This window comes from Tamandua tetradactyla, chromosome 16 (genome assembly GCF_023851605.1).
Source record: "Tamandua tetradactyla isolate mTamTet1 chromosome 16, mTamTet1.pri, whole genome shotgun sequence".
Lineage (NCBI taxonomy): Eukaryota > Metazoa > Chordata > Mammalia > Pilosa > Myrmecophagidae > Tamandua > Tamandua tetradactyla.
Window position 1 is genome coordinate 37,310,733 of NC_135342.1, and position 70,398 is coordinate 37,381,130.

At 47.3% G+C, this 70,398-nt stretch overlaps 2 protein-coding genes and 2 long non-coding RNA genes across 7 annotated transcripts; 2 read left to right on the plus strand and 2 right to left on the minus strand.

Annotated features, from left to right (window-relative positions):
• Window positions 1-10,133: 10,133 nt before the first annotated feature.
• On the minus strand, window positions 10,134-14,244 carry LOC143659392 (uncharacterized). Of its 2 annotated transcripts, XR_013163518.1 has the most exons (4): window positions 13,936-14,244; window positions 13,113-13,288; window positions 10,827-11,223; window positions 10,134-10,555 (listed from the first exon to the last, which is right to left on the minus strand). It is a non-coding gene; the product is annotated as an uncharacterized LOC143659392 (long non-coding RNA). The 2 variants fall into 2 exon arrangements; XR_013163517.1 differs by lacking the exon at window positions 13,936-14,244 and having other exon boundaries at window positions 13,113-13,748.
• Window positions 14,245-14,380: 136 nt separating this feature from the next.
• Window positions 14,381-23,167, plus strand: C16H19orf12 (chromosome 16 C19orf12 homolog). 2 transcript variants are annotated; one of them, XM_077132295.1, is made up of 3 exons: window positions 14,381-14,463; window positions 18,701-18,809; window positions 22,128-23,167. In XM_077132295.1, exons 2-3 carry the CDS (start codon window positions 18,710-18,712, stop codon window positions 22,391-22,393), a joined length of 366 nt encoding a protein of 121 aa, XP_076988410.1. In that variant the 5' UTR covers window positions 14,381-14,463; window positions 18,701-18,709; the 3' UTR covers window positions 22,394-23,167. The 2 variants fall into 2 exon arrangements, with proteins under 2 accessions (XP_076988410.1, XP_076988409.1); XM_077132294.1 differs by having other exon boundaries at window positions 14,389-14,463; window positions 18,628-18,809.
• A 3,665-nt stretch (window positions 23,168-26,832) lies between these two features.
• Window positions 26,833-32,180, plus strand: LOC143660264 (uncharacterized). Its single transcript, XR_013163904.1, has 3 exons — window positions 26,833-27,241; window positions 27,444-27,589; window positions 30,956-32,180. It is a non-coding gene; the product is annotated as an uncharacterized LOC143660264 (long non-coding RNA).
• A 5,958-nt stretch (window positions 32,181-38,138) lies between these two features.
• On the minus strand, window positions 38,139-45,638 carry PLEKHF1 (pleckstrin homology and FYVE domain containing 1). 2 transcript variants are annotated; one of them, XM_077132296.1, is made up of 3 exons: window positions 45,534-45,638; window positions 40,568-40,663; window positions 38,142-40,013 (listed from the first exon to the last, which is right to left on the minus strand). In XM_077132296.1, the coding sequence occupies exon 3, from the start codon at window positions 39,993-39,995 to the stop codon at window positions 39,159-39,161; it is 837 nt and encodes a 278-aa protein (XP_076988411.1). In that variant the 5' UTR covers window positions 39,996-40,013; window positions 40,568-40,663; window positions 45,534-45,638; the 3' UTR covers window positions 38,142-39,158. The 2 variants fall into 2 exon arrangements, with proteins under 2 accessions (XP_076988412.1, XP_076988411.1); XM_077132297.1 differs by lacking the exon at window positions 40,568-40,663 and having other exon boundaries at window positions 38,139-40,013; window positions 45,534-45,625.
• Window positions 45,639-70,398: the final 24,760 nt, after the last annotated feature.

Below are 70,398 nucleotides of genomic sequence, written 5' to 3' on the forward strand. Positions count from 1 at the left end.
CTATAGCATGTCCAGGCTGTGGTACAATCTGCTTTTCCACTCAGGCTCTCTCACCCTCAGGACCAAAGTTAATAGACTCGGTATCTATGATGGATTTAGATGCTGTGTACAGTCTCTGGCAAGCCCCAATATAAGACTCAGTATAGATTCGTAGCATTCTGGAGTAGGACCATGCCTTCTGCAGTACAGAAGCACTCACAGTTTGAAAACTATCTCGTGGTATGTGGCTGGATTCCCATAGAGACCTTGTACCTGCACATAAGACAGCAAATGACTATACAACTGGTACTGCCCTTAATGAGTTGGGCCTTATCAGACCATCAAGTCATAAGAAAGGGAGGCCACAAAAGCGATCCATCATATGATGAAAATGATGGACTTCCCTGCCCTGGGAAGTCCAGTGGAAATATGTAAATTAGTGAACAGTTGGCCTTAGAACCCTATACCACCTATTTCTATTGCAGCAACACTTCTTCCTCAGCTCACACTTATGGCCTACAGCCCTATGATCATCTGATAGAGGAGGAGAAAACCTGGACCTAGTTCACAGACAGATTGGCTTAATATGTAAGTGTGAACTACAAATGAACTGCTGCCAATCAGGGCTGGGACCAAGGTAAGGCACTCACCTTGGAACCAAATTCATCAGTAGTCAAATTAATGTGAAAAATCCATGATGAGCAATATATCAAAATTTTCAATAAAGACAAAATCAGTAATAGCGCCATGGTGAGCTACATTGGAGACTGAGGCAACTGGTAAAAGCAGTCACACTGATTCATGGGAGTGGGCAATAGTGTACCAATTTTTGGACTTAGGTTAAGGGCTACCAGGAAAGATTTTCTGCAGAGGAAGCCCTCAGGTAGACCAGATAATTCACCCTATGGCTATTAGCCAGTACCAGCCACTCCACTGGTTGTGTAAGAATTCATTCCATGCATTATTTGGCCTATGATGGGAAATGAGCCCCAAACCAGGAGTTCCCTCTTTATCACCACTGCTGAATACGCTACCTGCCAGCAACACAGACGAATACCAAATCCTCAATATGGTTTAAGGAGACTAAGCAGCCGCTTAGTGGGAGGTTACTGACATCAGACTCTGTGCTGGTTTGAAACGATTTATGTACCCTAGAAAAGCCATATTTTAGCAGCCAGATACCTTGGGATATGAAGAAGGAAAACGTGCCTGGGGGAGCTTCAGGAAAGAAGAAGCCTGGAGAGAGAGCTAGAGGACATAAGCATGTTCACCATGTGCCTTTCCTGTTGAGAGAGAAACCCTGAACTTCATCGGCCTTTCTTGAGTGAAGATAACCTCTTTTTGATGCCTTAGATTGGATATTTCTATAGATTTGCTTTAATTGGGACATTTTCATGGCCTTAAAATTGTAAACTTGCAACTTAGTAAATTCCCCCTTTTAAAAGCCATGACATTTCTGGTGTATCACATTCTGGCAGCTTGCAAACCAGAACAGACCCTTTTTACAATGTACGAGACAGTGATTAGTTCTTATCAGAATTGACACCTACCCTAGATATGGATTCCTTCCCCTACTATCAATGCCTTCACCAACATCACCATCTGAAGGCTTATAGATGTCTGATTTATTGGTATAGGCTCCAGACAACATTGCCTCAAACTGAGGGATCTATTCTACAGCAAAAGAGGTGAACAACTGGCTTTAGACTACAAGTCTCACCCTGAAGCAGCTGGCCAAATACAGCATTAAAATGGCTGATTAGAAGGCCATGCTAAGGTGAAAGCTTGGGGAAAACACTGTGGAGTTGGGGTGCTATCCTTTAGATTACAGTATATGTGCTGTTTTAGGCAACTGAGCTGTTCAGGATAATGTGCAATGGACTGTCTCAAACAATGGGAATTTATTTGCTCATGGTTTTGAGGCTAGGAAAAAGTCCAAATCAGGTCATCGTCAAGGTGATGCTTTCTTCCTGAAGACCAAATTGCGGCTGGCTGCCAGCAATCCTTGGAGTTGGACTCCTCTCTCACATGGCAGTACACCTGGAGGCCTCTCCTGTCCTCTTCCTCCTCTTCAAGCTTCTGTTGACCATCAGTTTCTTGCTTCCCCTGGCTTTCTCTCTATTTGTCTGAATTTCATTCTGCTTATAAAAGACTCCAGTAATAGAATTAAGACCCATCCTGATTGGGTTGGGCCACACCTTAATTGAAGTAACCTCATCGAAAGGTCTTACAATTAGTTCACTCACCAGAAAGGATTAAGTTTAAGAACAGGTTTTGGGGGCCGGCCACGGTGGCTCAGCAGGCAGAGTTCTCGCCTGCCATGCTGGATACTCGGGTTCGATACCTGGTGCCTGTCCATGCAAAACAAGCAAACAGACAAAAAACAGTCTTTGGGCTCCAAACCACCACATGTATTAATATATGGTCCTGTGTTCCCAGCATCTGGAGTACCTGGATCTGGGAACCAAAGGGTAGAAGCCAGATCAGCTCCTCTCACCATTACACTCAGTGATGCACTTGAGAAATGTGTACTTCCCGTCCTCGCAACTTTGACTCAAGCTCTGTCAAATTAGAGTTCCTGATCCTTGGAGTGGATAGGGAGGGTGGAGGCTGGAGGGTGGGCTCGTCCACTAGGGGACATGACAAATTCCACTAAACTTGAAAATACAACTCCTACCTAGTCACTTTGGGCTTCTCATGTCAGTGGGCCAGAGCAAGGGAGATCAATGGATTATCAGGAGGAAGAGATAGAGTTGTTGTCCCCCCATAAGAGGGGGCTGAGTATGTCCAGGGCTGAGGGGATTCACTGGGGTGTGTCTGTCTCTCTGTGTGTCCCTGCCCTGTGATGGAGAATAATGGGCAGTGGCAGCAACCACCGGTCAATAAAGACAAAGCAGTCAAGACTACTACCCCTCAGGGTTGAAGGTGTGGTCAGCTCACTCCCCACGCTGCCTGAACAAGCTGAACTGCTGTTCAAGAGTGAGGGCGATCTAGAGTGGGGGATATCAGAGTTGATGATGAATATCACTTATGGCTTCAGGGCCATTGACAGTAGAGGTTTTGGTCAGCCTCCACCTCAGAGACTTGGTCAGAGTGTTAATGAAGGACCTGAGTGGATCTGAGAGGTACAAGGGGCGACCTGCATAAACTTGTCTTGTATACTGTGTCATATCCTCTTGGCCTCAACTCTGGTTCCAGCTCTGGCTGTGGTGAACAGTTTTGTGCAAGCTTCAGCTTGCCTCATAGTGTTAACACTTGGCCTCAAGAATGTTTTTTGCTTTTGGCTATAGAGTTTCGCTAGAGCTGTGGCGTGAGACGGTAGAAAGAGCCTGTTTGGCATGCATACCTTGTGTGAGTTTGGAAGGGTGGAGGATTAATGTCTGCTCAGAACCTTCAGCTAAATGGGGACAGGCAGAAGATTCTAAGAGGCCTTTTGTACCCCTCAGAAGTCCCCAGAAGGTGAGCTCTGGTTGTTTGCAGCAGTAAACACCCTTAGTGATGCCTCCTTGAGTTGGTTTTCCCCCTCCCCATGTTACCTTCTCTGGGTCTTCCTTACTTCCTGGGACCATCTCTCAAATAAGCCTCCTTTGCTCAAATCCTTTTTTCAGGGTCTGCTTTTGGGAAAGAAGCCCGCTTTTGGGAAGGATCCACATTAAGACAGTGTCTCCAAACTCCAACATCCCCCAAAGAAGGACTGAAGTAGATGAATGGATTTCTGTCTGTGTTAAGCTAAAGAGCCGAAGAACAGAAAATACTTACGACACCTGCTATATTTATCACAAAGACCTGGGTTCTGTAACCTGTAGGTAGTCCTGAAATTCCATGCAATCATAGGCGCTATAAATTTATCAAACTTGGGCATATATGGAAGTTTAATACTAGCAGAAATAGTGAAGCCATAAGTTATCTTCAATGTGCGGTTCTCATGAAGTGAAATCCTTAGTTCCTTAGACTAAAATCTGGAGTCTGGACTCTAGAGCTGCCCTTAGCCCTCAGCAGCTGGGATTTCCTGACCTCTAGCACACCCTAGTGGTCTCTTCAGGTCATGTCCTGAGCTCAGCTGTGAAGCATAAAAATTCAGCCTCAGAGAAAACTGCAGTTAATGGAACAGTTTTACGAGAGGCTTCTTTCAATGCTTTTCCTCCAAGAAGAAGCCATCAAGTTTTTGAATCTTTGGAGGATAAATCTGTGCCACTCCTGCTTAAAATAATGCGTGATGTGTTATGCTTTGTTTGTTCTTCTGGCAAATAAATGTTTTACATCTGTGTGGTCTGTAGAAGACACCAAGTTATAGTATGAGGTTCCAAACCCTAAAATGCGCTATCTTTTCACAGACAAATAGTAAAAGAGTGTTAAACCAGTGTCCAGACAGAGAAATAGTTACCTAGTGTGTGCAGGAGAGACAGATGCCACTGTTTGCCTCAATCCCAAAGCAGAATTTCATCACCCTACCTGGCTCAGAAGCAGGTATGGGAGCATATGCTCTCTTTATCGCTCGTCCCACAATCGATTTCAGCGCATCTGTGCAGGGTGATGTGAAGTGTCCTAAATGTCTTCTAAAGTAAAAAGACACCTTTGCCTCAATCGGTGTTGAGCAGCTTTAAATTGAGCTGGGTTAAAGGCTTTAGCACCCTCCAGTGGAGTTTATGCTTATGTACTTCGGGTCATTCATATGCATGAGAGGACGTCATCATTTTTGGTGCAGCCCTGAAAGGAAGCTTTAAGGGTGAGAATTTAATTTTAAGTGATGGGGAGGGGAAAAAAAAAGGTGTGAATTTAGCTCCAGACTCTGCAGAGAATGAAAGTTGATGATATATTTTTGTTTGAGACACTGCAAATCGCTCTAGAATGCCCTCTGAACTTCCCCCCTCAGTCCACCTGTCCACAAAATGGCTGGGGATTCACTCGATCATGTGACCTCACTGATAAGCAGTCTTTTGAGAACAGACAATGTCAGAAAGCCCCTAAAGTCACCATGTGGACAAGAAATTGCTCTGCAAAATGATAGCATGTAATACACCGAAATGTCTTAAAAAGCATGTAAATTCATTTCCTCAGGATGATTTTTCTTTGTTATAATCAGCAGCCTTGGGGGTACATATGTGTATCCATGTTTATTGGGAGTGAAAAGTTGTTATTAAAAAGAAAAACAGAAAATTTGACTAGGGTATTTGTGTCTTTTAAGGGAGCAGGGGGTGTGGCATAACTCTTTAAGGGAATAGAGCGAATCTCTATATGCTTCCCTCCACTTAGAAGGGTGGTGCCAACCTAGAATTTGGCCACACTAAGGTAAGTTCTTAGAAGCCTTGTGTTAAAGATGCTTAGGTTTAAGTCCCGGGAAGAGCTGGGGTTCCCCGTTCATTCAGGCCAGGCAAGCTGAGCAGAGAGAAATGCAAGAAGCAGGAGCTGAGACAGAAAGCAAGGAGAAGATGTGGGGCGAGTCAGGCTCCAGGAGCTCAAGAGAAATGGAGAGTTTGTGCTCCCCACCCACTCCTGTAATCCTTAGAGATTCTGGGCTGAGGCTCCCCTAAAAATTGGATTGAGGATTTGCTTTTATTTATTAATGTTAAGGAAGGGTGACTTCCATTAAACCCGAATGACCTTGGGGACACCAACAACGCTGCTATCCATTAAATAATTATTATAAGGATTAGTTATTAGTGAATACCAATTACATAGCAGTCATTCTGCTAGGCACCAGGGATATAGGACTAAATAAGACACAACAAGTTCCTTCCTTCTGGATTTTCCTTTCTGGGAGGGGGAGTGCTGTCTGCATGAGGAGGGGGTTGGGAAGGTGATAAGAAGCAAAAGTCCATCCTGTCTGGGTTGTTCTTCTACTGAAAGGGTTTGGATTGGCTTGAGTTCTGCAGGGGTGGTTCATTATTAGCCACCTTCTCGCTGTGCCTGGGTAATTTCAGATTTCTATACTGGGGAGGACCAAAGTGTCTGGACCCTCAGCCATGACACTCAGGCCTTAGTATCCTTCCAGGACGTTCCCCCCACCCCCTGCCAAGAGACAGCAGAGCTGACAGTCACCATCTATTGCATTACATCTCTAATTACCATGTTCATTTGGTCACCTATGTCTTCCCTCTCAAGAATGTCAGGGACCCAGGAGGTAGGACCTTCTCTCTCTCTCTCTCTTTCTCTCTCTCTCTCTCTCGCCACTGTTCTATTCCTCATTCTAAAAGGGGGGCTTTTCTTCAGTTTGCTAAAGCTGTTGGAATGCAATATACCAGAAGTGGGTTGGCTTTTACAATGGGGATTTATTAACTTACAAATTTACAGTGCTAAGGCTGTGAAAATGTCCAAATTAAGGCATCAATAGGAAGACACCTTATTTGAAGAAAGGCTGCTGACATCTGGGGTTCCTTTGTCAGATAGCAAAGCACATGGCCAGTGTCGGCTGTTCCTGTACTCCTGGGTTTTGTTGCTTTCAGCTTCTGGTTCCACTGGCCTCCTCTCTGAGCTTCTGTGGGTCCTATCTTAGCTTTTCTGGGGACTTTCTCTCTAAGCTCTCTTGGCTTTTCCTGTCCTTTAATCTCTCATAAAGGACTCCCTAAAAGAATTAAGACTACCTCGAATGGGGTCAAATTGAATGTCAAATTGAAATAACCTAACCAAAAGGTCCCACCCACAATAGGTTTACACCCACAGGAATGGATTAAAAGAACATGGCCTTTTCTGTGTTATATAACAGCTTCAAACCAGCACAGGGGCTAACACTGAGTCCATGTTTGTTGGACAGATGGCTAGCTTGGCTGTGACATGGGATATCATTAAAGATTACTTCAGTTTGCAATGACTTAGAAAGACTGATGGCAGGTGATGGCTTTAGCCATGTGGTCCTCTCCTCCAGACCCTCAAAACACCCCTATCAAATGAAATTAATGATAACCGTTTGTGGTGACTAGCCTCCAAGATGGTACCCAAGACTTGCTTTCTGGTCTTCGTGCCCCTTGGTCCCTACCATAGGGGCAAGTGCTGGACTGTGTACCCAATAGGATGTTGAGGAAATGATAGTATGTAACTCATAAGGCTAGATCATCATGACAGTGTGGTTTCTGTCTTCCTCTGTGGACCAGTCCCTCTGGGGAAGGCCAGTTCTTTAGTCATGAGGATGCTAAGACTCCTGTGTGGAGGAGCAGCCAGAACCAATTTAATATCAATGTTAGTGAGCGTCTTAGAGCCAATCTCCCAGCCCCAAATGAACCTTCAGATGACTGCAGCCTCATGAGGGAATACAAGCTAGAACTGCCCAGCTAAAGCACTCCCAGATTCCTGCACCACAAAAATTGTGACAGATAAATGTTTATTGTTGTTTTGAGCCACCACATTTTGAAGCAATGTGCTACACAGCAATAAATATGAAATACAGTGAGTGCTGATATCAACTTCTGACATTATCTCAGTTTTACATAAAGTTTTAAAAAGAAATTATGGTCTTTATAAAAAGTTGCAAGGCAAAATTGAAGTAAATGGCATGCTTGCTTTACTAAAACAACTTTAAGAGATGCCCCTTACCCTCCTGCTCCTCTTTCTAGATGTGGCCTTACCACCGAGCCCCTCACACACAGAAAATCTGGAGATTCCTCAGCAAGAAAAGCAGGCTTCAAACAGTGAGAGGGTCGAAGTTCAAGTTTATTCCCACAGCTAAGGTGGACAGCCAGAAAAATGAAGCATTTCTGGGGATGTGGCTATCCAACTCCGCAGAAAGGAAGTGGGGATCTGGCTGGGAGGAGAACCTCCCTTGGCCCACTGAGCCTCCTGCCTGGGGCCAAATTATCTCAATGATAAAGGAAAAGAAGAAGCTATTACATGTAAATAAAATAAAACCTTGGAGGGCCATAATTCATTTATTGTATTGAAATGATATGCAAATTACTTGATGAGATTTAGCAGAAAGCCACCGGTGGAAACAACGGCATTGTTTGGAGCGTCTGGTTCTCCCTGGTTTTAAATCCACACACAGAATTCCATTGGAGCATCACGGTCTCCCCTCCGCTCACCTCTGCAGGGCCCGGCCCTTTGTGTTGCTTACTTTGCATGTAGCCAGGAGCAAGTGCGATGCCCTGCTCCTGCACCCCTGCCCAGATGGGGCTCAGGCCTTTGTTTTAGGGGTGGAGCAACGAGAAAACGAGAACAGGGCGCTGCCAAGCCCGGCCCGCCTGAGCGCAGTCCGAGTCCCCGCGCCCCATTGTCTGCCGCATTATGGGAAGCCGCTTTGCTCCCATTGTGCGGCGCTGTAATCTCCGAGGTTTATGAGCTATCTGGAGGAGCTTACTTGAGTGAAATGGCTTGGCCCGCACAGATCACTCTCCCCAAGCAACTGGCGCCGGCAGGACCGCCGCTACAGTGTGGGCTTTTGATCCCCGCGAGCAAATATCCGCGAGCGTTCCCGCTCCCGAGGCGCTCAGACCCTGTGCGTGGGCCTGTTATCCGCTCCACAAAGCACGACAGCGAGGTGAGCCACCGAGAGGCGAGTGCAAGAAAATAAACTGGAGAAAAAAGTCCTGCTTGTGGCGTTTTGACACAGGAGGAGCGAGGATCCAGAGCCAGACACCTGCTGGAACCTGGAGCCCAGGAGATTAGAAACCACTACCGAGAGCGATGAGCTCCTACTCTGAGAACGGCTTGGCTAAAAGCACCCCTGAACTCCTGACCCACATGAACTGCCAGAGGTGATATATATTTAGTTCCTAGACCTTGGACCCAAAGTCATCCTTTCCAGGGCACACTTGAGGCCAACGGAGCATTTTTTACACCCAGGTCATCCAGTGGATATGCAGAAAGGGGGGCCACAGGCTGGGGTCTCTACTTTCATACCAGAAAGGGGTCTCAGCAAAGGGAACTGAAAAGTGAATGTGTGCAAAGGGGGCCCCTTTCAGCCTTGGTTCCCATCCAAGTGGGAAAGTGGGGGCTGTGCTTCCCGAGGTGGGGAAACTTGGCAGTGGACGGCCAGGCTGAGAGCCTAGATCCTCCAGAAGAAACCTAGATGGTAAGGGAGAGGGGAGAAAGAGATCCCACTCTACCAACTACCCACCCCCATGCGATGAGGCTGACCCTCAAAAGAAAGCATCTTACAGGTGGGCCACGGTGGCTCAGCAGGCAGGAATGCTTGCCTGCAATGCCAGAGGAACCAGGTTTGATTCCCGGTGCCTGCCCGTGTTAAAAAAAAAGAGAGAGAAAGCATCTTGCAAATTATGAGCTGATTTCTTTCACTATCTGAATGCTTCCATGCTAAGAATCCCTGAAAATTTCTCCTGTCTGATTTTCTCCAACCATGAGGATGTGTGTATATGAGTTTAATTTCCCCAGCTTCCTTGCCCTCCTAAGGCAGTCAGCACCCAATGCAAATTTCTTCCCAGTCCCTACCAGAAAGTGGGTTATAGGAAGGACAGAGACTGGGTGACTAAGAAGCCTGGGTTTTCCTTCTGATTCTGGTACTAGTGATGTGACCACGAGCACATCACTTCCTCTATATCTAGGTGAGCTAAAAAATTATCTGAAGATAAGGTGGGAAGCCTCAAGGAGATGAGCTCTGCCTAATGAAAGGCTCTGTAGTTGGGGAGCCTCTTCCCCAGGGCCATTACTCTTAGCCCAGAACCTGTCCCTGAATCAGCAGTGCTGACAGGACCACCATGTCTTAGCAGGGCAGTGTGGAAATGAGGGCTAACTGCAGCGGTGGGCTCTGATGGGGTTGGACTGAGTGGACAGTGATTTGGGACTTTCCCAAGTTCTGAAATCTTTCCATTGTGGAAAAGTCAACTGTGCCTAAAGCCCAATTTTCTGCTGATATCGGAGATTTGAGCATCACCCTTCTGCAGAGGAGGTCTTTTCTGGCAGCTGAGACCAGTGACGTGGAGTTAACAAACCTAATTCCAGAATCTGGCTGGCCCTCCACCAAATGGGGGATTTGGGGCCAATGGATTAAACTCCAGCCTCCACTCTTCTCTGAAATGGATTAAGACTCACCTGAGGTTTAAAGTTTTTTTTATTGACACCATCACCAATATTGTTTATTCCTTCTCAAAATGTAGGTTGATTTATTGAATATATGGGCTATGTGGATTTTTTCAGCAATAAAAAGAAAACACAGAGAAGAATCTAGGAGACTTTTAAAAAAATTGTATGCACCACAGGCTAACGGAAACAAACAAAAATTCCAGGGTAACTTTTCAGCCACAGCATGTCCTAGAAGCACAGGAATATATTCTGCTATTGAGCAAAATCCCACTCCCACTCCTCTCTTCACCCTCCAAAAAAACAAACCCAAATCAGCATTAAAGTAAAAACTACTTGGTAGAAAGAATTTCTATCCTATGAGCAATTTGAAATAAAAACTTCAGAATCATAATAGTGACTCTACCATAATTTTCTGTAATAAAACATCTATTATAACAGATATGGCAATACAATAAAAGTCCTATTGTTCCAGAAACTGTATTATAACTGAAACAGGATAATTATAGAAATACTTGCATGAGAATTGCATGTTCAACAGAACCATTGAAATCATTCTTCTCAGACTAAATATAAGTCTTTCAAGTACGGAAGGCTGCTTTAGTGCGATCTGAAATGGAAGAAAAGGTGGATTAAAAAAATATTATATAGCACCTTAAACTTCCAAACTCCCCTCAGGACAATCTGTGACATGATTCTAAGAACCTACCCAGCTCAGAGTTCTACACCGTATTTGGAATACTAAAATCTAATAGTAAGATTTTGAAGCAGGGAATCTCTGTATATTATTTAAATAAGCAGATTTTAGGGTGAATTTTAGCTCTATTGAGTTCATTTAGTAAATTCTAGCTTAAAATTTCTAGCTTTTTAGAACAGCTGACCCTGGGATGTTTTGCAGAAATCCAATTGAATGCCACTTCCTGCTGCTTAGTGGTGTCCAAAGCACTTTTCCACTCTGTTTTTCATTTAGTTCTCACAACCATCCCAGGCTGTTCAGAGGAGGGATTCTCAGCCTCATTCTGTAGGTGAAGACATTGAGAATTATCTGTCTGGAAGCAGGGGCTGGGGAATTTGTCTGGAAGCTGTATTTGCACCATAAGCATGGCTTTTACTTAGCTTGTCTATTTATTTGATGTGGCTTCAGGGAAACTGATGAAGATTACAGAAGAATAAGGGGCCATCCCTTGTCACCACATCGATTTCTGATATTCCATGCTGGGCAAGTGAAAGGCTGGGAACCTGGAGGAAATCCATGGAGCGATGATGGCAGCTGTGGTACTAAAGGAGTACGCCAGGAGGAAATAATAATAAATAATAATAATGACACCGATGATAACACACTCAACATCACAGCAAATATGCAGAGTGCTGCTAAGTGATGGGTAAAGGGACATGATAACCATCTACAAATATTTGAAGGATGTAAACACCAAGTCAGAAGATGAATTAATTATTCAGAAGAACAGTGATGGAGCCTGGGAAGAGATCCTTACCAGCAGCAGAGCCACCTTGTCCCTTGACAAACCCTACAGAACTAAGCTCTCCCAAGAGCTTAGTTGGCTGGTGTCCCTGCACGTGACACTCTTGCCTCAGCCAAGGCATGGGCTGAGGCTGCTACTTTATCTGGACGTGAAATGGCTGCACAGCTACCATGCACATGCTCAGAGCATAATGACCACAGCTGGCATTTCCTGAAGACCTAGTGTACGCCCAGCAGTGAGCTGAACTCTTTGCAAATGAAAGGAATGACGTGCATCCTGGGGCAAGAATTGGGGCTGGCCCCAAGGCTTGGGGATGGGGTAGACAGGGCTCAGGACTCAGAGTTGCTTAGGAACAGTGTTCTGGGCTCTGCTTGTGGGGCCAAAATCTGTCTTGACCTAGTTCCCTGGCTCAGTAGGGTTCCTGGAGACAGATGACTAGCTGCAAGGCTGGATCAAGACCCCTAGGAGGTCGCTGAACACAAAACAGACTACAATGCCTCCTCAGAGGTAGATTAAAACCCAAAGAACTTAGACAATAACATTTTATTTTTCAAAATGCTCCCAGGTTTACTTGTACCTAATATTAAGAGGCTACCTGAGTCTGGGTAGGTAAGTTAGAAGAGTGGGTAAATTAGAAGTGGGTGCACTCATCCTCTGGAAATAGTGGGGGTTGTAGGAGGGGTGATTCTGGCCTCGGGGGCCCAACTGGGTCCTGGTTACAGTTGGCCCCATGAACACAACCTAGCACCCTGGGAAATTCTGGGGTCCATCAGGAAGAAGGTGTGTATTCAAGGCTCACATTTGGAACTTTGGAGATGCTGTCCATATTTATATCTTAGGATGCTGTTCTAGTCTGCTAGGTGCAGGAATTTAACACACCAGAGATGGATTGGCTTTTAATAAAAGGGAATTTATTTCACTAGCTCTTCAGAGGGAAGGCAGCTAACTTTCAACTGAGGTTCCTTCTTACGTGAGAAGGCACAGGGTGGTCTCTGCTGGCCTTCTCTCCAGGCCTCTGGGTTCCAACAACTTTCCATGGGCTGATTTCTTTCTGCATCTCCAAAGGCCTGGGCTTGAGCTGCCAGTGATGAGAGGAGGTATGCTGAGCTGCTTGGGCTGTGCTACATTGAGCTCTCTCATTTAAGCACCAGCCAATTAAGTCAAACATCATTCACTGCAGCAGGCACGCCTCCTAGCCAACTGCAGATGTAATGAGCAACAGATGATGTTCATGTACCATTGGCTCATGTCCACAGCAACAGAACTAGGTATCTTCACCTGGCCAAGTTGACAACTGGATCTAACTACCACAGATGCAAACAAAGAGTACCCTGGATATTCACACTGTACCTCCTTCCATTTGCAGAACAGCCTGATGAAATAGGCACTAGTATAACTGTCATTTCCCAGAGGACAAACTGAGGCACAGAGAAGCTGAATAACAACTGTGAGAGTTAAGAAAGCATTCAAAAGATCACTTAGCTGTATTCAGGGCCAGCACATGGTCACCACACCCTGATGGGGACCCCACTGGAGTCCCGCACTCCTCACTGCAGGAGGGTGGGTGCCTGGTATTACATATATGGGCTTCAGTGGGTGCAATCATTCCTTGAATGCATTTGTATCAGAACAATGATACCAGGTGGCTGATGGGTGGAAGGTTTGCGTGTATTTCTCACTGCTTACCTTCTCTAGAGCGCTCCAGTTCGGACGTTTCTTTCACTTCCAGCATCCCCCTTTCCTCCTGGTACTCTCCAGCTGTGTCTGAGGAAGGAGTCAGCAGGCAGAGGGTGCAGTTCCCGCAGGTGCCACCAGAGGGAGCCGCGCACAGAGAAACCGGAGCGTCACCCCCAGATCTGTGGCTGATGACACCAGTCAACTAGTCTCAGTTAACTTTCACTGCTGAAGGTCATCCCAACCCAAGCAAAAACTCCTGCTCAGGAACAGATGGGGTTATTTCACTACGGACAGAGGAGCCTTGGTGAATGCTCTAGACCCTTTCTCACAGTAGGAACAGAAATAAAATGACCTAGGCGCGATAGAGGCCCCTTCCCTGGGTGCCGTGCGCACCCTGGGAAGCAAGGCAGGGTGCTGGCTAGGAGTCAGGGCTGTGAGCCAGATGGACTCTGACACTCTCTACCTGGGTGGTCTTGGACAGAGCAAGCTCTGTCTCGGTCCTCCTAATGACAGCCATGCCCACCCCGCAGGGGGCTATCAGAATCAAGTGGGATGGTCTTACACGTAAAGCCTTCAGGCCCCTGTGGGAGGGAGGTTTCTCCACACTCCACTCTGAAGTACTATTCCCTGGCCCTCTGTCATGGCCCCTTGCCCCATTCCCCAAACCCCTGACACCCTCCCAAGAAGCTCTCCCACCTCAGCTTTGCCCTGAACTGGACCCCCCGCCGCCCCCACTTCTCTTCAAACCCCCAGATCCAGAGGCACCGGGCCGGCAATGGGGCCAGCTGATGTTCGCTTGTGGCCGGTTATTCGACAAATAGTAATTCAGCACCTTTGACTTCCGAAGGCCTCTGCGCGGTCTCCCTGGCCCAGATGGGGGACAGGGAGGTTCCCACGCCTGAGGGTCTGACACCTGAGTGAGTAGCCGAGGGGGGTCTCCGCAGACCTCTCCACGCTTGGGGAGGGTCCACGGGCATCCTCATTTAAATGGGTGTGTGTGCAAGGGAGAGGGGGCGGGTGGGAAGGAGGGCGAAGGGTGCGGCCTCGGGGTCCGCGGGAGCTCAGCTCCAGACCCCTCCGCCGGGCGGGCTGACCCCGCCGTGTCTCAGTGTCTGAGGACTGGGTGCGCCGGGCCGCGGAAGGTGTGTCACGGCAGCGGGTCCTGCCCGGGGCCCGCGGCATCGGGTCGCAGCGGCGGCTGCGGCGACTGCGGGGTGGGCGCCGACCCGGAAGGCCCGGGCGACGCGAGCCGGAAGGTGGGAGGGCGGGGCGTGCGCGCCGGGAGCCGCGGGGACCCGGGCCTGCGGCGCCCCTCGCGCGGGGCGGAGCGGGGAGCCGGACAGGGCCTGCGTAGGCCGAGGTAGGACGGCGTGGTCGGGGTGCGCGGCGGGGCCGGGACCCCCACAGGCCTCAGTTTCTCGGGTGGCGCGGAGCCGGCTTTCGACCTTAGAGGCGCGCGGAGGACCCGCCTTCTCCTTAAATGTAGAGGCGCCCGCGGCCAGGGGAGGGGGACGCCCCGAAGCGTGCCGGAGACCCCGCCCGCGAGCGACTTGGGGTCCTGCTGGGAGCCTGATCCTCACTTTGGGGATGGACCCCGTTAGTGTCTTCCTTTTCGATGTGAAGGCACCGAGGCCTGGAGAAGCGAAAGTCACTTGAGAAGTCAGTAGCAGAACAGCGTTTAAACCCTGACAGCTTCACCCCCAGGGCCTGGCTCCCAGCCACTGTGCGGTCTCCTAGTTTTAAATACCGACAACAAATTCATTCAGAATCACTCTGTGGACTAATCCCCTCGTGTTTGCTGGTGGAACACCCCCTGCGACTTTTGCACTGGGGCAGAGAGAAGTGGGGAGACCGGTTTACAAGAGCCGGAGTACCCAGTGGAGTTTTGTGAGCTCATCGTGAAAGCAGAAAGTATTTAGTTCCCTTGGAGAGAGATCACTCTGACTCCTAATTCGGCTTTCCTAATTCTTTTAAAGACAGGGGGGCTGTAGGTCTCTTTGTTTCTGAAGCCTTCCTCTCTGAGTTGTTTTTCTCGCGGCTTTCCATCAGCAAATGCCAGGGCTGCTATCTGAGGAATGGAGTTCTCTATTCCTTCCCAAATCCTGCTGCACCCAGCAGACTAGCTGGGGTCTTCTCCAGAAACCAGGGCTTTCAGTTGACTTTTGCCTCTACCACCCCTCACCCCCACCCCAACCCCCGCCCCTCCCGGCGGGCAGATGGGCTTCCTGTGATCAGGGCCTTTTTTTTTTTTTTTTTTGCAGATAAATCAGATTCTGAAATAGGTGTGACATTGGTGGGGGTGGGGCACCGCCCCCCCCCAAGGCCCCATGCCTCCTTCTCCCTCACTTACCTTTCTGAGCAAGACAGCTTTGGGGTGGGGTAAGGAGAAACAGGGCTGGGTTCACTTCCCAATTTGGCAAGTCCAAATTCAGAAAGCTGAGCTTTTAGCAACTGCTCAGAAGATGGGGTTACAAACCTTGCTTCCAGGATAAGTCTATTGCTGTTCCAACATTGTAAATGATTTTTGTAAGGAAGTTAAACCAGCTTTCCCTTAGATTGAGGCAACCCCATTGCCACCTTTGTCCCCATTGTGGGGCTGTTGAAACTCCGCCAAAGCTGGGCCCTACCTGCCCCCACAGCCTATACCTGCAGGCCTTCTAGGTCTGCAGAGCAGGCTTATGTCTTGTCGCTGGCCCACTGGGCTAAGTGGAGGTTGGAAGTAGCATTTGCACAATGCCGCCTCATTAGCCCCTGTGGGTTTTGACTTAAAGTCATTCTAGAGTAGGTCAGAAGCTGGGTTTTTTATAACACACAATGGAGGGTGAAGTGGGTATATATCTGTTTCCTGCCACTTTTCCATGGGTTTCCTTGCTGGGCAGAAACTCTTTTGAAAGTGCAGATCCATAATTCTGCAGCAAACCAGTTTTACAAGTGGCGCTGGGGGGAAGAGTGCGCTGGTGTGAAGTCAGCCTTGCAAATTGAGCGTGACATGCTCAGGGGTCTTGGGGTCCCTGCAGCCTCCAGAGGGGTCTGGAGGAGCTGTACCTCCCTTTTCCTTGCATGAGTGACAGATGAAAAGCTGGGTATCAACCAGAGCTAAGTTAGAAGGTGATAAGATATTTTACAGTCAGATTTTTATCTTTTTGAAAGGTTTTACTATAAAATTAATTCCTTTGGTTATCTTAATATGCATTTGAATAGAACTCCTTTTGTTTGTCTGCATAGCTTTTCAGAACCAGGGCTACTTAAATCAGTTTGTGCCTCCAAGCTTCTGTTTCTGGGTGGCTCCTGCCTTGTTCGGTCCCTTTCCTATTTTACTGTCATGTCCATTTGTGTGTGGGCGTATCTGGACCACTGGAAGGGTGGAAGGAGGCGCTCTTCCAGGGTTGTTCTTCCTGCCTGTAGAAGCAGTCGCTGCTGGTAAGCAGAGGCTGGGGCTGGACCCGGGTGTTTCAGCAGATCCAGAGCAGACACAGGCAGACGTGGGTTTTCCTCCAGTGCCCTGGACAACCCCACAAAGCCTCTCACACCCCACCTGACCAAGCAGCTGCTTCTGAGGGTGTCCATTGGCATCTTCTGAAATCAAGGAATAAATTAATTTGTCAGACACCCTGGGTCACGCTCCTAGAGTCCTGCTGCCCAAAGTCAGGTCTGAAGGCCACCTGGGTGCTTGTTGGAAATGTGGACTCTAAGCCCCACCCATTGCCTCTGCTGCATCAGAATCTGCATTTTACAAGATCTGCTGTGATTCCTGGGCATGCGTAGAGAAATCGCTGATCTAATGTATATCAAAAAGAAAAAACACAGGAAATGGAGCACAAGATAATTGTCTTAAACTCTCTTGGGACTGCAGAGAAGTTCTGAAAACCTAAAGTTGTGGTAATACAGTGAATCCACAGATTTTTTCTAAGGTTCAGAATTTTCTCCCAATATCGGGAGGACAGTTGTCCGTTAGAGACTTCCGTTCCTGAATTATCCTTGGGTCGAAAAAACTCTTAAAACCAAACGATATTGAGCAGTAGGGTCTGTCCCAACTGTCTTCAGTCAAGTTCCCTTAGTAACTATTTGAATAGTTCCCCTAGCAAGTATTTGAACGATTCAGCCATGATTGGAAAGGGAAGTGCTGGTGAGAAAGGAAGACACTGATAAGCTGGTGGGCCCAGAATTGGCACCAACCACTTCGGCTTTTTTTCCCAGGCATCCTTTTGGTGTTTGGGCTCCAGTCCCAACCAGACCCTTGGCCCGTTGGAGCCTGTCCTTCTCTTGACTTTGCCTCTACCTGTCATTTCCCCACCAGCATGGCAAAATTTCAAATGCTTTCCTGACTTAGGAGAAACCAGTAAAGGAATTGTTCTGAAGGTGGTTGTTCTAAGGTCCATCTGTCCATCCGTCTATCCATTGCTGGAGTACTTCAATTTATTTTGTTCTCTGGTTACATCATCTTACAGCGCCATCTTGTTATTGCTTGTCCCATGTGTAATAATGTACGGACTTCAGGGAATAAGCTCTAAAAAGCCAGTGGTGTGTATGAGTTACAGAAGTGTTCCTTTAGAGCTACCATGGATTGAGAGTTGGCAGTGTGCCAGGCCCAGGGCAGGCACTTCACATTATCCAAAGATATATCAGGGTCGAGTTTGCAGATCGCAGCATTCTGTTTGGTGTGATCTTTTGCTGCAGTGAGGAAGGCAGATCACTTGGAAGTAGCTTCAGGCTTCTAGGGATGGCAGATGAATTTTATGGACAAAGTTAGCTTGATACCTAGTGATTGGACGAGGTCCTATTGATTGGCGGTCTGGCAGCTGCTTTGGTGGGGATTTCAAACTTCAAAAGATAAAGAGGAAATTCAAGAGCAAGTTCAAAGAGTAAAAACACTTTTATTTTGTTTTTCTTGGCTCTGAGGGGTCCCCAGGACTTTCTCTACATAATTTTATCAGTGTCCATCTTAGTACATCATATAGGAATCTACCAGTAGGTGGTTTTATCCCCTCTTCCAAGTGAGGAATCTGACACTTGGGATCACACAGCACAGTGCAATGCCCAGCAAGGCCAGTGAGGTTTCAGAGCCGCCCTTTCCCCTTCTCTGGCTTGGGGTGAGCTCAAATGCCTTGTCACCCAAAAGAGGATATGAGGCCTGGGTCTTCCTGAACCCTGTCAGGCCTTGTGCATCTGAGAATTGCCTGAGCCAGTCGAAAGGCCGCTGATGCAAGAAAAGTCAGCCTTGCCTTCCTTGTGTTGAAACATTGGGCACACGTGTCAGAGGCTGTTCTCAATCTGGTCATAAATCAGAAGTTTATCAGAGGGCCAGGAAGACCTTTACTCCCCTCTGCTGTTTTGATGTGCTTATTATCAAAACACTGCTGTGCTTTCTCTGTGACGCTTTTTGCAGGACTGGATGCTTTCTGTTGTGTCTGTGGCAGGGTTATTATTCTCTACAGAAAATAAGGACCGTTCCTCAAAAATCTAGCAAGAATAACATTTGGGTAGAAAAAGACTCTGAAGTTCATTCAAACTCTCCCTTTGAAAGTTTTCCTTGGAGGCGGGCCACGATGCCCATCAGGGTGAAAGACATCATGACGCTTCTCTGTTCCATCTCCGAGGAGAGGAAGATGAAAGCTGCCGTGAAGCACTCGGCGAGGGGCGCCCTGGTCACCGGGGCCGTGGCCTTTGTTGGTGGTTTGGTTGGCGGCCCACCGGGACTAGCTGTCGGTAAGTGCCTGTGGGGACAGCTGGCTTCGTGGGGGTGGGGAAGTGTCTTGGCGCCTCACACCCTGTGCTGGGAGCTTCTAGAGCTGAAGTTGACTCTGTGAAATGACCTTTGCGCGTGTGATCTGTCCTATTGAAATACAGGCTTCCATGCAAATGTCTCAGCTGTTCAGGGCACCCTTGAAAACAGAATCTGTGTCATTTAGACCTGGAGGACCTCTGGGCCCCTATGCTAGGAGCCCAAAGTGAAAGCTTAGGGCAGCTGGCCCTTCACTTCCCCTGGGACAGTCCTAGAGTCGGAAGATATCGAGATGCCTGGGCCACCTCCCCCCACTGCATTTCTTCCCCCTCCCCCAGCCTCATAAGCATGGCACTTCCGAAGGGAACTGTGAGCAGACGCTGTGTGGCCATTTTACACCAGCTCCTTCAGAGTGAGCATCCCTCTTCTGAAAGCCAGAAGGCCAGTGCAGAGAAAATAGCAGACCAAAGAGGATAGAACTCCCTTTATCTCTTAGAGTAGTCATCTCTGTCCCCCTTGCTTTACCACCTGCTTCTATTTGGGAATCAGCTTCTGGCAGTGAGTGAAGGTTTTGGCTAGTTTTCCAAAGGGCGGTATAGTTCGATTTTCAGAAAGGCATCCTTCCTTGGGGCTAAGATGAACTTGCTTCCTTTGGATTAGAGGTAGGACCAATGCCTGTGCTTCAGGCATTGGAAGATCCATCAGTTCAGAGCTGGGACTCAAGCCATGGGCTGGGGCAGAGTTAGAGAGCAGACCCGACTTGGGAGAATGTAGCTGGTGCTCTCATGTTAGTGGTGTGGCATCCTCTAACAGCATGATCTGCCCCACTGGGCTCAGCAAACATTTACTGAGAACCTGCTGTGGGCTGGGCAGCCTGTGCTGGGGCTCTGGGAGCTATTTCCAGCCACAGTCTGCTGGAAATCTTTCTAGCTAGCTGGCACCCTTCCCTTGAACATAGGCTGGAGGGAGAACCACTTTTTGGCTGAGCTGGCTTCCGTCTCCCAATTCACTGGAGAGGCCACCTGTTCTTTTCTTCCCCCTTGGTAGCAGGATTGATGGTCACGGACATTTATTAAGCTAAGGACACACTGGAAGGAAAAATAAACGTGTGGGTAGTGCCACACCTTGCATCTGTGTATTTCATTTTCGAAACTGAAATAGTTAAGTCCTGACTTCAGCTTCTTTGCTGTCCAGAAAGTTTAGTAAAGAAAGGAGCAGAGGCCAATTCCTTCTTCCACAATGACATTCTTTATCTTTGCCCTCAACCCCCTCCCATGTGCTCAGGGGAGGCTTGCATAATTTTATCATATAGATGCCATTTAGAGAGCATAGATTTTATTCAGATTGAGTAAAAACAAGGAGAGAACTGGATATCTGCAAACAAAACCCAGGGGATTCCCTGCTTCCAGCTCTGATCACGAGTGGGGGCATACTTCTACCCACAAAACAAGGGAACTTTATCTTCTCCAAAGAGCTGGTAATTCACCAGTCGATATTTCTGTCGACTTTTTGTATTAAGTGTAGCTCTAAATCAAATATTGATGTTCTCATAAAAGTTTAGTGCAGATGAGTGCAGCTCCTGCTGACTCTAAGCGTCATGGGGGAAAGTTCTGGAAAACTTATAAATTACCTGGTTTTCCCTCCCCAGAATGTTCCTTTATTTTCAGAGAAGAGGCAGACTCTCTCCAGCGGCAGGGTTCAGTCTCCAGGATCTAAGACTTGCCCTGGTCTCTGGCAGCACTCGAGGGATGCAGGTTTTACTGCCCACTGGCTGAACCCAGATTGCAGATGGGTTCTCTTTGGGCCTGGAAGCATTTTCTGAAACAAACTTTTAATTTTGGAATAGTATTTGATGTATAGGAAAATTACAAAGGTAGTATAGAGAATTCCCATATACTTATCATCCAGGTTCAGCTCCCCTAATGTTAACCAACACTGACTTATTGCTATTCATTCTTCTGACTTTATTTGGATCTTACCTGTTTTTGAACTCATGACCTTTCTTTGTCCCAGGATCCAACAGGATCTGACATCACATGTGATTGTCATGCCTCCCTTAGTCTCCTCTGGACTGGGACAGTTTCTCCGACTTCCCTTGTTTGTCATGACCTTGACAGTTTTGAGGTGCACTGGTGAGGTATTTTATGGACTCTCCCTCAGTGGGCTCATCTGATGTTACTGGAAGGAAGGCACAGAGATGAAGTGCCCTTCCCTTTGCCTTATTTGGGGGCAGGTGACACCCCCTGACATCATCACTACTGTTGACCCCTGTTGCTTGGGTAGGGACCTACTTGCCACATTTCTCAATTGGAAAGTTATTCCCTCCCACCGTTCCCCACCCCTCCCCCTCCCCCCACCTCCCCGTTCTGTTCTTTGGAAGCAAGTCACAAAATCCAGCCAGGCTGCATCTCAGGTACCTAATTGCCAGTATTTAAAAATTATGAGATAATATAAAGATAAAAATCTGGTTTTCCAAATAACCCATGTGGTAGCAACTGACAGGCATGAGGTTGCAGCTTTCCCTTTAGATGGGGCTGGCTCAGGTTTCCAAGTCACTGCCGGCAGCTCATCCCACTTCACTCCTTTCTGTTACCTGCCCTGGTCCTGAAGGGATCTGAGTTTGAAACCCTAGGGTGCCTTCTCTGCACCCAGCACCCATCCTGTACCTCCTTGGGGCCTGGCCAGATTGTGAAGGACTTTCCTTTGATGTAAGTTAGCATGCCTTAACTTTGTCAATAAATTCACATTTAAAATTGGTGTTCATGTCCTTTTGAGGCTAGCAGATTGAGAAATAGTTGAATAAATTAAATGCATTACTTATCATCACACAGCTTTGGAGGGCCCTTAAACCATGTGAGTATACTGGAAATACCCAAAGTTCAGACACAAGGAGTGTGTTAACCCCCTGGTGGAGGACACTTAGCCTCGCTGCTGAGCTGGTTCTCCTTGGAAATGCATTTGCTTCTCACTCCTCTCTCTCTTTGTGAGGTTTTTATGGAAACATGGGAACCTTCTTTAGCCCACAATGAAGATTTTAGGTAGCGCAGTTCTGAGTTGTGAATGGTGCCTGCGCCACTTTGCTTAGGAAAGGGCATGTTTGGGTGTCAATTAGCTGAACCAAATGGACCATGGATCACATAAACCTTTGCCCTCCGTGCTGCCTGGCGGTGCAAGATGCTGGGTTGGGACTGACCCACTCGTGAATGGGCGCACTTGTCATACAGTAGATGTGCACTCGGCGAGAACCAGAGGCCATTGCTATGAATAAAGCCCGACTAATTGATCCCTTCCCTGTTTTCTAGGGGGAGCTGTCGGGGGTCTATTAGGTGCCTGGATGACGAGTGGACAGTTTAAGGCAGTTCCTCAGATCATAATGGAGCTGCCCCCTGCCGAGCAGCAGAAGCTCTTTAATGAAGCCGTTGCCATCATCAGGCACCTGGAGTGGACGGACGCCATGCAGCTGACTGCCCTGGTCATGGGCAGTGAGGTCCTGCAGCAGCGGCTGCTGGCAGTGCTGGTCAGCTACATCACCAAGGAGCTCCACGCGGAAATCCAGTACGATGACTAGGCTGCTCCTCCTGGGCAGTGGGGGTCTCAGGTGGCCAAAGGGCCAGGTCTGGGGACCGAGTGGACCCCCCTGAGAAATGTACATATCACCAGTATGTTCCTTAAACTGGAGTGGACTCTCCTACTGGAGAGACCCCTGCTGTACTGTATCATGTTCTGGAAATTATTTAAGATGAAGTCACGTTTTTGTGGCCTGGCACACCAGTGATATCCTCCAAGTGTGAAGCTGGTGAGAGGTAGAGGGTGGTCCACTGTGGACACCCTGCTCCCTGGAGCCTAGGGTCTCGTCGTCAGCTCAGCTGGCTTTCTGGCTGTGGCTGAGCTCCCTGCCAGCCTCGTCTTGTGAACATGATTCCCGTTCCAAGCAGCCGTGGCAGAGCCCTGTTCAGGCTCTGGGGACTCAGTGCCAGCCCTGGCCCACACTGGAATCACATTTACCTTCCGAGCGTGCCCCTTCCCCACCCAGAGACTGCTGAATAGCTGCACTGAGGGGTATGAGGGGTGTGGAGTCTGCAAGTGAGGCCATAGACTCCAGCCCACCGTTCGCACATCTTGGCCTTCCCATTCCCAGGATCTCACTTTCCCCATCTGAAAAATCATGGTACTTGAGTTCTGCTTTTGGAATGAAATATTCTCAGTAAACATTATTGCTCATTCTGAAGGCTAAGAAATGTTTCCAACCTTAAAGTTCCCTATTGATGTGTTTGTTCACTTTACTTTCAGAATCACAACTTGAACTGTGCGTCTTCAATTACAATAAATTTTTTTTTCTGGACTGTCCTTTTCCCATATATTTTGTATAAAGCAGCTGTAGCACTTGGAAATCTTTCATGGGTAGCAAAACAGAAGGTACCAGAGGTGGTGGCTCTAAAGAATTAAAGAAAACTTCCCCAATCCCAGGGCCTGAGGCTGCCTCCCAGCCCCCTCTACCTCCCTGTGCAGCCACAGAACAACAGCAGTCCCGTGGGTCCCCAGCCTCAGGAACCAGGGCTACAACTTGGGGCTCTCTCTACTGGCTGGTGGCAGTGCCAGCTTCCCTGGAGGTGGGGAGGAAGCACTTCTGTTGAGGGCTGGTTTAAAGGAAAGCTGTGAGGCTGGCACCTCCAAGTATGTACAGAAACTTTTGGGGTGCATTATGATCCAGGGTGATGGAACAGAGCCCAGGCCACAGTCCTGGGTTATTGAAGCCACCCTGGCCCTCTGTGTGCTGCTGGTGTGGATGGGGCGGGGTGAGTGTATGCCTCATTTCTGTGGGTCCTGCCAAGTGAGTCCCTAGTGCCGTCCCATGAAAGAAAAATCTAAAATATCACTGAATGTTCCCCCTCCCCCATTTTTTCTAACTTTAGTGGACTCTAAAGTTGCTAAGAGAGGTAAAACATCCCTTTGTGGAGAGTGTGAGAATGAAACCAGAATAGAGATTTTTGGTTCGGTGTTTCAAAGCTAGGGGATATTTTCCATTTTGCAAAACATGCCAAATTCAGAAATTGCTTTATAACTGATCTGCCTGAAAAAAGCTGGGCTGTAAGAAAGTTCCCTTTAGCTGGGCATTCGAGCCCCACCCACTTGTTACTTGTGACAGTGCCAGGGGCCCAGGTGGTCCCAGCTCTCGGAAGTCCTGCACCAATGTTCTCTGAAGCCCACCCCACAGGGTACCAGCTTTTCCCCTGGGAAAACAGTCCAGGGAGGAGATGGCCACTGCTGACCAATTTTGCCTCTGAGGAAGCAGGCTTGGGTGAGCACAGGCGTCCCCCAATAACCGGATCCTGGGGTGATGTGTGACAGAATTTGGACCAAGAGGGCTGCCCAAGTCTTGAGTCTCCTGTCCCCCAGGAACTAAAAGCAGTTTCCTTGCCTTTTTTCTGGGGTTTCTTCTCATCAGCGTTTCCTCTCCACTCCTCCAGTTTGATAACTTACACATCTTTGAATCTTCTTTTAAAAGTGTTTGCACATACCTCTTTGAATGCTTTTATTGATGAACATTAAATAACATTTTTGATGTAATTAAAAATTCTTCATAAACATTCGTAATGGCTGCATAACATCCCCTTGTCCTTAACTGCATCCCTGGTTGTGTTTCCATTTGGAGGTTTTTACCATTATGATTGGCAGTGAACATTTTTGTGTTAACATCCTGTTTGTATTTTGGATTAGGTCTTTAGGATAGATACAGGGAACTTGCAGGGTTGAAAAGCACCCAGCATGTATAAGGCTGTCATATTCGGCCACTGCTCTCCCACCCCAGGCCATCTCATGCATCCTCACCAGCAAATGGAATTATGGTTTCTTAAATCTTAGTTAATTTCATGAGTGATGGCTGCGGCACCTTGGTTTGATCCATTTTTCTTGGGATCACTGGTGAGATTGAGTATACTTTTTACCTGAAGACTGGCCTGTGGCTCAGCTGTCCCCTACCCCCTGGAGTTGTGCCAGTGCTGGGAGCCCCTATACCCTTGTGCCCAGAGAAAAACTTCCCTTGGGTTGAGGAACGCCAGGGTCTGGGCAGGGGATTACACTTGCCTCCTCCTGGGCTGGCAGGTGGTGGGGCAGCAGTTGCAGCTGCACTGTGCACCCCCACCCCCCACACAGCCCCAGGAAGCGGTCTCGAGCTGCTAGCATGGTGAGGAGGCAGCCGCGAAGGAAGCCTTGGTGGGGGGACCCAGTAATTATAAAAAGAAACCATCTGCTCTGGGGCCGGTTATTAACCTGCTTTGGGTGTTGACGTGACACCAGCAAGTGAGATTTTTCACAGGCAGATTTTTAGCTAAAATTAACTTTTTTGTTTTTCTGTGGGTTTTTTTTTTTTTTTTTTTTTGAGATGTCTGGCTTGGAAGTAAACACGACTGTTTGTGCTGTGATCAGGGACTGGCGGCCACTGGCTCGGGGTTCGGAAGGCAGAAGTGCTCTCGCGGTTAGTTATGGAGAGGCGCCATCTAGCGGGCGAGCCGGCCTCATCCTTTTCCCAGCGGAGCCCGGAACCACAGCGCCTGCCCAGGTCGTGGGCTGGGCTGGGGGTGTGGCCCCGGAAGGTCCCCGGGGTTGTGGGGGGCTGAGGCTCTTAAGGTTTTTGTAAGCCCTGAGCAGGAAGGACATCAGCCATATCTCCTGCCACCTTTGCCGGATAAAACAGAAAGTCTCTTAATCCCGAGCAATCAATGCGTGATGATTAAGGGGTGCTGGGCTTCACCGCACAAGGAAGGGGGAATGTCATTGTGTTTCCAGCTCGTCTGGACGAGAGAAATGGCTATATTAGCCGGAGGAGGCTTGCTGGACCATTATGATGGTGGTGAATCAGGAGGCGGGGCGCAGGCCTGGCCTCCGGATCAGCTATAAGTAGCCCCAAATTCTGGTGAATGGGGGGTTGGGGGAGTGAAAGGTTTTGTCCCCCCCCAATACTGAAGTGGTGGCTATCTTACTTTTGTGGGTTTAAGAGAAGGACTTTACTCATTCTCATTAGCAATTAAGCAAATGCAAGGATAATATTTAGAAGGTATCTGCAATATACCTATCCATGAGAAAAAATATAAATACAAATGAACAAACAGCTGACGGGACTAGGGGAAGACAGTTATGTAGTTATCACAAAACTATATATAACTATATAGCTATATATAACTATACCTCACCCCCACCCCCTCACTGGAGGTGATACACAGTGAAACAGTCTTTTGGGAGAGTGACTTGGGGAAAAAAAAAGTCACGGAAACCACAAAATTGTACATATTTTCCAGCCAATAAATTTCACTTTAGGTAAAACATACCAGTGAAATAACCCAAATGGAAAAATAAAAAATATTCATAGTATTGCTGTTTATAATGAAAGAAGAGTGAAACAATTCAAATGTTGAAATCAGGAAAATAGTTAAACTATGTATGTGGGCAATACAAGGAAGCACTAATAGGCAATTTTAACAGATAGTAAATGGGGAGGGATATACAAAATTCAATGGGATTTCCCCCTATGCAAACTCAGGTTTATGCGCTTGAGGGGTAAAAAGAAAGAAAGAAAGAAAAGGGCAAATTGTAACTAGTGCTGTTATTTTGCCGGGGTTTTCTGCTTGGCTCAGAGGGAGCAGAGTGGCAGCCGTGACTCTCGGGGTAAGCATCTTGGACAGAAGGGGGTTCTAGTGTTGAAAAATGTGAATTATTCATGTGGCCCTAAACACAGCCAGCCCCCTCATCAGCCAGTCCTCTGTCCCATCAAGGACCAGCCCAGACAGATGTGTGGGCAGCTGCCATGAGCTCATGCCGGACTCTGACCCCAACATCCTCAGAAGTGTGGTCCCACTGCAATGTTAAGTTCCAAAGGGCAACCCTGGATGGGCAGACCATGTGCCCCATGAGAGCTTTATCCCTCTAACCAAAGCGGGAGCAAGCTGGGCTGGGAGCAGCTTTGGACATAGGGTCTGCTCTCTATAACAGCCCCCTCCAAAAAACATAATATAAGCCACAAATGCAAGCCACATATGTAATTTAAAACTGTCTGGTAGCCACATTAAAAAGTAAACACACAGAAGAAATTAATATTACTTTAACTCTGTAGATCCAAAATATGATCATTTCAACACGTAATCAAGATAGAATTTATTAGCAAGATATTTTACTCTTTTTTTCTTGGAAACCTGGTGTGTATATTACACTTCCATACATCTCGATACTGACATGTGGCCAGTGGCTATTGCACCGAGCATTACAACTCCACAAGTAATGCAAAGAGGATGTAAAAATGAACAATTTCTCTTTTCTTATCCACTCAGGTTGCCAATGGTGTCGACACATCCTTGTGCCTCTCCTGAAGTTCAGCATCTGGGCTCATTTGAGGTCCTTGCTAGAGGTTAAGAGCAGGTTGGAGGTGAACAGTGCTGGGAGGCTTGGGGCTTACTGTCACTTCCTGGTCCATGGTCCCTAACCAGATTTGAGGGTAGGAGCATTATCCCCAGCCATGAGATGGCATAGTGGTCTGTGGGTAGGTGAAGACCTGGACAAACCTGTGATGCCCAGGGAGAGGTTGCTTGCTGCAGCCACTAAGAACCAATCTTGCCCTTCTTTTCTAGGCACATATTGTCCTGCCACAGGGGCCTGGAGGACGGCATCCCCACGTCTCCATCCCATACCCACCTGCACCTGTCTAGCTGGATGCAGCTGGAAAAAGATACCTGAACCCATCAGATGGTCTCACCTCTAGTTCATAACTGCCAAGGTGAGATGGGCCTGCTAATGTTGCTAGCAATTGTCCTGTATTTTCCTAGTCTGCTCCTTTTCCCATTAGCCTCTGCTCTCCTCAGGCTTCCAGCCCTTTCTCCTTTGTCCTCTTTCTCCGGTGGTGACCTTGCTACCTGTTTCACTGAGCAAAGGGAAATGATCAGAAGAGAGTACCCACTACCTGCATCTGCCCATGTACCCCAGCATTCCCCCTGTTACTAGGAATGAACTCACCCTGCTCCTGTGCCAACCCCTGTGCTGGGCACTGGATCCCATCCTTCCCTTCCACCTGGGTACACTGTTCTAGCCATTCTCCTCTTTCACCTTCATTACCATTTCCTCCACTCTAACAGGGTCTGTCCCATCAGCATGCACATGTGCATTATTTCTCTCATATTAAAAAAACAACAAAAATATCAATAAATGTTACCAAGACAATTTAATGGGGAAAGAATAGTCTTTTCAGTAAATGGTTCTGGGATAACTGAATAACCACAAGCCCCGCCCCCCCAAATAAATATAAATATACCACATATACAAATTAACTCAAAATGGATCAAAGACCTAAAACTATAAAACTCTTAGAAGAAAATATAGAAGTAAATCTTTGTGACTTTGGATTACGCAGTGATTTCTTAGACGTTATACCAAGAACAAATGGGTGGGACTTCATCAGAATTAAAAACTTTTGTGCTGGGCAGGCCATGGTGGCTTAGCAGGCAGAGTTCTCGCCTGCTATGCCAGAGACCCGAGTTCGATTCCCGGTGCCTGCCCATGCCAGAAATTAAAAAAAAACTTTTGTGCTTCATCTACTTTGGAAAACAGTCTGGCAGTTCCTCAAAATGTTAGTCATAGTTACCGTATGGCCTGGTAATCCCACTCCTAGGTATATAACCAAGATAAGCGAAAACGCATGTCCACACAAAACCCGATGTTTGAATGTTCACAGCAGCAGTATTGATTACAGCTTAAAAAAATGGAAACAACGCAAATGTCCATCAACTGATGGATAAATAAATGGGGTGTATCCATACAATAGAATATTACTGGGCCATAAAAAGGAACGACATTCTGATACATGGGACAATGTGGATGAGCCTTGGGATTATTATGCTAAGTGAAAAAAGCCAGTTACAAAAGGCCCATATCACATTATTCCATTTATATGAAATGTCCAGAGTAAGTGAATCCACAGACACAGAAGATTTTTGGTTGTGGGCAGAAAGGAGAATGGGCAGGGATTATTAGTGGGTATAGAGTTTTTTTCTCAGGTAATGAAAATGTCCTGAAATTAGATAAGGGTGATAGTTTCAAAACCTTGTGAATATACTAAAAAACCACTGAAATGTACATTTTAGATGGGTCACGTTTATGGTATGTGGTTTGATGTCTCAATACAACTTTTTTTTTTTTTTTAGACTCTCTTTGGCTCTATGCCTCCCTCTGGCCCCTGTCCCATTTTTCTCTTTCCCTTCGCAATGGAATTCCTTAAATGAGTTTTCTCCACTTGCTGTCACCAGTTTGCCTCCTCTTGTTCTCTCAGATCCTTTCCCAGCAGGCATCTGCTCCTTACAAAGCCTATAGACCTGACACATCTCCCGGCCCCTGCACCCCTCTGAACTCATCTCCTATCACTCCCCACCCCACTCACTCTGCCCCAGCCACCCGGGCCTCCTCCATGCTCCCTCACTGCCTAGAACATTCCCACCCCAGGGCATTTGCACTTGTTGCTTCCCCTGCCTTGAAAGTTCTTTCTCCAGATGTCTGCTGAGCTCTCTGCCTGATTTCCTCTGAGTCTTGATTTAAAGTCACCTTTTCAGTGACACCTTGCCTGGCCACCCCACCTGAAAGTACAGCGTCTCATCACCCCTCTTCTCTGCTCACTTATTCCCCATAGCACTTATTACCTTCTAATATCCTTTATTATATACTCCACCGCCCTCCCAATGATGGGATGTGTATTAAGGGAAAGAGTGTCGAGATCATCTTTTCAAAACACAAACGAAAAAGCACACCAACAGAACAGAACCAACAAGGGGAAGTCTTGAGTGTTTCCAGATAGAGGAACTGTTCTTTGTTGAGAAGCTTCCTAGTGCTGGAAAAGAGGCCAAGGATATGAAAGTATGATACACTTTAAATTGTATTGATTGGGGTGGGCAATGGTGGCTCAGTGGCAGAGTTCTCGCCTGCCATGCTGGAGGCCTGGGTTTGGTTCCCAGTGCCTGCCCATGTTGAAAAATAAATAAATAAGTAAGTGAATGATCTGAAGAGAGTTCACTGAAAACATTAAAAAAAAAAATTGTATTGATTGTCTACCTCCCTTTACTAGCATGTGAGCTCCAGGAGGGGAGTTGTATCCCATGGGCTTGTAGGTACTCAATAAATATTTGTTGAAGGAATAAATCAAACTCTAAAAGCCTGGCAGGTGGAATTTCCCTCCTGTCATTTCTGCATCAGCACTTACCCAGTGTATCCCATAACAAGACAAGTGCCTCCTTGAAGCCCAGCCCCAACCCCCCTGTACCATGTCAATCTGATGCACTCACTCTGCCACAGCCTGGGTGTTGGAGAAACAGCTTCCTCCCCTCAGATCTTGTGGACTGATGACTGATCAAAAGCAGTGGATTCTCTGCCCCAGGAGCTCAAATGACCAATTCCTAAGACAATGGGGTTTCAAAGAGAGAAAGAGTTTATTGCTAGGCATGAAGCAGATCAGAGGGCCTACCAGCCTGAAAATCTGTCTCTCCAGACTGCAGTAACTCTGATAGTTTTATAGTATCAAAAGATGGGCAAGTTTTAGGATAATGAGCACAATGGCTCTAGATGACGTAATTAGAGGTGATCTAATTATTAAGTATGCACAGATTGATTACATGCTTAGTTACAGAATGTATGATAGGAAATGGCAGCCTCAATACATGATGGTCATAATTTTTAGTATTATAATTAGGTATAGGTCACTTATGGGCTAAAGTTTAAGCTACTGTGCATGTCAGGTCGGCCAATTTTGGTTGAATCCAGCTTTGTCTACAAAATAGTTTAGGGATTGGGGTGGGTTATTTCTGGGCTGATTAAGTTCTTCTGTTAATAAACATTAGGGGCTCTCTTTTGTGATCCTAAGACTCTAAAGTTGTAAAACAGGATTAGGGGGTACAAATGGGACCAGTCACAAGGTTTTTGCAATCACAAGATAAAGGTTATGTATTTATATGATCATTATCAGAGACTGAATCAAGTGGGTTACAGTTCAGTAATTTCAGGTATTTCCTTCTTTTTTTTTTTTTCCTAATAGACTAGAAAGTAAGAATAACATCTATATAATGATTCAGTAATCACAATTATTTGTTAATTCTTAACTCCTCAGTTACAGGACCAGCTCTTAGTACCGGACGGTGTCCGAAATCCACATTCCAGTAACTCACCGGAATGACCACAGTGAAAGAGGCTGACCACACCAAGCGCTGACAAGGATGTGGAACTGGAATTCACATACACTGCGGGTGGAGGTGTGACTTGGTAGAACTGCTGTAGAACCCAGCATCTACTAGAGCCAAGTGTACATACACCCCACATAGCCAAGCAATTCACCCCTGGGATGTACCCAGTGCTTATGTCCACCAAAAGATGTCTACAGAAATGTTTGCAGCAGTTTCATTCAGACAAAAGCCAAACTATAACCAACGCAAATACCCATCAACGTAGAACGGATAGAAAGTTGTGGAGGATTCATAAAATAGCCTACTATACCATAGTGAAAAAGAGCTACTGACGCAGCATGGAGGAATCTCATGAAACATGAAGTCGCACACAAAAGGATACATACTCTGTGATTCTTTTGAACTATGACGTTCAAACAGACAGGAAAAAGCCTATGGTGATAGAAATTAGAACAGCGGTTTCTCTCTGAGCTGACACTGCCGGGAGGGCAGTCTGCTGGGGTGCTAAAGATGTGCTGTGTTTTGATCTGGGCAGTGCTAACACATGCATGTGTGTGTATGTATAAAAACTCACTGAAATTACTGATTGCATATGTAGAATGGAATGATTTCTAAATGTTGTTAGTTAATTTTTTTTAATTAATAAAACAAACAAACAAACAAAAAAAAACTCACTGAGCTGACACTTAATGCTAACGGATGTAGGTTTTACCTCAATGAAAAAAAGAAAATAAAAGACCCAAGTTGGTAACCCAGATGCTGTCTGGCTTCCTCCTCTCCTGAACTGTGTCACATCCCCTGCTGAGTTCCTCCTACTTAGTCTTTGAAGCCTTGTGGATTTTCTACACTGCTTACTCCTGGATCTTTGGAGCACAGATCAAGGTGGAGGAAGCCTTACGGTGGAGGAAGCTGGATGCCTTAACAAAGTAAATCCTTGAAGAAGCTCTGTCTTTCTGCATCATTGTTCTCCCTGGGTTGAGCAGGGCTGAGCGGGCTTTGTTTTCCCAAATCAGGTCTGCATCTGAATTATGTTCCTTGTAGGCGTTTTGACTCATGTGATCATCAGCTTGCTGAGACAGGGACTGCCCAGAGACTGCCTGCCAGTTGAGTGAGATGCCGCATTGTTTTTGAGTTGAATAAAGGAAATGATCACTGTGGCTATTATGCTTTTGAAAGTCCTGTTTTCATATCTTAGAGCTGTTCATTGTTGGGTAGATTTCTCCTTAACTGAATTGAAATCCACACTGGACTCCCCAGACTGTGCCCACTTGTCAACATCCCCAATCTGGGGGATGAATTTGGACCCCAACATCCTGACCTCCATTCCTTGTCCTGGAATCCCCTGAGGGTTGGATTGCACTCACCTGCCCAAGCTGGGGAGTCACCTGGCCTGCACAGCCCTCAGTGCATCATCGTGGTCAGGAATGAGAGATACTCTGGTTGCCCAGACCCACCCCTTGTGCCCATTTCTGGAGCTGGGATGCAGGTGGAGTCAGCTGGACCAAGCCACGTGGCTGAAGGTGAGGCCATGGGGGAGAGGCCCCCAGGGAATACCAGAGTGAAGCTACCTGAAAGAGAACCGCCACCACCACCGCCCCCCCCCCACCCGCCCTCACTCCCTGCAGCTGGTGGGCATGGAGTTGTGAGGCAGCTGGTGCACTAGAGGAGGAGGAAGCACGAGTACAGAAGAGGGGGGCCTGGGGCCTGTCCTAGGAGGTGAGGGCCAACACCCTGCTCCCTGGAAGCCGAGGGTTCCTACCCAGGGCTGGGCTGCCCTCCAGCCCTGCCTTCGTTGTGGCACCCAGAGCGCCTACCCCTCTCTTGCCTGGCCCTTCTGTGTCAACCCTTGTTCTCTCTGGACCAACTCCAGCTCAGGCCTTAGGGAAAAAAATTTTTCCAGAATTGGATTATTATAGCAAGAGGCTGGCTTGGCTGTTGTTCTTGGGTGGGAGGGGGATGAAGGAGACAGGAAGGCTGGTGGGTGTTTGGGATCCAGATTGGATGCCTTGGTACTTTAAGGATGTCAGTAGTTTGGAAACTGCATCAAGTTTCCATGTGTCTGACTCCCCGAGTTCTGGAATCCTGGGTTTCTGCAGCCCAGAAGATTCCTGTGGCCAGCTGGAGGAATTGTAGGCATGGCTGTGCTGAGGAAGAGGGGGGAGCCCTTGTGCCCCTGCAGGCAGCATGGCTGGCTGGCCCCAAGGCCCCTCCTTCCAAGGAGGAAGGAGCCCTGAAAAGCCTGCTTTTCCGGTCGGAACGTCTGGCAGGACCCCCACGTGGATGCTCCAAGGACTGAAATCCCCCTTGTATTTGTCCAGAAATGTTCTGGCTCAGCTCGGTCACACCCCCTGTTCTTTCCCTCCTTCCCTGCCTGTGTCTCTGCTTTCAGCACTGGAACATTCCGGTGAGAGCTGGGCCTTGGGGTGGAGTGGGAGCCAGGAAGCTGGGCAGGCCCCGGGAGGCAAGGCCGGTGCTTGGGTCCCAGCTTTCACTAGCACTGATCCTGAACTTGAGTCAGGTGCATCCTGACCTCCGGGGCCGGGCTTCCCAACCCAAATAATGAAGGGAATCGGGGGTGGGGTGGGGCTGAACACTCTGATGCCCACTCGGGGCTTCACGCTCTCTTCCTGGATGTGATCTCCCTTTCTTCACACTCTACTCCTTCCTCCTAGGCTGAGCCAAACCGCAATCTAAGGCTCCTAGAGGGGAGGTTCAGGAGAGGAAAAGAAGGCTGGCTGAGCCACGGTTGCCCAGAGCGGCTGAATATGTGTGCACGTGTGCGTATGTGAGCGCAGTACATACATGTGTGCTCACGGGCTTCCCTCCGCTGGGGGAAGGGTCCGGCACAGCCTAGTGAAAGTTTGCTTCCCCACCACGCCCACAAGGCAGTTCCTGCAGGTGCCTGGCATACCCATGGCATGCCCTATGGATTCCTGGGTTCTGGGCCTGGGTTACCTGCAGCATGGGCAAGAGCCAAGGGAAGGGTCAGGAGACATCCTAGTGTCAACAGAGGCAGGGCAAGCAGGTTAGGGGCTACCAATGGGGTCCATTTTGGACACGTGGACTCCAGCATCTTACCATACCCCAGGAACTAGGGGAGGTCACCAAGACCTCAAAGAGAAGCATCTTCAGAATGGGCACCAGGAGGAGCCGTGGAGGCCACAGACGATGAGAAACTCCTATTCCTGCCCTGGAAGGGTTCAGACTCAAAAGCCAGATTAACGGACAAGGCCAACTCAGGCACTTCCCAGCAAGCAGCTGGGGAGAGCCACGCCAACCTGGGGAAATCTAAGTAGGCTGCAGAGTGGAGGTGGCATCAGGTAGGGAAAAGTTCATGGGCAGAGTCCTGGTGGGCACAGAGTCAGGAAGTAGTCCAGAGAAGCATAGGATCTGGCTTCGGTGAGCTCAATGAAGCCGACACCATTCCTGTCCTCACCCCCACTCTCGACGACTGGTTCCCCTCCTGGGCAGAAGTTCCACAGAGTCTACTCAGGGCACAGTAAAGCACACATGGGGGAGGGCATGGGCCCCCAAAGCCAATTGGGCCCATTTCACAGATGGGGAACCATCTGCAGAGAGGGGCAAGGAGGCAGCCACAGCCGGCAAGGGCTGAGGGCAGAGGCTGAGGGGCAGCCCAGAGCTTGTAGGTGCAGGTGTCCACCCTCTCATCCCACTGGCTTCCCCACCCCCAACTTGACACCTGGGAGTGGCCTCTTCCCTGACCCAGCCTGTGGAGGGTGCATTTCCTGCAGGCTGGGTTACTGGCAGACACTACGGAAGCGGCTGCTGAGGTTTGTGAGTGTGGCTGGAAGGAGCCCGATCCTGGCAGAGAACTGGGTCAGTCTTTGTCACCCCACTTTGCCAGACCCCAGTGGCTGAATCCAGGAGTGGCCCCAACTTTCCTGTGTAGCCCCTTTCTGGCTGTGCACCTAAAAGCAGGCTGGAGCAAGGGGAGAGGCTAGACCTGCAGAAATCCACAGGAAGCTGACCCCCGGGGGAACCTTGGGCCCTGGCCTGGCAACAAGCCAGACACCAGCTCTCCAGAAAGTTCTGTCTGGGTAGGGGTCCACTCCCTGCCTGCCCCTGCCTGAGAGAGCAACTCAGCCTGTGCCTCAGGCTGAGCCCTCCTACTGGCTCTGCTCCTCCAGAAAGAGCCCAGGTCTTTTCTCAACCAGAGTCTGGACTGGAGGCTCCAAGGGTGAGACTCAATTGCCATTTCATTGTCATCCCCTCCGCCCCTCCCCCATTTCCTGCTCTTGTTCATTCAACAAGTGTTGCATGCCAGGGACCGGCCAGGACTGATAATGAGTCCCAGTCCTCATGCAGAGGATGATCCTGTCTGATAAATTCCTACCACCCTCAGGGACATAATGAGATACCACCTCTTCTGGGGAGCCCTCCCTGATCACGCAGTTTTGTCCTGGGACCCCCTTCTGGCTTTGTCTGTCCCTTCCTCAGTACTCTTTAGCCTTAGGATGGCCAGCACACAGACAGGCCAGCGTGCAGCCACCTCTGCTCCCACTCTTGTCAAGGAAGAATAGGATTCCTCAGGCCCTGTGGCCCCCCACCTGGCTCCCTGGCCTCTGGGCTATAGCACCTGAATGCTACCAGCACGCATGCAGGTGAGCCCTGCTTTAAGGAAACTCAGCTCCTGAAAACCCAAGAGGTAGAGGCCCCTCGAGGACCTCCCTTGTAAAAGTTCCTACAGGAACACTGTGCCCTGACCAGGTGCAGGTTGAACTCTAAAAGGAAATCTGTCATCAGTCCCCAAGGGCCCTGAGGCTACCGCATCTTCACTTTCTGCCTGGGCTGATTCCTGCATGGATGTCCCAGGCAATGCTCATGTGGAGGGTGGTGGCTCCAGCACCCTCTGCTCCCCAATTCATGAGCTTGTCCTCAGACTTTCCTCGTGCCCACCTACATCTCCCAGGAGGAGAGGCAAGCAGGCCCACCCAGGGACCCAATGTCTGTCAGAAGACTAGCTCCCAGCAGGGACAAGGGCCCTTGCACAGCTGGGAGGAGATTCCGGGATGGTGACACGAACCTCTGGCTGGCAGGACAACTGGTTCCTGCTTCCTCACCAGGCCCTGCAAGTGAAGCCCCAGGCAGGAGTGTGTGGGGCTGGACTCAGGCCCCAGGGACCTTGCACCTGCCAGATGTCCAGCTCCCTTTCAGGGGAGAGGTAACTCTAGAAAGACCAGAGGCACTGAAGTTCAGCCTGATGAATTCCTGCCAATCTCTAGGTGTGGGGGTGGCATGGCAGCCAGGAGTAATAGACAGCCATGTGGCCTTGACTCAGGACAACTCTTGGAGACTTGGATGACTCTCCATCTGAAAGTGGGGCACCCCTGGGAGGCAAGTGAGGTGAAGGCTGTGCCTGTGCAGCCTGGTCGTTACAGATAAGTGAGGGGGCACAGGGCATGGCCTGACCTTTGACTTGGGTCAGACCAGTGAGATCTCCAGAGGGAAGCAAACCAGCAAGGAGTCAGTTAGATGGGGTCCTGGGGCAGTGCCTTCCCTTCCCAAGCTTCCATTTCATGAGCTCCTACCCCACCCAACCCAAGTTCCCCCAACGCACTCCTCTAGGCTTCAATGCCACTTGTGATGGTTAAGTTCATGTGTCAACTTGGCTAAGCTGTATTCAGCTGTTTGACTAAGTAAGCGCTGGTTGGATTGTTACTGTGAGACTATTTCGTGGGTTTAAATCATTGTTCAGTTAATTGCATCTATGCCTAATTTCATCTATAATCAACAAAGGAGATTGCCTGCATGAAGGAGAGAAGTTTCATCCAGTAAAAGGCCTTTAAGGGAGGAAGATTTCAGTAGTTAGAATTCCTATCTCTGTGTCAACCATCCAGCTTCTCCTGGGGAATTCATGGAAACCTTCATCGAAGTTCCCAACTTGGGGCCCGCTGTAAGGAATTGGGACTTGCCCATCCCCACGTGTGCATGAGTCAATTTCTATAATAAATCTCATATTTACGTCCATATACATATGTATGTCAGCTCTGCTTCCCTGGAGAACCCCGACTAATAGCACGCAACCCCTGATGCAGGTCCACAGCAAATGTTCAGGCAAGGTGGGTATTTTGCTTCCTGTCACCTGAGGCTGAAACACAGGGTGGTTCGCTGGACACGGCTGCAGATCAGGGGAGAGGCTGGCCTTTAGATGTTGAGGACAGGAGGGAGGGGAAGCAAGGCCCCTGGCATCTCTCTCAGGCAGAAACAGCAGTTTCTACCCCAGGACCCAGGAGGAGCGAAGGGTGATGTCAGCACCCCATCCCAGGCTCCCGGGTGCCTGCAGAGCACCACACCCCTCCCCAGCCTGGTCCACAGGGCACACAGGGCAGCTTCTGAGAGACACAAAGCAGATGCTGCTGCCCTGCTGCAACCTCGGGGGCCCCTTCCTGGCCTTCCCTGGCCTCAGCCCCAGCTCCACTGCTTCCACCACAGCGGCTCCTTTCTCCCGAGGGCCTTAGCACTGACCGTGCGCTGCCTGCCATGCCAGTGCCCAGTGCCCTCTCCCTTGGCGGCCCTGGCTGTCTGTTTCCCCAGGCAGCTGGGTTTCATGGCCCTACTCGAGAACACACCACAGGTGACACCCACCCCTGCTGGGTGCTGTCTGCCCCGAGTCAGGGCCTTGTTCATCTCACTCCCAGTGGTGTCCCCAGACCCTGGTAGGGCACAAGGCGTCTGAGTGGGCAGGTCACCCCAAGTCTGTGCATCTTTGAAGGCCCTGACACCCTTTAGGGGATATGGGAGCAGGTCCAAGAGCACCCGGTGAGGGCCAAACCAGCAGCTACTCAGAGCCAGCATGCATGGCTCGTCTACCACGCCCCGGGTGAGGAGAGGTTGGCACTCGGCCAGCCACCCCACCAGTCCGAGACCTGGTCCCCATCCCGTGGCAGGATGCTGCAGAAGTTTGGCATGGCCCAGGCTCAGCTGTAGCTAGACCCCTCCTCCTTTAAACCCTGAGGTATCTCAGCAAAGCAAGGTTCCAGGGAAGCAAAGCTGTGACTGAGAGGCCAATAGCTGGACTCAGGCATTCCCAGGGCAGGTTGAGGCTTCCAGATCTGTCTTCAGGAAGCTACCCCCCACTCACCCCGTGATTGTCCCTACCATGTGCCCCCTGCCTGGGCTGGAGAACCAGTCTGAACCAGTTTGTGTGGTTCCAGGAAGCCCAGGGAGGGGAAAGATCCTGTAAACAAGCCAACCATTCTGGAGGCACCTCTGACCCATTTCTCCACCCTCCTCCCCACCAGGGGATCTGTTCCTAATTGGGAGGGTTCACAGGCAGGCCAGGACACTCCTGTTTTACCCTGCCTCCCAGATTGTGAAGAATGGAGTCCTCCTGCAGACCTGCTGACTCGATCTGCACCTGAACAAGGACAGCTGGCCTTCTGTCTGACATTAAGGTTTGAGAACTCACCTAGGGCGGGTGATTATTAACCCCGAGGTATTAAGCCCTGTGCTGTGTGGGTTGGGAGAAGCTCTCCCAGCCCGAGGTCTCATCTGTAGTGGACAGTAACCCCATTCAAGCACGCTCAGTGTGCTTGGGTCAGGGCTGACAGGTGGCAAGGGAAAGAATGGCGTAGTAGCATCCGCAGGGGACACCCTTAAAGTAAATGCAGCCAGGGATAGCATGGGGAGGGGTGAGGGGTACAGGGGTGGTATCCAGGCTCCAGCCCCAGCAGACACCTGGGGCTTAGTTTCCCTCCTTAGAATACTATACTCAGTGGCTCCATCACCAGGGGTGGCCCAGGCAGAGCAGCAGAGTGGGACAAATGGCTCCTTGTTTCCTTTATTACCATCCTCCCTCATGTCCCCTCCCTCTGATAACCCGCACCAAAGTGAACCGGTTACCTGTTTCAGAGAAGTCTACCACTTCCGGGTTTGCCAAATAGAAAGAAGACTCTCTGAAGGAGAATTTGGGGGATACCAATGCCAGAGGAAAAGAGCCACCCCCCACTGCAGCCCAGAGGGTGGGTGGGGTAGGGTCCTCGAGAGCACTGGGCAGCTTCAGGACTCTGCCCTCTGGGCTCCAAGCCCTCCTCCTGCGGGCCTGGGTGGTGGCATCCGAGCGGATGTCCGGCATGGCCAACAAGCCTTCTGATGCTCCGTATGCCTCGGTCAGCTATGGAAGGACGACCAGGAGACACCCGAGGCATAGAACTCCACGCGGCTCGGCCAGTCATCGTCCCTGCTCTCCCCCTTGTCCTCATCTGAGTCATCCTCATCTCCACTGGACGCCCCGCCGATGGCCCCGGCCAGGTGGGCTGGTTGCCCGGGGAGCCCCCTGCCCTGCTCCCCCTCCTCCTCCTGCCGCTTCTGGGCGGCCAGCTCCCGGTAGCAGAGGCTGCAGACGCGCAGGGGCTTGGGTGAGAGGCGCGGCAGCAGGAAGCGCTCGCGGGAACATTCGGCGCAAACCACGAAGCCGCACTTGCGGCAGTGGTGGCGCCGTGTCAGGGCGGAGAAGCGCGTCTGCGTGCAGCGCATGCAGATGTCCGTGGCCTTGTCCGGGATCCAGGGCGCCGCGTGCTCCGTGGTGGGCGGGCGGCCCGTGGCCAGCAGCTGCCGCCGCACGCACTCCTCGATGTGGCCGATCCACTCCTGGCGTTCCGTCATGGAGGCGGCGGACACCACGAAGGACTTCTTGGCCGTCTTGATCATCCAGCGGTTCTTGGCCTGCAGGGTCTCGGGCAACGGCTCCAGCGTCACCTCCTCCAGCGGGATGATGTGCTGGCTGCGGTACTTGCGCTTGTTGAGCACGATGCTGCCGTACACCAGGATGTCGTTGAAGAGGAAGAAGATCCGGGGCTTGGCCTTCTTGCGGCACTCCTTGGTCAGGACGCCCTCACCCAGCAGCACCCGGCCTGGCAGGGCCAGCGGCTGTCCCGATGCCCCGAAGCAGCTCTCCACGGCTGCGATCCGCTGGCTGTTGATCTCTGTGTTGGCCAGGTGCTCCATCTTCTTCAGCTGCTCCAGCTGCGGGAGGAGGGGCGGACAAGAGGCATCAGCTTGCCAGGCGCAGCCGGGAGCCCATCCAGCAGCTCACCAACCCACCAAGCCGGACAGCCAGCCTCAGACCCACGGCAGTCCAGCAAGCCCATCCCAGCAGAACCCCTTAGGCTGGGACCCCCAGAAACAGACCCTTAGATGAGGAGGATGAGGAGTTATCGGGAGGGGAAGGAAGCCCAGTGAGAGGAACACGGAAGTCAGATGGGGTAGCAGAGATGGCAGTAAAGAGCGTTCAATTGAGCAGGTTGCCACTGTGGTCAGCGGAGGCTCAACCCAACCACCTTAGGAAACCTTGGAAGACAGGTTAAGGACATGCCTGGACATTGTCCACCTAAGAGTGGGAAGCTGGGCAGTTATCATTCAGCTTCCTTTAGCCATTTGCTGGCAGCTGCTCGAGGGGGTATGACCCACCCCCACTTCTGGTCTGCCCCAGGGGCAGAGGTGCAGGTGCCCAAACAGAGACCCAGCTGACCACTGATGCCCTCATCTAGAAAAGCCAAACCAGCCACCCAGGCACTCACCCAGGGGGCCCACGTCACCAGCCGAGGGCTCTGCTGTGGAGCTGCTGAGAGTAGGGGGCAGGGAGCCCCACAGAGAGCAGTGACTGTGGCTTGTGTCTGAAAGGAAACAAGCGGAGATGACCTAAATGTCTAGCTGCAGGAGAAACGGTAAATGAAACAGGGCCTAGTCATACAAGGGCATTCTGGTAGCAGTTACAAGGAATCGAACCCAAACACGGGTCTGGATGGAGCGATGACAGCAAATGCTGAGTGAAAAAAGCTAACTGCAGATGGTGTGGCTGTGCGACACCACTTAGGAGGAAACTAAAAACATGTTCCAAGTGTTCCAGAACTATGTGGATGAATGAGCACAGACTGACGGGTAGAAAGCCGGGGGTGGGGTGGGGGCCAGGGAGGGGCCCAGGAATGGGGGTGGCAGGGATGTCACACAGGATTTCACCTTTATCTATAAGGTTTCATTTTTCTTTTTTATTTTAAAAAAAGCAGTAGCCACTGTGATGAAATCTTAATGCCTATCAATTCTGGGCAGTGGAAACATATGTTTTATTATTTTTCTCTCTCTCTCTTTCTGAATTTAAGGTCCTTAATAATAGGATGGTAACTGGATTAAGAGCTCTGGGCTCAACCCTGCTGGCGCTGCCAAGCAGGGGACACCTGGCCGGGCCTCTCCTAGTCCATATGCTGGCAGCTCCTCCCCCTCCCCTGGCTGCCTGGCACGAGGGTCCGAGGACTGGGTGGGAGATGCAGGAGCCCCCAGAAAGGAACGCTGGCCACCTGTTCCCTCCTGCACATCTGTGTGTTGTGATGAGGGGCCTCCTGGCAGAACGGGATGAAAATGCTGGTGGTAGTGAAAACATGGCTAATAGCAGGGGCAGCTGGAGCAGCCTGGCTTTGTGCAGAGGACTGTGTGAAGATGGGGCCCCTTTGCCATGGCCCCTGCCCAGCCCCATGAGTTTGGGAGCTCTGGAGGCTTCTGGAGGAAGTGAGGAACAGGGAGCACACTGGAGCACCCAGAGGGGTGAGCTGCGGGCAGAGAGGGCTGGATCCAGTGGCCAAGACAGCAGAGGGAAGGACCTACTGCATCTTCATCTGGGCTCTGGGAGGAGGCATCCACCTGCCTACCAGACTGGCCCCCTTCCCTTCCTGAAAAGGCCTGCAGACACCACAGATAGCATTTAGCACACTACTCCAACCAGCCCATGACCCCCAGTCCTACCCAGGCTCTGGTGGCCCTCAGAGGGGTCAGGTCTCTCACTGATCCCCACATTGAGGGACTCACATACCCCTCTCCTCGGCCAGCCTACAGAGGGTCCTGGCTTAGAGTTGGGGGCTAGGCTGACACCATCCTCTTGGCCCAACTCTAGACTTCACACCTGGCTGGAGGGCTCTGGGTGCATCTGAAGGGGCAGCCCTGGGTCAACTGGGGAGTCCTCTTTTCTGTTTTTCTCACCAGACCACCCAGGCAGAGAAGGCTTCAAGAAGATAAGGCCAGAAAGAGCCTGGTGCCCTCAGACAATGCCTGGTGTGACCTCAGCAGGGCACCCAGGGCCAGTGATGGAGGAGAGGATGCTGAACAGAGCTGGCAAGCTCAGGAGGCAGGGGACTTGGGCCCCCTCCCCACACCATCCTAGCTGCATGCCCTCAGGGCCTGGGCTGTGAGAAGTGGCCATGAGGACCCACAGCAGGGCAGGACAGGACCTGGCACATGCAGTTACTGGTCAGTTGTGCGTTCATGCACATGGTGCTTTCTGCGTCTGATCCTCAGCTTCACCATGAATGAAATGGGGATAGTACTACCTTCTTCATCTGCCTCTCAGAATCACTGCTAACATAAAGGTCTTTGGTGAAGAAAAAAGGATTTTCTCACGCACATCCAGCAATGCCTGGGCACTGTGGAATATCTTGCTGCTTCCCATGGAAAAACAAGTGTAGAGATTTTCAACCATCCCTGGGATAATGTTAAACAGACTCCAGTGGCTTTCTTTTAAATGCCAGCTATTTTCATCCTGGCTGTTTTTCATCTCTCATCCTGGCTCCAGAGGCCACAGAGAATATCGGCCTCATTGAGCCATTAATTAAGCCAGGACTTGATACACATTATCGCAGTTAATATCGCAGTTAGTCCCCAAAACTGGACTTCCTATCCCTATTTCTTGGATGCAGAATGAGGCCTGCCCAAGGTCAGAGAGCCGGCAAAGAGCACAGCACTTACCCAGGCCAGGAGGGTGGCACTGTCTAAGGGGATGCTTGGTGCCCCTGCTGTGGCTGCCCACTGTGCCCCAAGATGCCTGGGAAATACTGCAAGTCACAGAAGGTCACCACTCCTTCATCCAAACCCTTAAAAAATTCAAGGAAATGCCCTCTCCACTTTCCTGGAGGCTCTCCTTACTGAACACATGTGATCTGCTGAGCTGGGGATGGAGGTGCTCATGACGTGGACTAGGGTTTCAGGTCCTAAGAGGTGCTGGAGGCTACGGGTACCATGTGGAACACGTGATCTATACCAGAGAGGAGCAAACTATGGCCCAATGGCCAAATCTGGCCCATTGCCTGCTTTTTTAAATGAAATTTTATTTGGAACATAGCCATATGTGACAGAGAGGGCATGGCCTGCAAAGCCCTAAATATTGACTACTTGGCCTTTTACAGAAAAAGTTTGCTGAGCCCTGATCTACACCTCCACATGCTGTAAAATGCATAAGGCATTGATGCCAGAGACACAACTGATTAGCTGCATAGGCCAATAAGACGTGTCCTCTCCTCTCCCCACCTGGGTCACAGCCTTAGGGATTGCAGAGATATTTAGTGCTCCAACCTGGGAACTCTAGAAAGTCTTAGCCAGGAGGGACACCCCCTCAGTCCATCTTTCTCCCCGATGTGGGCCACTGCTCATGAGGGAGGGACATACCTGTCCCAAGATCACATGCGTCAGGATCCTGGATGCAGAACAGCTCTTGGGACTTTCCCCTCACCTTCCCAGACTGGGCAGTCACCAGGCTGGGTTTGCTTTCCTCCCCCACAGGGACCTCAGCCCAAGTCATGCCCATTCTGACCCCATGCCTGCACTTAAATATTTATGGAGGTCTGAACATGGGCCAGGACCTGTGCTAGGTCCCGACCTATGCTAGCTAACTGGGGTTACAGTGGGGACTTAGAGACCAGGCTGTTCTGGAATGTACTTCCTGGTGAAGAAAACCGAATAGTAAGTCATTTCTGACAGTGAGTGCTGAGTGCTGGGATGACTAGGTGGAAAGGCCTTGGGGTAGACATGACCTTGGACCTAGGCTGAATACCCTGATGGAGCCAGGTGCACAAAAATCTGGTAGAAGAGTGCTCTGGCCCCTAGGTGGGATGAGCTGCATGCTTCTAGAAACAGGGGATACCTGGCCCCGGAGTCCAGAGTTCACAGGGGGAGCCAGCTGTGGCAGCAGGACCAGTTTGGCAGGTCCACAGCCTAAGGAGAGGATCTGAGGTTTTCCCAAGTGCAGTGCTCTCAGAGGGGAGTGGCAGGATCAAGTGTCCTCTCCTTCCTCAGGGCCACCCCTCAGCCCTGCCAGCCCTGTGCTTCTAGGGTGGCCTTGGCCCCCTCCAGGGAAATAAGGGGCAATAAATAACAGATGTCACATAAAGGAGAGCTTATGGTTCCCAGGCACCAAGCCAAGGGCAGTACAATTATTATCTCATTTAATTCTCACTAAAGCTCCTGAAGGGCAGGGCCAGCACCATGCCCAAAGTCACTGCCTCAGAGCCCGCCTGGGGCTCCAAAATAGTCAGAGCCCCAGGAGGCTGCTTTTGATCAACTACTGAATCAGAATTCTCAAGTCCTGAGGCTGGGGCCCCTCTCCACATGTTCCCCACCAGGCCCCTTGGAGTATTCTGGGCAAGTGCATTGGCCACCCCCTCACCAGCACATTAGCCACGGCCCACTTCCTTCCTTAGGGTGGGCTGGGGAGGGCGGTCCCCCAGCTCATCTCCCAGCCCTGGCAGCACTGAGGGCTGACGTGTGCAGATACACTGGGCCAAAGTCAGAGAATGGGTCATGTCAGCCTGCAGAGACCTCAGTGGAATTTATGGGCCTAGGATGACCCCAGCATAATCTTTCCCCTTCTCTTTCCCTCCAGACCCCCCCACCCCCACCCCAAGGTGGTCTCTCTCTCTCTCTCTATAGGAAGACAACACAGGGAAGATCAAATCAGTGCAGTTCTGGCCATTTGAGCCAAGGTTTGGCACAAGAGCCTTCAGGGCTCCACCCTGCCCCTACTCCACCCGCCCCAGCCCCTTAGCCTCTGACCCTCTGGAAGTGAGACAGCTTTTTCTGCAAGCTCCAAATGAATTATCTCCCTTGGGCTACAGGCACCAAGTTTTTCTGTGGGATAGGAACCTCAGATTTTCCACTCGCAAAGGCTAGGGATGACACCTCCCCCTTCACACTTCCGCGGAGATTAGCGGGAGAAAGGCTAGGAGGTTCCAGGTGATTCCAGGTACGCCTGGTGGCCTATTTCCGTGGGGTTGGGAAGGAAGTGCTACCTCTCCCTCTGGACCTGCCTCAGTTACTTCCTCTACGAAATGGGAGACTAAGCCCGATCCCACCTAGGGACCAGACAGTTCGTAAATGAGACAGGACAGCGAGGGCAGGGGTCTCAGCCCGCTCTCTCCAGGTCTCGCGGGAGGGAGACCACGGGGTGAGGTTCAGAACCGTCACCGGACAACGCGTCGCGCTGAGGCTCCCTAATCCCACGAGCGCCCCCGAATCCTTGGTTCAAGCATCGCGCACCTCGGACCTGTTTCCACCCGGCAGTAAGCAGCGCTCTTCTCCGTGCTTCTCCCGGGGCCGGAGCCCGGGACGGCCCTGGCTGCGCGTCCCGCTCGGCCCCGGGAGCCGCCTCGACGGGACGGCCCGGGGCCAGGGCAGCCGGAGGGGAGCCCCGTCTGCTGCACGCGCCCTGCCCGGCCCGAGGGGCCTTACCTCTCCAGCGCGTCCCGCCAGCGCGGTGGTGGGTCAGTCGGTTTGTCAGTCAGTCCGGATCCGCCGCGCCAGGCCGGCGTTGTTGTCCGCGTCCGGAGGTCCGGCTCTAGCCGACACGCCCCCGCGGCGGCCCCGCCAATCGGAGCCCCAGGGCGTCGGCGGGGGCGGGGCCTGGCGCCAGACCCGGGAGCCGAGGGCTGAGCGATGTGTGCGGGTGGAGCTGGTGGTGCGGTTGGTGGGCGCTGGGGGTCAGCCCTGGGAGGCTACTTCCAGCCCGCTTCCCCACCGGGAGTCTCCCCCCACCCCCACTTCCCCTTTCCGCCCCGCCCTCGGCACGCTGGAATCTGCCTCCCCCACTTGAGTAATCAGAGATTAATAATCATGACAGAAAAAAATCAGTAGCATTGTGTTTATTGCTATATTTTTCACAATATGTATTTTAATCAATTGCTATATTTTGCGGTTTTTATAGTGGAAACTTTCCAACATGCACTGAAGGAAAGAGAAGAGTTTAATGGACTCCCAAGAACTCATCCCCCAGCATTATCAACAGGTCACCCCATCCGTCCCCTCTCCCCCCACCCCAATTCCCGGCCTCCAAACCCTTGTGTGCTTCCCAGGACGCTCAGAACGAAAGCGCAAGGCTTCCACACGCCTCCATCTCAGCCCCATCTGATACCCCCAGATCCATCACCTCATTCTGTCTTCTCCCTGTTTTCCTACCCCCCGACCTTTGTCCTTTCTGTGCCTCCAGAACCTCCCCTAGCTACACAGTTCTTGGGGTCTCAGCTCAAACTGCCTCCCCTTCAGAGGATTCCCTGCCTCCACCCCATCACCCTGAATCCCCTCACTCACTTTGTTATGTTTTTAAAAACATTTATCCCAACTTACATATGTGTCCAGTGCTTGGCCCCCTACCTACGCTGGAAGTCCTGAGGCCCTGTCTGTGGTCATCCAGTTCACGCCAGCATCTCCAGGGCTGAGAACCAAGTTCAGGCAGACCAAGAACTCAGTACCCATAAAGTGAATCAATGCCCGAATAGGGTGCAATTTGCTTTGCTACACAGGAGGAGCCTGGGCACCTGGACGAGGGGCTGGCTGTGGCCAGTGCGCTGCCTTCAGGGCCGGGACCAAGGTGACAGCCAGGCAGCCAGAGAAAGAGCTGATCTGTTCCTGGTGCCGCAGGGCCCTGGTCCAGACTCATCACCTGGCCAGACTCTAGCCTCCAGGTCGGTGCTGAAAGTAGTGAGCTGGGTGGTGTCCTGCTCTCCTGTGTGGGGTGAGTGGACACTGGGAGGTGAGGCCCACTTCTGGTCATGAGCTTCTCCCACCCCAATGGGTGGACCAGGCTCTTGGGATGCAACACCATGGGTTGAGAGGGGTAGGGTGTCAGACCCAGGGAAGAGTGAGGAGGAAGGGCACGAGAAAGATGAGGGGTGGAGAAGTTGCCCTCATTTTGGCCACCTCCCCACCCCACCACCTTCGCATTGTCACCCTTGTCAGCGAGGACAGACAGAACTTGTGAAGCATCCACCCAAAGTCCCAGCCTGGTAGGCAGCCCAGGCGTCCAACTTGGCCCTCACATGCATGACTTTTTGCTGCACAAAATGTTCAAACATTTAAGAAATTTATTGGCAACATTAGCATCGAGAGATTTCACGTAAAACTCTGGATTGTCAGCCTCCCTGAAATGAGAGGATTTGAAAATGCTGGTCCGACATCTCCTACAGCACAGCTGTTCCCTTTCCATGGGACAGGTGAACTCCCCTTTCCGAGAGTCCCCACACCTCCCTGTGTTCTCCCCGTGGGCCCACTTCACCCACTGTGCACCTCTAGTTGATTACGCATTGGACTTTGCAAGTCCTGATGGTGTAACCTGACCCCCACATCATGCAGAGGAGAATGTAACAAGGCCCTGAGATCCCAGAAGCTGAGTTTAAGCAGGGAGCTCAGTTTGGACATTGGGGCATGGAGAAAAGCCATCACATGTACAGGTTACCCGCTGCTGTTGAGCTGAGACTTCAAGGCCGCATTCTGTGACTGTCTCAATCACAGATCCCTTCTTTCCAGTAAGGTGGGGCTTCCCAGAGAGGGAAGAGGCCTGGGAGAGGCCATGAGGTTTGGAGCGAGCCTAGCCCCGTGAAGACAATTACCAGCTGCATCCTGGCACGTGCCTGACTCTGAGCAGGCACCCAGGAAAAGAAGGGCTTTTCGTGACTATGGAAAGCCAGAAGGAGGCTGCACACCTAGAGTCAAGAGAACCGCCCCCTCCCCCCTTGCCCTGGCAGTCCAGGGTCTACTTGGACCTTTGTGTCCTCATCTTTCCTCTTTCCAGCTCTGACATTCTCTGGAGCTGAGTGGAGTTCTTGGCAATCCCCAGGAGGCAGCCCAGGCCCTAATCCTTCAGCTGTCCACTCCACTCCAACAGGGGCAGTTGTGGGCGGAGCAGACCTGGGTGGAGGGCCATGTTCCTCCAAATAAGAGAGGAAAAACTCGTGACTCAGGGAAAGGCAGAAGTTGAGTCAGCCAAGCCACAGACTGTGGAAAAAATGAAGTTTCCCTGAGGCTTTTTCTGTGCCTCAGTCAAGAAGCCCTTTCTGAGAAAATGCTGGCTTCCCCGCCTGCAAAACTAGTTCCAGGAAAGCACCAAGGTTCTGGATTTTCAAACTAGGGTTTCTGGGGACCACCTTGGTGAAAGTTGCCAAGAAGTTCTGTGGGTTCACTTATTAAATTTTGTTTATGTGTCAAACACTGTGTGCTAAACACTTTATATGATCTTATCTCTCTTCAGACTAAAACTATTATCCCCAGCTCTTCGTTCAAGAAACTGAGATACCCACTGAGGATCAGAGCTCTGCAATGAACACAAATAGTCAGCAAGAGAGAGATACAACACCGGTGGCAAAATATTAATCATTGACTCTGGGTCAGGGATTGGCAATTTTTTTTTGAAAGGGCCAAATATTTTAGGTTTTGTGAGCCAGGATCTTTGTGGCAACTATACCAAATATGCGTTTGTATAGGGAAAGGAGCACAGATGATACATATACAAAATGGGTGAACTTTATTTATGGACACTGATTTTGGAATTTCATATAATTTTCATGTGTTATGAAACATTCTTCTTTTGATTTTCTTTTTCCAGCCATTTGAAACTATAAAAACCCATTCTTAGCACATGGATTGTTCTTAAAACAGGCCAGTGCTGCTGTTTGCCAATGCCTGATCTAGGCCGTTTGTTGTACTTTTCATGCAACTCGTCTGTGTGTTTGACAATTTTTGAAGCACAAAGTTGGGGGAGCAAGTAAAATAAAATGGAAACAAGGTCCTATTGCATTTAACAGGGAGATCTTGAAGTTGACTCCAAATCTGGCCGTTGTTGTATGTTGACTCCTTTATTAGTAAAAATGTTCTCAAGATTCTGAGCCCAATGCAGGGAAATACAGAATATTTTGGAAAGATTTCTATTCAAGTGGCTGAAAAGATGAGCTTTGCAGAAGATGTCTGGAAAACAGTAATTTCAAAAGAAAAATCTTGAGGGCTGGATTGCCACAGTTATATTGGATTATCAACAGTCTGCCTGCCTCCCATGTTCCACCCAGCCAGGAGGCTGCAGGGACCCCCGCCCTCCCACCTCTCTCTCCACTTCTGTAATGTCAATATGTATTCCTTTCCTTGTGTGCTTGCTCCATGTTTATCATTCCAACTGTCTGCACATCCTTTTTATGTTTGTGGATTTTCTTGTGCCTGCTTCCCCTCATATACTTTCCCCAGGAGAGGAACCCAGCCAAAGGGGAAGAAAAGAAAAAAGAAAAGAAAATGTAAATAACACCCTTTGAAAAAAGCCTCAGATGAGTGAAACAAATGCTGCATCCAAATATAATCTTCAGGGTGTAGTAGACATGCCTAGTTTCTCGAGTAAGGTAAAGTTAAGAGACCTCTGATAGGGCTGGTTTGACAAAGTTCCAGCTGGGTCCTTCATTCATTCAACAAACAGTTTTTGACCGCCTCTTTGTGACACTGCCTGAGCAGGGAACTCTGAGATGATGGAAGTACTGGCCCTCCTCTGGGACACTCACAGTCGAGTGGGATACAGACTGAAAGATGTGCATTTCTCCATGAAGAGTGATAACTGCTCCCCAGCGCAGAGTGGGGGGACCCCAAAGCTAGAATGGTTCCGACTGGATGACACTTCTCAGAGCCCCATTTTGGGTGAAGGAAAGTCAGCTTTTAGGGTCTGGCTGGCAAAGAACTTCTCCTCTGCTGTGTTGAAGGCAAAATCAGAAATTGTGTGTGTGTGTGTGTGTGTGTGTAAAATATTGCTCACAGAATCCACAAGGAACTGGCCACAGTAGCTGCCTCTAGAAGGGACAATGCGTGGCTTGGACCTATGGAAAGGAGGTCGGAATTTTACTGGTGGTAGCTGCACCCTTGTGAATCCCTTCCCTCACTGACTGAGCTTAACCTGCATCACCAATAGAATATTGTGGACATGACAGTGTGGGACTTGCGAGTCTCCGTCATACAAAGCATGTGACTTCTGCCTTGCTCTGTGGATCACCGGCTCTCAGAGAAAGTGGCTGCTTAGCCACAGGGACAATCAAGCAGCCTCTTGGAGAGGCCCAAGTGCTGTGAAATTGAGGCCTCCTGCAAAAAGCCAGAATCAACTTGCTGGCTTGGAAGCTCCCCCAGCCCCAGAAAAGTCTTGAGGTGGTTGCTTTCTAGGCTGACACCTAAGGACAACCTGATGAGTCCTGGAGCCAGAACCATCCAGCTAAGCTGCTCCCCAACTCCTGACCCACAGAAATAAATGTTTAGGACTGCTGCAGCAGCAGCAGCTATTCTTTTGTTTATATTGGAACCCTGCAGGTTCACAGAACTCATGCAAAGAGTACAGAGTTCCCATACGCCTCCGGTTTTCCTTGTTAGTAACATCTTGCATTAAGTCTGGTAACTTTTTTACAATTGATAAAATGATATGACAATATAGATGAACCTTGAGGGCATAATCCTTGGTGAATTAAGCCAGACATAAAAGGGCAGACACTGTATGATCTCGATATTATCGTACAGCAAAGATGGCAATGTCAAGGCTCAGGCAAGCTGAATGAGTTGCTCTGAATAATAGGCCAAGAAGTGATCAGCTCCCAGATGGAAAATCAGTGCAACTTTCTCTGATATTTTGCTCTACTGTGATCTGGGTGAGGATTTTGGGAGCAGATGGGAAATGTGATGCTCTCCTGCCCACATTACCCTCTCTCCCCTTCATCTCTCCCTCCTCTCTCCTTTCTCTTACCCTCTCTTTTTCTTTCTCCCTTTCTTCCCTCCTTCTTTCATTAAAAAAAAAGAAAATAAATAAATAAAAACAATAGTATCGTAACTGTATCATTAACTATAATGCATAGTTTACATTAGGGTTTATTCCTTGCGTTGTACAGTTCTATAATTTTTTAAAATTTGTATTCTGGTAATACACACCAGAACCTAAAATGTTTCATTTTAACTACTTTCAAGCATACAATTCACTTGTGTTAGTTACATTTACATTGTTGTTAAGTCCCTACGTTTTGAGGTAGTTTGTTATCTAGCAACAGATCACTAATGCACGCTTTCCTGACTTTCGAATTTTACACCTTTTGTGTTTGTGCATGACCAACTGGTGATGATGATGATGGTAGTAACGACAATGACCTAGGACACGCCATGGCCTGTGTAGTTTGGGGATGTTGCGACTGGGGAGATGAGGGGTGGAGAGGTGGGAACTGCTGCAGGGGCTTGCAGTTAGCCTAAGGAGGAGCACACATGTGCTCAGAGGAGTGGAAGAAGAGCTTGACTTCCAGATGTGTTATGTGTGTGTGTGGGGGGAGGACACCTAAGCAGGCAATGAAATGCTCTTCGGTGCAAAGTTTTCATGCTAGCTGCCTGCAGGCCCCAAACGCCCTTTTTGCTTGGCTAGCACATTGGATTTTAAAATTCTGAACTTAACACCTATTGAAATGGCTAAAATCATAGTGACAATATCAAGCGAACTCTAATATATTGCTAGAGAGAATGTAAATTAGTACAAATACCTTGGAAAACCATTTGGCTGTGTCTATTAGAGCTCAACATACACTATCCTATGACCTGGATACTCTCCTAAATACCCAAGAGAAATAAGGGCATATGCCCACAAAAACATATGTGCAAGACTATTCATAAAAACTGTATTCCTGAAAGCTCCAAACTGAATACAACCCAAAAGTCCATCAATAGTATAATGGGTAAATAGATGGCGGTATATCCATGCAATGGAATATGTCTCAGCAATAAAAATAATGCTGCTGTACAGAAGAACATGAATGGATCTCACAGACCTCATGTTGACTGGGGAAAGCTGAACACAGAAGAGTCATGACGTATTATTCCATTTATTTGACGTTCCATAAAGGCATAACCAATCTAGTGTTATAGAAATCGGAAGATGGGTGATGTTAATTAAGAAAGTCCTCTAGGGTAGTGAAAATGTTTTATATAAATCTGGATCCTGATCCTAGTGGTGATTCCACCTGAGTGTATGTATGTAAGCATCCATCAAACTGTACACTTAAGATCTGTGTACTTTGTTATATATATATATATATATATATATATATATATATTATATATACCTCTGTAAAATAAAAGTAACTAATAATAAATCAGACGACCTCCAGATGGGTCCCTGGACCAGATAAGTCCTGAAGCCTTGAGGGACCAGCCTTTTTAGAGCATCAGCTAGTTCTATCTCCCTACCCCATGTTACTGACAGCCCTTTCCAATGTGAAAAAGTTAGAATAGGCATCACCCAAATATCCCTAAAGAGTGGGAGAAAGATCAAAGGTGATGGTGGAGTTATACAAAGAAGGTAGTGTTTAACAAACTACTTATTTTTTATTTTTTGCTGAAATGTTATATTGATATTTCTTTTAGTCTCCACTATCTCAGAGCAGCTAGAAGTAAAAACCTAAAATTGTGGAATTGTAACCCATGCTAAACTGTGAAATCTGTTCTACAACTAATTGTTGTGCTGTCCTTCGAAATTTATTGCTTTTTTGCATGTATGTTTTTCACAAAAAAGGTCAATTATTATAATAAAAAAATGTCTATTCCTCTAGCCTCCAATGTTCTGGAGCAGCTAGAAGGAAAAATCCTAGAAGATGGTATGTAGCCCATGACAAACTCTGGGGTCTGTTCTGTAACTACTTGTTGAAGAGTATTTTGAAAGCTGTCTATTAGAGGATGAACCACATCCTGGTTCCCCTCAGTTCCCACCACTCTCCATTGTCGCACCCCTTGGCTGCCTTCCATGTGGTCTCTGAAGCTGCCAAGTTTGCAGCCCGTGCAGGACGTGCCCTCTAATGGGGCTTCCCTTTTCTCCCCAAGCTGGAGTCCAGGTGGGAGAGGCTAGCTAGGGCATAGACAGATACCTAACATTGTTGGGACTTTTATCCCTACTGTGACCAGTCCTCTGTAATTTGTGACAACTTTGAAAATGTACCACTTCGTCTCCTGCTGCAAGGATCATGGCTGACTGTTGGCCCCAGATGCTGCCTCCTAGATCCTCATCTGCGTTCATGCCAAGGCCATACGTCCTCCAGGCTGCTCCCAGCCAACATCTGAGCATGGAGGGGTTACAAGTAATGGTCCATTGCTGTGAGACATGGAGCCTCTTAAATGGGAAACCTTGGTTCAAAGATTCCCCATTGGCCTGGCCAACACTTTCTTGGAACTGAACTGTAGTATGAGACTCTTCCTTGACAATTCCCCTTCCTTCTCTGTCTCTAAAAGCCCTTCCCACCTTCTCTGGCTATCTCTTCTTTATCCTTCAGGTATTCCCTCCAACAGATTCTTACCATTAACAGAATATAATGTCATTAATCAGATAAAGGGCATGACCCAAACAAACAAATAGATGAACAAATCAGCTAATATCATATTTGGTGGTCGAAGGTGGGCTGCTTTTTTCCCTCTAAGAATCAGAACCAGGCAAGGAAGTCTGCTCTCACAACTCCTATTCAACATTGTCCTTGCAATGTAATGGGGTTAAAAAAGGCGTAAAAATTGAAAAGAATGAAATAAATCTGTCTTAACTCTCATATGACATGTTAGTCTACCTAGAAAATCTCAAGGAATTTACATAAAATGCCCTCAGAACTAATAAGTGAGTTTAACAAATTCACAGGAACAATGCCAACATGTGAAAATCAATTATATTTCTTTATTCTAGCAATGAAAAAATGGGAATCAAAATTTTAAAGCAGTGCCATTTACAATAGCACCCAAAACTGAAATTATTTGGTACTAGTCTGACAAAACACAAACACTATGCTAGAAAACACTGATCAAAGAAGACCTATACATATGAAGAGATAAAATGTGTTCATGGTATTGGAAGACTCAGTATTATTAAATTTGCAGTTATCCTCAACTTGCTCTATATATTCCATACAATCTAAATAAGAACTCCAGCAGGATTTTAAATAGATATTGAAAAATCTGATTAAAACTGTATATGGAGGAGACCAAAGACACCCCCTACCTGGATACTGGGATGACGCTGAGCAATCTGATTGGAAAGGACAACTGAGCTCCTGGGGATGACAGGGACAGGCTTTTGGCTGGGGCCAAGACCACACTCCAGCTGTTATGTAGAAGGCAACGGCAAAAATAATGGAAGAGATGGTGCAAAAGCAGGATTTGGAGTCTACTGGGGAGCTGGCAGTTTTCTAAGTGTAAGTGAGAGGGTTTCTGGGGCAGGCAAACCAAAGAGCTGAACTGCAGGCAGCCCGCCCGCACAGCAATTGAACAAGGGAAGAACCAAAACTGGATAAACTCATTATTGGAACAGATAGTGAGTTTGTCGTCAAAGGCCTGACAGAATGGGTTGATAACTGGAAAGGAAATTCATGGAAAACGGCTACCAGAAGGAATGTTGTCAACAGGGTAGATTTTGAGAAAATTGACTGAGTTTCCCAAGGAATGGCTATTCAGTGGAAATATGTTCCTGGTCATTGTGACATCAAAGACAATGAAGAACGGGTGCACAGGTGGTTCAGTGGTAGAATGCTCGCCTTGCATGAGGGAGACCCAGGTTCAATTCCCGGACCATGCACCCCCCAAAACAAAACAAAACAAAAAAACAAAGGCAACGAAGAAGCTGATAGATTGGCCATGGAAGAATCTAGAAAATAAGACAATTTTCATCACAGGACTTACCTGTCCTCTTGGAACTATATCTGCTGATGCTTACCCATTTCCAAAGATTTCTTAACATTCTGCCGTGAGCATCTCCATATAGAACTTGGCTTCTCACCCTTACTTGTTTCTCCCCTTTTCTATCACTGATACAACTAACCTCTTTGTCAAGTACAGTGTAATAAAAAGCAGACTTCCTGCTTAAAAAACAAAACAAAACAAGAAAACTGTATATGGAAAGGTGAAGGAAGTACCATAGCCAAAACATTTTGTAAAAGAACAGAAGTGGAGCACTCAGACTATCTGATTTTTATTTTTTTTCAATTTTTTAATTTTTAAATATTTTTATTGATAAAAGTTAACATACAAACATGCAAACATTCTAAACATACAAACATTCCATACATGGTGTACAATCAATGGCTCACAATATCATCACGTCCTTATTTTTCTCAGTATGCTGTTTCTTCAGGGCAATATGCCCATGTTTATGTTGCAGAACTTGTTGAGTAATGACACCGAATCTCAGGTGTGTTGGCCCTGGGTTTCTTACTTTCTTTGTTCACACATCATCCTAGCGGACATCATCTTCTTTAGAGAGGTTGAAAAGTTTGCAGACTCTGCTGGCTCTTTGGGGCCCCAGGTGACGAGGCAGTGTTATCAGTCAGTCCAGGAATTTCTGTCTCTCCTTTTTTTTGCAATATCCAAGCTGAGAGTTGAGGACACCCAGATTGGCATCCACAATGCAACACCGAACAGATTTGCACTTTCTTTGTCCAGGTCTCCTTGGTCTATAGCAGGAATGTCCCTTATTCAGTAAAAGGTGGACATAACCATGGGTCATGACACCTTGCTTCATGGGGAAACCTTGCTTGTCGTTTCCATTGCTGATTCAGACAACATAACCCTTCGCAGCAACTTCTGTGGCCATTTGCTTCTCAGGATATGTAGCTTGCGTTCATCGTCCACTGTGCAGCCAGTGGCTGGGAAGGAGAGGTTCCATTTCATGCTGAGGCAGCTGACCACCTCCCGAGGTGCAACGAAAAAGAGAATGAATACATCTTAAAATTAGTTGAAATGGATGATTTTTCAGAAAAATACAAGTTGATGAACTGAGTCTACAGAAAAGTTTGTAAGTAGTTTAAAACCCATATGCCCCCAAACTGATAGAACATCTGATTTTAAGAATTACTATATAATGCACAAAATATATGATGACATTGTGAGCCATCGATTGGATGGATTATTTGGTGTGTGAAAATATCATAATAAAATTGCATTTAAGAAAAAAGAATGACTATGAACTATAGTGATTGAGACAGTGTGGTATTGCTGAACGGCTAGACACATAGATGAATGGAACAGAATAGTGAGTCAAAAAATGAGAATAATAAAATATCAATCAATTTTTAACAAAGATACAAAAACAATCCAATGGAGGAAGGACAGTGTTTTCAACAAATTATGCCAGTGTAATCGGATGTCCATATTTTAAAAATTTATACTTGACCTTTTCCTGACATCTTATTAAAAAATAAACTCAAAATGGATCAATGGCCTAAATGTAAAACATCAAACTATAAACCTTTTAGAAGAAACATTGAAGCAATTCTTTGTGACCCTTGGCTCAATAAGAGTTCTTAGACAGTCATCAGGAGCATGAGCCATAAAATAAAAAAGTGATAAATTGAACTTCCTCAAAATTATTTTTTTGCTCTGTAAAAGACACTGTTAAAATGAGCATACCAGCCCGTACTGGGGGTACAGATTTGTAAATAATATATCTGACAAAAGACTGTGTCCTGAAAATATAGTAGACTCTCAAAATTCAACATAAAGGAGACATCAGCAAAACAGCAGCTTAAGCTCCAAATTCCCTCCCTCCACAGAAGCACTACTGAAATACAAGCAGAAACTAAAAAAAAAAAAAAAAAAAAAAAGCTTTGCCAGAATTCTAATAAACAGAGAAAAGTTTACACAACCAAGTGAATACTGAATTAAAAAAAAAAAAAGACAATTTAAAAATGGTTGGAAAGCTTTGTGGTGTTTTAAATTTCCCTGCCACACCCCTTCCCAAGCTAGCGTCAGTCTGGAAGAAAGCAGATCATACTCCCAGTGTGGGACCCTGGTCCATGGCTCCTGAGGGAGCAGAGCAGACCTTATTTGCAAGCTAGTGAGCGTATCTGTTCTAAACAGTCTGGTTGCTATATAAAGGATTGATGCAAAATGCTCTTCTCTGTTTCACTTAATTCAAAACACTCGCAGGGAGGAAAAGTGTCAGGCATTGCTTTAAAACACTGTACAGTGAATGAAAAAACCTGCAAAAGATTACGGCTAAGACTAATTGATACAATACCTAAGGCCTTGGAGGAAAAGCCAGGAAGATAGTTTCTTTGAGAAATTAGGGCAATCAAAAGCATCTATGTATACTGGGGAATTTAGAATGCACGTGCATCATAGGACAACACATATACTCAGAAAAGACCTGAGAAGACCCTAAGGTTTCATCACTGGCTGAACTTTAGGCTCAGTGCAAGCAGGAACTGAAGGCTGAGGCAGAGTTGTACAAGACCAGGCCAAGCGTTAAAGGTGCCTCAGTACATGGCCAATCTACAAAGATTGAGGTATTTTTTCTTCTGAGGCTCTTGGCATTCAAGGAAGTCTTTAAAAACACTGGCTGAACACAAGCTAAGCCTTCAACAATCAAGACTAGCATGCTGGGAAGACGGAGAATATAATTTTCAGAATTACCACATTATCATTTTTGAGTCTCCAGTTTCAACAAAGAAAAATCATAAGACATACAAAGAACTGGAAAGTATGACCCATTCAAAGGAAAAAAATAATACTTTACCGAAATCATGCCTGAGGAATTCCAGACATTGGACATATTAGAAAATTTTTAAATCCCCTATCTTAAACAAGCTCAAAGAGTTGGAGAAATCACGGACAAAGAACTAAAGGAAATCAGGAAAATTATGACTGAACAAATACCAATTTCAAAAAGGAGATATAAATTATAAAAGGAAGCAAATAGAAATTTCAGAGTTGAAAATTACAATAACTGAAATGAAAAAAAAAAACAACAACAATCCACCAAAGGATTCAACAGTGAATTTTAGTAGTCAGAAGAAAAAATCAGTGAACTTGAAGATAGGACAATTGAATTATCCAGTCTAAGAAGCAGACGGTAAAAAGAATGGATAAAAGTGAACAGAGAGTAAGAGACCTGTGGGACACTAGCAAAGGACCAACATACGCATTATGGGAATCCCAAAAGGAGAAGAGAGAAAAAAGTGCAAAAAGAATATCTGAAGAATTAATGGTCAACAACTTCCCAAATTTGATGAACAACATGAATTACCTGTCTATCCAAGAAGCTCATCTATCCTCTGTCTAAGCAGGATAAACTCAAAGAGAACTACACGAGAACACATTATAGTTACACTGTTGAAAACCAAAGATAAAGACTCTTAAAAGCAGCAAGAGAGAAACAACTCTTCACATACAAGAGATCCTCAATAAAATAACCAGCTCATTTCTCACTAGAAACCATGGAGGCAGAAAGCAGAGGTGTAATATATTTAAAGTGCTGGAAAAAAAAATATCTTTTAACCATGAATTCTATATCTGGTGAAACTGTCCTTTAAGAATTAAAAAGAAATCAAGACATTTCCAGATAAACAAGCTAAGGGAGTTTACTCCTAGTACACTTGCCATGGAAGAAATGCTAAAGGACTTTGGATAGTAACTTAAAGCCATGTGAAAAAGGAAACAAAGAACATTGGTGAGGGTAACTATATAGGTAAATATAAAAGCCAGTTTTATTGCACTTTTTGATTTGTGACCCTTCTTTTGTTCCTAAATGATTTAAAAGGCAAATGAATAAATTCTTATTATAAATCTATATTAGTGGGAACATAGTACATAAAGATATAATCTGTGACAATAACAGAATAAAGGGAGAGAGTCAAAGATGTATAGGAGCAAAGTATTTGTACATTATTGAAACTAAGTTGGTGTACTTCACACTAGATTGTTAGTTAAGATGTTAACTTCAATCCCCAAGGAAACCACAAAGAAAATAAGTAAAAAATATGCAGAAAAGGAAAGAAGGAAGACTCAAAATGGTACACTACAAAAAATCAACTAAATACAAAAAAGACAATAAATGAAGGCACTGAAGAACAAAAAACATATAAGATGCATAAAAAAACAACAAAGTGGCAAAAGTACATCCTGCCTTATGAAGAATTAATTTGACTATAAATGGACTCACTGTTCAATGAAAAAGAAGAGATTGGCAGAATGGTTAAATAAACATAATCAACACAAGAAGATATAGCAATTATAAATATATACAAAGCTGCCACAGAACTCCTAAATATATGACACAAACATTGACAAAATTGAAGGGAGAAATGGACAGTTCTTCAATAATAGTTGGAGACTTCAACTCACTTTCATTAATGGATAGAATAGACAAAAAGTCAATAGGAAAATAAAAATACCTTAACTTGCAAAGAAAGACCTTATTTACAAATAAAGTCATACAGACATGTTACCAAATAAGATAGATAGATGACAAACACATGAATAGATGCTGTGGTAGTTAGGTTCAGGTGTCAACTTGGCCAGGTGAACGTGCTTAGTTCTGTTGCTGTGGGCATGAGCCAATGGCATGTGAACCTCATCTGTTGCTGATTACATCTGCAGTGGGCTAGGAGGCATGCCTGCTGCATTGAATGATGTTTGATTTAATTGGCTGGAAGCTTAAATGAGAGAGCTCAATGGAGCACAGTCCAAGCAGGTCAGCATACCTCATCTCAGCATTTGTAGCTCAGCCCAGGCTTTTGGAGATGCAGAAAGGAATCACCCCAGGGGAACGTGTTGGAACCCAGAGGCCTGGAGAGAAGGCCAGCAGAGATCACCCTGTGCCTTCCTACGTAAGAAAGAATCTCAGTTGAAAGTTAGCTGCATTTCCTCTGAAGAACTATACATTTTTAACTAAATAAATCCCCTTTTATCAAAAGCCAATCCATCTCTGGTGTGTTGCATTCTGGCTGCTTTGGCAGACTAGAACAGATGCTCACCATGATTAACCATTAAAAAATGTAACTTAGCATCACAATGATATTCCACTGCATTATGTATTTTAAACAGCTTAAAAAAGATTGAAAAAGAGACAAACCAAAAATGATAATACCAATATCTGACAAGGATGTAGAGCAACTGAGACTTTGATATATTACTACTAGGAATGCAAAATAGTACAGCCTTGTTTCGGTTTGCTGAAGCTACTGGAATGCAATATACCAGGGATGGATTGGCTTTTTTCAAAGGGGATTTATTAGGTAACAAATTTATAGTTCCAAAGCCACGAACATGTCCAAATTAAAGCAACAACAGAGGATAACTTCTTAGAAGAAAGGTTGTTGGCATTCGGGGATTTTCTGTCGCATAAGGAGGCACATGGCAATGTCTGCCTTTCCCTCTCTCTGGGCTCTGGTTCCAGTGACCGTCTCTTCCAGAGGCTTTTCTTTGGATTTCATCTCTTAGCTTCTCTCTCAGCTTTTTCCAGGCTTTGGCTCTTTCAGTTCTGTGGGACCTTGCTTAGCACCTCCCTGGGTATTTCTAGCTCCAAGTATCTTTTACGTGGTCTCATCTCTTTGCTCTCTACATCGGCTCTGAACTCTCTTTATGTTTTCTGCCTTTTATTCTCTTAATAGAGGACTCCAGAAAAAGGATCGACCCACCTTGATTTGGGTGAGTCACATCTCCATGGAAGCAACCTAATCAAATGTTCCACCCACAACTGGGTGCTTACATCTCCATGGAAACAACTGAATCAAAAAATCCCACACATAATAGGTCTGCACCCACAAGATTGGATTGGAAGAACATGGCTTTTCTGAGGAACCTAACGGTTTCAAACCAGCACAAACCTCTTGGGAAATAGTTGGGCAATTTCTTACAAAGTTAAACATATTCTCACCATAAGACCTAGGAATCTTCCTCCTAGGTATTTACCCAAGAGAAATAAAAACTTTTGTTCACACAAAAACCTGTTAACAAATGGCTGTAATACCTCTATTCATAAAAAACAAAATTGGAAATGACCCAAATGTCCCTCAGTTGGTGAATGGGAGATCAAATATGGTATATCCACCCAAAGAAATAAAAAGGAACTCAGGGGCAGTGCGATGGTGGTTCAGTGGCAGAGTTCTCGCCTGCCATGCCAGAGACCCAGGTTCAATTTCTGGTGCCTGCCCATGCAAAAACAAACAAACAAAGAAACGAACACAAAACCAAAAAGGAACTCAGTAATCCAAAGGAATAAACTACTCATACACTAGCAATGAATAAATTGCAAATACATTATACTAAAAGAAAGAAGCCAGCTTCAAAAGGCTACATACCATACAATTACATTTATATGACATTCTGGAAAAAGAGAAATTATAAGGATTGAGAACAGATTAATGGTTGCTGTGAGTTATGGGTAGGGTGACCACAAAAGGGCAGCATAGGGAAATTTCGGGGTTGAGGGAAGCTCTACTGCGTGTTGATTGTGGTGTTGGTTACAGTATGCCATGCATTTGCCAAAACACATAGAACTATATACAAATAGAGTAAAATTTACTATAAATTGAATTATAAAAGCAAATTGTAAAATGTATAGTTTTATCATTTCTAATTTTAGGTTTGTTAGGATTTCCCACGTTTGTTCTTTACATAGCTAATAAATTAGAATTTTGTGTATATGTTGTGTTTGTGTTTCAAAAGTTTAATATAGCTTTTCAAAAGAAATGCAAAGTTGGGGAGCCAGGGTTGGGTGGCCATTTAAGCACTAAACAAAGTCATGCTGGAGAACCTCCAAATTGCCTATATGGTGTTTTGGGGCTATGTGTCCCAGAAACTCTTAATCCACGCTTTTAAACTTCATCCATTCCATTGTCAGTAGGACCTTTTTGAAGAGGTTACTTCAGTTAAGGTATGGCCCAACCCAATCAAGATGGGTCTTAATCCTATTACTGGAATCATTTATAAGCAGAATGAAATTCAGACACACAGAGAGAAAGCCACAGGAAGTAAGAAGCTGAAGGTGAGTGGAATCCAGAAGAGAAAGGAGAGGCCAGGAGAGGCTGCTATGTGCATTTCCATGTGACAAAGGAGCCCAGGCTAAGAATCACCAACAACCAGTCCTAGAACATCAGTCTTTGGGGAAAAGGGATTGCCTTAATAAAGACTTGATTTGGGCTTTTTCCTGACCTCAAAACCATGGCTAATTAAGCCAATCCATTGCATTAGATTTCCTTGAACAGCCATGGAAACAAAAGAAACTTTTATTACCAGAAGAGAAAAAAGGAAAAACAAGCACTTTGTCAAAAACTCTCTCCCAATCTGCTTTAGGTAAAGTGGTTTTTTTTTACATCCTTCTAGGGATTTTTCAGCTCGTTCCCTGACTAAGAGGCCAGAGGTCAGAAATCTCCTCCCTTTTCCAAAGCCGCAGAAGAGAATTTCCTGAGCAAGAAGGCCAAGGGAGAAAGCTGGACCCAGTATCCCTTCTGTAAACCTTAACTTACAGAACCTTGAATAAGTAAAAATAAATCAGCCAAACCAAGGACAAACCCCCCAAAACTTCCCATACTAACCCAACTAAAATAAAATTTGAAAAAAACAAACAAAACAATCAAGCATGGGAGCTGCCTTACAAAATATCATGCCAAAAATCTTTCTAAAGGGGAAACTAGAGTTGGGGAAACAAGATTTCAGAAATGATCCTGGTTCTTAATACCGTCCTGACCCCTTCCAAAACTGTAAGAAGACAAAACCCTGGAGGGAAAGCTCAGTGATATTTACTAATTGTAGTACAAAAGAAAGATAGGCTATGGTTATGGGTGACATTGGAGACAGAAACTATTACTGTCTTCCACATCCCAGCCAACTCCAGTGTCACACTGGAGACAGGAAACACCACCTGGCCTCCTTATTGTCTATTTCTTTAATATCATCAGCCATAAATGAGGATTTAGGTAATAGATAACTTCTGTGGGCCCTGAAAAAATGTAGGGATGTCTTCCCACCTAAAGTTGCACCGTACTTTGATTTCCTTTGATTGTAATGAAAAAACTTTTCTAGATCTCAAAGGCAAAAATGGTTCCTGTTCCAGAATAAAATCAGTATCCATCTATGTCCAGGACTTATGAGCCCTTCTCCCATCTGCCCACCTGCTGACCCAGAGACTGGCAGTCACCCCAGCTGCAGGCCATACAGGGCCAGTGCCCATTGGGTGATAGAGGTTCCCAGGAGTTTTGCCTGGAGCTTCAGCCAAGCCCCTGTAGAGGGCAACAGAGCTAGCCAAAGGGGAGCTGCCGGCCCCTCCCTTAGGTCCCCCCACCAGGTGGAGAGCTCACAGGGCTTTCCTGAAAGTCTGCTGGTGTCCAAGGAGTTGTGCACAGAGAATGTTAGCAGGACAGTGAGGTCAGCTGCAAGGAGTGCCTCGGGGGCCAAGCCCCTTCCCAGGCTGTCCTCTTTCTCTCAGTGTAGCTGCTCAATACTGTCAAGATGATTTGAGTAGGTTACCTCATCTATAGCCTTCCTACAGCATCGCGTCCCCACTGCTTCTTTCTCCCAGAGAAACAAACTCCAAAGGAGGCATCTTCATCTAGAATCAGGAGGAGTGTTTGCTTTATTATGCAATTTAGCCACCGTATACAAACTGGCCTTTGCATCACCCAAAGACCTGTAAAGCATTTGTGCATGTGTGTGAAAGGCCTGTTAAAGTGTTTGTGTGTGAAAGGCTTGCTAAAGTGTGTCGGTGTGAAAGGCTTGTTAAAGTGTGTGTGTGTGTGTTGTTTCCTAAAGGAAGATACAGTCTGTCTTCAAAGCTGAAATCAGAAACTACCTCTAAGAAACTGGAAGAAAAGCTAGTTGCATTGTAGTGGTACTTTTTCCTTCTGTATCTATACACTTTAAAATATTTGCTGTAAAACAAACAAAACAATGACATTCTCATCCAATCAGATCACCCTGTGGAAAAAAAGAGTACTCAAAGGCTTATCTCCAAACTCTTGCCTTCACCTCTCCTACCCGCCCAGCCCCTTCCACCTGTCTTAGTTGTGTTGCTTCACCATCTGGGCTTTTTGAGAAGCCTTGTAGTCAGTCTTGGACAGGCGTGAGGATGTCTGGGAACCTTGAGGCTCAGGGGACTGTAGAGTAAATATGGGCTGAATTTGCAGCTTCCTCGAGCTTGAGTGGGTGAGTGAAAACCTAAGAAGTGTTTGAGAGAGTGAAAAGCACTGCGTAGGACATTTACCAGGACTACGTTTTTCTTATTACTGTTCTCTGCATTGGGACCAGGCGTAATTGTGGAATATCTAGTTCCCACTTTGAGGAAGTGGGGCTCCCTTGGTTTTCATTCTCTAGTAAAAGACAGTCCCCTCCCCTGGCCTGAGCATCGTGGTGGCCTGGGACCTCCAACCATTGTCAGTGTTAACAGAGTCAGGGTTTCACCTGGTCAAAGCCTCCCTTATTACAATTCACATTTTCCCCAAATCCATCAGGCAAAGCATAAAACAGACTTTCTCAGTGGTCAGTATTGCATCTAATGAAAGCCCAGAAAGCACTTATTTCTTTTGGTTTGGGACATTACTCTGTTCTAGCACCAGAAGGGAGCTTTCTTTTCAGAGTCATTGCATGCAGTTGGGCAGGTTGCTCACTGCACATACATGCTTAGCAGAGGGGAAAGGGGACTGAAATCCAGCCTTTACTCCACTTGCCAAGCTATTCCCTTAGAGCTGCACCAGACTAGAAGAGGAGCCCTTTTCTAGGGTGCCAGTATACGGGTGGGGGCTTACAGGTCAGTGGACAATCTTTGAATCATTGCTCAAACCAGCCCTGAGGCTTGTATGCCCCCCTTGGAGAACAGCCTGGAGAGGTTCCTCATGAGTTACGTGTCCAAAATCAGTGATTCCCAGACAGGGCAGTTTTTCTCCCCAGGGGTCATTGGGCAATATCTGCAAACATTTTTGGTTGTTACGACTCAGAAGGTACAACTGGCATCTGGTGGGGAGAGGCTAGGGATGCTACTAAACATCTTGCAGTACACAGGATAGCCCTGCACCATAAAAAAAAAAAGCTGACTGTACCACTGCCCAGAAACCCTTCCAAATGGAATATGATGAAGTCATCAAATAAGTCAGGTTATCCTCCAGCAGTTCTGTGGCACCCTTGATTCTATGCCTGGCTCATCGCCATCTCCAACCGGATGGTGGCAACTTTGATGATGTCTGCTTCCATGTTTGTTTAGCCCTTTCTTCCTGCCCAGCCTTCGAGAAGGTCTTGCCTCAGTGTTAGAACCTTGTTTTCATTGTGATTTGGGCCACCAAGCAAAGACCCCAGCCCAGGGTCTGCCTTCACCCCGAGGCTGCACGCCGGGGCAGTAGAAAGCAGTGAGAGACCCTCAGGAACAGGGGCTGCTCACCAAGCTGGCAGTCTCCCCCTATTCCACTGGAACCTAGTTTGGAGTGTTAGGGAAAGCAGGGAAAGCTGTGGTTTCCATGCTGTCTGGACCCCCAAGGCTGCTCCTGCCTCTGTCTTCAGAGGCTTTGAAGAAAGTTCTGGTATTGACCTTTGGGGTGGTTCTTTGACATTAGAGGAACACCTTTGTCTTCTGTGCTGGTTTGAAAGGAGGTATGTCCCCTAGAAAAGCCATGTTTTAATCTAAATACCATTTCATAAAGGTAGAATAATCCCTATTCAATACTGTATGTTTGAAACTGTAATCAAATCATCTCCCTGGATGATGTGATTTAGTCAAGAGTGGTTGTTAAACTGGATTAGGTGATGACATGTCTCCAACCATTTGGGTGGGTCTTGACTGGTTTACTGGAGTCCTATAAAAGAAGAAATATTTTGGAGAATGGGAGATTCAGAGAGAGAGCAGAATGACATAGCCATGAGACGCAGAGCCCACCAGCCAGTGACCTTTGGAGATGAAGAAGGAAAATGCCTCCCAGGGAGCTTCATGAAACAGGAAGCCAGGAGAAGAAGCTAGCAGATGACGCAGTGTTCGCCATGTGCCCTTCCAGATGAGAGAGGAACCCTGACTGTGTTCACCATGTGCCTTCTCACTTGAGGGAGAAACCCTGAACTTCATCGGTCTTCTTGAACCAAGGTATCTTTCCCTGGATGTCTTAGATTGGACATTTCTATAGACTTGCTTTACTTGGATCATTTTCTCGGCCTTAGAACTGTAAACTAGCAACTCATTAAATTCCTCTTTTTAAAAGCCATTCTGTTTCTCGTATATTGCATTCTGGCAGCTAGCAAATTAGAACATCTTTCTTTCCTGGTGCACAGGTTATCTACTTTCTCAGCTAGATGTGGTCTCACTTTCTCTAATGCTTTGCTGTTTCCTCTGCCTAGGACACCCTCACCAGGACAAATCAGCCTTTAGGCCTTGTGTGGAATGTCCCTTCCACTGCAAAGGCTCCCCTGATGCCCAGATGGAGTTGGAGGTGCTTCTTACACATCCCCACACCCTCCCATAGCATCCCTGGCTGGTCCTGCTATTGTATTACCTTTTTCTCTCTCTACGGCTCAGGTCTCAGCCCCCACTGTACACACCCATAGTAGTTCATTATGATTAAAAATTTTTTTTTTATTTTTGAATTGAGTCGCCCCTTAAGAGCACAGGTGAGAGTTGGGGATGGTAACTGAAACAGTTTGTATGATCCAATGCCAATGAGGTTGACTTCTGCTTGAAGTTTCAACTACACTTGTTATGTCCATAGGGGTTTTCTTGAAGAGGTGCCTTTCTCAATGGTTGGCATCCCAATTGCATTTGAAAGTGCTTGCACGTGTCTACTATTTATGAGGTCTCTTTCCCTCTGAAATTTTCTGGAGAGTGAAATTTAACCTTAGAATATGGCTATGCTTCTGTCCATTACACAGCCAGGACCCTCATTATCTGAGGAACAGATCACTATCAGAGGAACACACCTGAAAATTAGAGAAACAAGAAAGAAAAGAAAAAGTGACTTGCGCTTTACAAATAAAATCGAATTATGAAAATGCTTATTTTGCCTTCCATTTAACAAAACATGTTAAGTTGCAACTCTGCCAACATTCTTAGAATGAAGAAAGACTGAGTCATGTTGATTGAACAAGGCCTGAGTTTTCAGACAAAATGTGTGGATGCTTGATGGACGTCCTTCTCTCTGTATTTGATTCTGACTGCAGTGTCATAAGAGTTTGCAAAAACTTTTAATCATTGTATCAATTTTCTTCTTCTTCTTCTTTTTTTTTTTATATGAGCGGGCACCGGGAATCGAACCCGGGTCCTCTGGCATGGCAGGCAAGCGTCCTTGCCTGCTGAGCCACTGTGGCCCGCCCTGTATCAATTTTCTTAACCCATTTTCTTTTGAAACATCTATCATGTCATTAACCTTGCTAATTTCTCCAACTGTTTAACTCCTCTATTATATTTTTCGATGAGTTGCTCGTTTTATTAAAGTGAAACATCATTTCTAATGTATTTTCTTTTCAATTTTTTAATCGTGAAAAATAACATATACAGAAAAGCAATAAATTTCAAAGCACACTGCAGCTTAGTTGCAGAATAGATTTCTACAGTTTGGTATGGATTACAATTCCACAATTTTAGGTGTTTCCTTCTAGCTGCTCCAAGACACTGGGAACTAAAAGAAATATCAATATAATGTTTTAGCAATTACACTCCTTTGTTAAATCCTATCTTCTCTGTTATAACTCCTCCTTCTCCTTTGAATCTTTAGGGGTGTTTGGGCTACTCCCATTCATTCTTTTTCATGTTGGAAAGAGCTGTTGATAATAAGGGATAGAGGGACAGAACCGGTAGTTGATGTTCTGGAGAGCTGGCCCCTCTGGGTTTCAGAACTTATCTGGCCTAGGAACCCAACTGGAGGTTTTGAAAGTTTCTGGAAAGTAATCATTGTGTATGGAACCTTTATAGAATCTCAGATAAGGCCATAGATGTTCCTTAGGGTTGACAAGAATGGTTTCGGTTGGGGATTGGCAAATCATGATAAATAGCAATGTCTAATTGAAGCTTGCATGAGAGTAGCCACTCAGCTCTATTTGAACTCTCTCTGCCACTGATACTTTATTTGTTACACTTCTTTTCCCCCTTTTTGGTCAATAAGGCAATGTCAATCCCACGGTGCCAGGGCCAGGCTCATACTAGGGAGTCGTCTCCCACATTGCCAGGGAGACTTTCCTTCGTGGATGTCTTGTCCCACATAGTGGGGAGGGTAATGAATTTCACTGTAGAGTTGGGCTTAGAGAAAGAGAGGCCACATGTGAGCGATAAAAGAGGTCCTCTGGAAGTAACTCTACGGTATAACTTCCAGAAGTCTAAGCTTCTTTGCTGCATAAATAGGCTTCGCAAGAAGAAGCCTTAAGATCAAGGGCTTGTCCTATTGACTTGGGAGTCCCTAATGTTTAGAACAGTATCTGGGATCTCCTTGGTGATAAAATTTAATAGTTCCATATTTTTTCTCCCGTCCCTCAGGGAACTTTGCCAATACTTTTAAGGTATCTGCTCAATATACTCTGGGGGTATATTTGGGTATTACATTAAGCTATACAGATTTACAAGCCCTCATTCCCATTCTGGGCTCCCTCTTTCTAATGCATTTTACACTGAATTCTAGTTTTTAATATAAATATTGTTACGTACCACCCCATACCCCACCCATTGTGACCATTTGCCTGGTATATCTTTTCTCATTGATTCGTTTTGAAACTTTTTCTAGCATGAAAAGATACATGAATTTTTTACCTCAAACCACCTACCTTGTCCCCATTCTCCATTTCTGTACAAAGGAGAGGAACCCTTCCTAAATTCATCCATCTTCAGGGAAAACTGAAACAGACCGTGTGATTGCTGATCTGTTCTTTTGGGCCTTTAATCCTGTTAATGACAGTGACCACTTATGGGCAGGTACCACTTGCTAAACAGTGTGCTAAGTGCTTTTGCGTGTCATTCACTGGAGCCGTACAGTGTCCCAGTGAAGTTAATTCCATGATTAATCCCACAATCAACCTTATTTAACATATGAGAAGAGTGAGGCTCAGAGAGTTTCAAGGGCTTTCCCGAGCCATCCAGCTAATAAGTGGCAGAGCTGGGCTCATACCCAGGACTTTCTGACTCTAGAACATTCTCTCTGGCTATGGACTGATGTGTCCTAGCCTTACCTGGGTCTATTGCTGCTCCTCCCTGGCCAGTTTCTATGCTGCTATTTGTGCTTGTCTTTATTTATTTATTTATTTATTTTAAAAAGTTCATGTATTTATTTATTTATTCAACATACAAACACAAATATTCTTACCATATGATCATTCCCATTTTGCTGTATAATCAATAACTCACAGTGTCATCACATAGTTGCATATTCATCACCATGATCGTTTCTTAGAACATTTGCATCAGTTCAGAAAAAGAAATAGAAAGAAAACAGAGAAAAATTCATACATATCATACCCCTTACCCCTCCCTTTCATTGATCACCAGCATTTCAATCTACTACATTGATTTCAACATCTGTTCCCCTATTATTTATCCACTTCTAATCCATATGTTTTACTCGTCTGTCGATAAGGTAGATAAAAAGCATCAGACACAAGGTTTTCACAATCACACAGTCACATTGCGAAAGCTACACCACTATATGATCATCTTCAAGAAACATGGCTGCTGGAACACATCATGCTTGTCTTTAAATGAAAGCCAATTCTAATCCTTTTCCTCGGGATTCTTATGCATGGAATCCATTCCCTGGTCTTCCTAATTCTGCCTTCATTCATGGTCGTGTAACTCAAATATAACTGGCATCCCCAGTCGCTCAGTCTTTGCGCATGTTGTAGTCAAAGAAAGATAGAACCACAACCACAAGTAGTTTAGAATGTTTCTGAATCTAGCCTCAGTCTCTTGAGGAAATGCCAAAAGAGAAAAGACATTCTAAAGGTTCATGCTTACGATCCTTCCTCTCCATCACTGCTGATGTCCTCTTCCTGGTAGACAGCACTGACTCTCCAGGGCAGCCTTCTTCCTCCACTCCTGTCTCCTTGTCCCCCAGTGCTCATTGCCTCCCAGCAGACAGCTATCCTCTTTCTCTCCTGCTCATCTTTCTCCATCTCTGCTTTTTCTTTTTTCTTATCATGTAGATCAGCTTTTCCTCTCTGGCATTGTGGTAGTTAGATTCAGTTGTCAACCTGGCCAGGTAAGGCACCTAGTTCTGTTGCTGTGGACATGAGCCAATGGTCTGTGAACCTCATCTGTTGCTGATTACTTCTGCGGTCAGCTAGGAGGCGTGCCTGCTGCAATGAATGATGTTTGACTTAATTGGCTGGTGCTTAAATGAGAGAGTGCAATGTAGTACAGCCCAAGCAGCATAGCATACCTCCTCTCAGCACTTGCAGCTCAGCCCAGGCCTTTGGAGATGCAGAAAGGAATCACCCCGGGGAAAGTTGCTGGAATGCAAAGGCCTGGAGAGAAGGCCAGCAGAGATCATCCTGTGCCTTCCCATGAAAGAAAGAACCTCAGTGGAAAGTTAGGTGCCTTTCCTCTGAAGAACTAACAAAATAAATCCCCTTTTATTAAAAG

Coding starts and splice junctions, on each gene's coding strand:
- PLEKHF1 (XM_077132297.1), bottom strand. CDS start 39,995: ATGGAGCACCTGGCCAACACAGAGATCAACAGCCAGCGGATCGCAGCC.
- C16H19orf12 (XM_077132294.1), top strand. CDS start 18,650: ATGCCCATCAGGGTGAAAGACATCATGACGCTTCTCTGTTCCATCTCC. Junction 18,810..22,127: donor CCCACCGGGACTAGCTGTCG/GTAAGTGCCTGT, acceptor CCTGTTTTCTAG/GGGGAGCTGTCGGGGGTCTA.